General features: G+C 36.7%; 2 protein-coding genes and 2 pseudogenes across 2 annotated transcripts; 3 read left to right on the forward strand and 1 right to left on the reverse strand.

Annotated features, from left to right (window-relative positions):
- Positions 1 to 11927: 11927 nt before the first annotated feature.
- Positions 11928 to 14114, forward strand: LOC132098214 (E3 ubiquitin/ISG15 ligase TRIM25-like). Its single transcript, XM_059504406.1, has 2 exons — positions 11928 to 12509; positions 13465 to 14114. Exons 1-2 carry the CDS (start codon positions 11928 to 11930, stop codon positions 13942 to 13944), a joined length of 1062 nt encoding a protein of 353 aa, XP_059360389.1. The 3' UTR covers positions 13945 to 14114.
- A 4077-nt stretch (positions 14115 to 18191) lies between these two features.
- On the forward strand, positions 18192 to 23025 carry LOC132098216 (uncharacterized). The gene is made up of 8 exons (XM_059504407.1): positions 18192 to 18226; positions 18381 to 18431; positions 20201 to 20344; positions 20398 to 20535; positions 20651 to 20758; positions 21044 to 21151; positions 21369 to 21942; positions 22345 to 23025. The coding sequence occupies exons 1-8, from the start codon at positions 18192 to 18194 to the stop codon at positions 22735 to 22737; spliced, it is 1551 nt and encodes a 516-aa protein (XP_059360390.1). The 3' UTR covers positions 22738 to 23025.
- Positions 23026 to 39444: 16419 nt separating this feature from the next.
- Positions 39445 to 41926, reverse strand: LOC132098217 (globoside alpha-1,3-N-acetylgalactosaminyltransferase 1-like; annotated as a pseudogene).
- A 383-nt stretch (positions 41927 to 42309) lies between these two features.
- Positions 42310 to 47403, forward strand: LOC132098218 (globoside alpha-1,3-N-acetylgalactosaminyltransferase 1-like; annotated as a pseudogene).
- The last annotated feature ends 14628 nt before the right edge of the window (positions 47404 to 62031 follow it).

Genomic DNA, 62031 nt, shown 5'->3' on the forward strand with positions numbered 1-62031 from the left:
TCTTCTAGACCTTTCTTTAATCTTTTTGCAAAAACTACAGCAAAAAGTTTAGCATCATTATTCAGAAGGGTAATTGGTCTCCAGCTGTCCATGTAAAGTTATCCTTATTTGGCTTAGGAATAATTATAATAAGTCCTTGTTTGAGAGTCGCAGGTAATTCCCCGAATTCAATGGATTCTTTAAACATGTCTGCTAAAAAAGGAGATAACTGACCACTAAATATCTTATAGAATTCACTGGTAAGCCCATCGTTCCCTGGAGACGTATTATCGTTCAAGCCAATTTTTCACCTCTTCTAGACTAATATCTTTGTCACAAAATAGTTTAAATTCTTCATATATTTTCTATCTTTATTTAAAAATAAATCTGTTTCTCTATCATCATAAGGGTCTGAGATGTACAGAGTTTTATAAAACTGGGTGACATATTCAGCGATATCTTTATTGTTTTCACATACTTCATTATTAATCATGAGTTTACGTATAGATGATAATTCCCATTACAATTTTCTAAATGTAAAAAATATTTTGTATTTTTCTCAGCTTGTTCCATCCACTTCTGTCTACTCCTTAAAGGCACCTATAGCTTTGTCTATATAAATTGTGTCTAATTGTAATTGCAAGGAGGCCAATTGTTTAATTTCTTCATTTGTTAAAATTTGCTTACCAGATAATTCCATTATTTCTTCAATTAATTTATTTTCTTTTTTTACTTTAGCTATTTTTTCCCCTATACCTATAGCTACGCTTCGTATTTCAAATTTCATTAATTCCCAGTTGTGACCAAATTTACTGAAGATACATGCCCGTTTCCAATATTTTCCTATACTTTCAGTGGCCTTGTTTTTAAACCATTCATTCTCTAATAAGTTTTTATTTAATTTCCAATAATTTGTGTTAGGACGAGTCTTACAACATTATATACAATCATTATAGTCTTGTGGTCTGTTAATTGTCATAAGTCAGTCAGGTTCTTCATCCACTGTGCACTCCCTCACTCAAACACTCATCTGCTGCAACTGTTCACCTTCCAATCTTCCAATCACCAGCACCTGATCACCATCTTCCCTTCAATTCCCCAGCACTATAAAAACACACTTCTCAGTCACCTTCACTGTCGGATCTTGTGATTATCTAGCGAAACATTCCCTGGATAGTTACTTGCTTTGACTCCTACTAATACTAACCATTTGTGTTTACCTACGCTCTCAGCAATCTACCTTCTCCATGCCATGGTCCCAGTTACTCTCCAGCATTACATCTCTCTGTATCCCCTCTACTCGCCATCACCGAGGTGTGTGCTCACCATTCTCCACTCTGGTCACTGTCCTCGATTACTCTGATCCCCCCCCCCCCCCCCCCCCCCCCCCCCCCCCATCCGGCAAGTGCACTTCCAAATGGCAAGGATTCTCATCTTCCATCCATCTACCTCTCACCCACTGTCATATTCTGCCGGTCTCAATAAAATCCTGTATACCTCTCAACCTGTGCCTCCAGTCCGCTTCTGTTACAGAAGATCCGACCAAAACCGAACGAACGACCAAAAACAAAATGACCTGGGCCGAAGACTACGTATGTGAGCTCCTGCAGGAGGAAAGGTCTTTGGAGGAGTTCCTGAGCCTGATACCTCTGAGTTGGAGCAACTCAAGTAATACATACTTCTGGATGGGACTAAAATATGATAATCTGTTTCTCCTTTTGACTGCTGACGAATGTCGCTGACCTGTAGCAGATTTTATTAATTATGTCCTCGATCTAACTGGTTCCAAGTTCATCATTGATTTTAAGGATCCTAATCCTCCTCCCATCCAGAAGCATGTAGGTGCTCCAGCTCACCATAATCCAGCTCCATCCACATACTACTCAAAAGAGCCCACTCTCTCCTTTGCCTCAACCCTTCCCCAAGAACTCCAGATCTGCTCCCTGACCCTAAGCCCTGTGTCTCCACTGGTTCTGCCTAGCCTGGAATCCCATGTGTCTCCCCTGGTCCTGTCAATCCCTGAGCATCCCGATCTCCTGTTTTTCCCAGATGAGGCTCCCGATCTCCCGTTGAGCCCAGAAGAGGCTCCCGATCTCCCATTATGCCTAGATGAGACTCCTGTTCCTAAGTTTAGCCTATAAAAGGCTCCTGTTCCTAAGTTTTGCCCTAAAGTGGCTCCCAATCTCCCGTTGAGCCCAGAAGAGGCTCCTGAACCCCAGTTAAGCCCAGGGAGGGCTCCTGGTTCCCCATTGAGCCCAGAAGAGGCTCCTGATTCCCCGTCGAGCCCAGGGAGGGCTCTTAAACCCCAGTTAAGCCCGGTGTCGGCTCCAGGCCCCAGAGTCCCATCAATTTTCCCAAGTATTTTTTTGGGGGGGGAGGGCAGTAGAGGTCCAGTCATAGAGGCCCCAGGCGGTGGTTGGAGCCACGGCCTCCCAAGTCGCCATGGCCTCCCGATCAACTGTAAAAAATAACAAATGTTACCTCTTCCCAACAGGGAAAACCACCAACAATCAAGAATCTCACACACACAAACACTATAATTTGCTGTTATACTCCATATAACTCCATATACAAGCCAGAAACTAAGCCTTTTTTTGCACAGGCCTATCTAAAGGGTTAATGGTCCCACCTAGTGATCAACTGTAAAAAATAACAAATCTTATCTCTTCCCAACAGGGAAAACCACAAACAATCAAGAATGCATGATTATGTGGTGTCATGGCTTTGCAATCAAAAAATGTTATAATGGAAGTCAATGGGGCTAAAACAGCCACCAACAACAAATGATGGAGAAAAAATTTAAATCTAATGCTGCACAAAAACTAACAATGCATCAAAGCCAATCTTGTTACTAATCATTGACATGCCCAAGACTGTGATAAAAGGTAAAAAAAAAAAATCCAGTCCACAATCCCTTTTTATATTGAAAATATATCATTTTGTGTGTTTTATTTCCCAAATCAGTGACATCATTAATGAATTTGGTAATTAAAGAGTTAAAATCCAGTAAATCTTGGATTAAAAAAAAAAATTGGTAGTTTTGATCAGGACTGAGGTTAATTAATAGATTTATGCAAAAAAACAAACAAAAAAAAAACAGAAAACTATTTATGTGATACATTTTTTACAGCAGTTTAATTTTTGAAAAATTTCAATTAAATATGTGGCAAAATAAGATTTTTCACCAAAAATCATTCCATTAGCTGAAACACAGAGAAAGTTGTGGCCAAAATAAGACTCAACTTTACCCCCTGGTGGACGAAAACGTCCCCAACAACGCATAAGGGTTAATGGAAAGAAATGTAATTGACATGAACTACAACAAAATTAAGATTAACTTATCCCAAGTGCACTTACAGTTTTTCTCAGTCACTTTGGTACATTTCTCAGATCAGAATTGAAATTCTCAAAACTACCTGTTCAATTCTCACATCATTGTGTCACTTGTGCACATCAAAAAAGCAGTTTCTCATTTCTTTGAACAAGTTGCAAATGCTTTGGTACATCATTGCAAATTATTATGTACAATTCTCTGTTGTTTCCTACATTATCAGTTGCTAATGTCATGTTGCTCAAAATGTATTATATAGTTTTCTGTGCAATAGTCTTACCCCCCAAAACATCAGGTCTTTAGTTCATCGTATAAGTCATTAAATGCAAAATGCTTAATCTAGTTGTCATAAACTGCCAAGCACACTTTTTTATTTTTACACATTATTATTAGACTTTTTGTCAATTTGGCATGAATTGTGCAAGTGAATATTTACTAATGAAGAGAATGTAGATGATAAACCAATGATAAACCATTTCTCTGAAATAGCTCAAAGGTTCATCTCATGAATCTTCAGTTGGAAAGCTTATACTGTATAGACAGAGGACAACACAAGAGTTACACATTCTGAAAATGGACTTATTTTCATCTTTGTACCCATATTTCTTTTTCCTTTTCTATATCACAATGACATTGTAAAGGTTTTTTTTTTGGCCAGACCACTAGTACAGTTTTTCTCAATTGCTTTGGCTCAGTTCTCAAAAGATTTTTTTATTTCCCAAAACATTAAGTTCAGATCTCTGAACAATTCGCTTCTTTTTCACATCAGATTGGAATTTCTTATTGATTTGAGCAAATTACAAATGCTTTGGCACATGTGTGCAACGAGTACATACAACTGTCTGCAGTTTGGACAACAAATAATTGCATATGGCTTGTTGATCAGAACTGGTGACTCGATTCTCACTTACACTGTCAAACACTTCAGAACTTCTCAGACATTTTTTATTGTGTAAGCCATCACATTCAAAACGATCTATTCAATTATCATAATTAGTATACATGAATGTATATTCTAAAATATATCTGACATTGACATTATTTGTAATGTCTGCTAAATTGGCACATTACCTCTAATTGCATTCGCAATCTAATTGCAAATTACCTCTAATATGAATCCACCATTTAACCAATCAACATTGGGAGTATATATATATATATATATATATATATATATATATATATATATATATATATATATATATATATATATATATATATATATATGTGTGTGTGTAGATTGCCCACAGCACAATCACTGCTGTAGAAGTTTTTGAGAATGGAGGACGTTCACAACCCTGAACTGCACCAACATGCTCGTGGAAGAGCAATTGGAAGGCGTGTAAGAATACGTGGTGGTAGAGGAAGAAATAATCGAGGAAGAGGTGGAAATAGAAGAGTCAGAGTCTCTGATGAAATCAGAGCCACACTTGTCGATCATGTCATAAATCATGGTTTTACAATAGAAGAGGCTGGTCGAAGAGTACAGCCTAATGTAAACAAGTCCACAGTGTCATCAATTGTGCAAACCTTTCGTAGGGAAAACAGGTAAATGTTTTTTTTTTGTTTTACAGTATGTAAAGTATTTTTACAGTATAAACAACAATATTGTAAAGGTAAATGCAAGTCTATTTGTTTATTCTATAGAACTGCACGGCAACCTCGCGCTGGTGGCAGAGCAGCAGTATTTACCCAAATGCAAGCACAAGAAATTTGCAACATGGTCATAGCCAACAATTCCATCAGGCTAAGAGAGATCCAAAGTGCAATCATAAATGACAATAATGTCTTTGCAAATATAAATTCTGTCAGCATTTCCACCGTAGACAAAGTTTTAAAAAGACATCAGATGACTATGAAACAGCTCTATAAGGTGCCGTTTGAGAAGAACAGTGAAAGAGTCAAGGCGTTGCGGTACCAGTATGTCCAGGTAAACCATTGGTGTGCACTTAGTGAGTTTTCCTGTTTTTCTAAGATGCCTGTATTACTTTACTGTAAGTTTCAGAAACCCATAAGAAAATACATTTACTGTTACATTTTTTTCTATTTCTTCATAGAGAATCATGGAGTTAGAAGTACATGAAACGACCCACATTCTTGTTTTTGTGGACAAGGCTGGGTTTAATTTGTCCAAAGGCCCGGAGACGTGGTCGCAATCTCATTGGACATCGAGCCACAATTGACACACCAGGCCAACGTGGGGCCAATATTACAATGTGTGCTGCCATTTCAGAGAACGGTGTGAGCACACATATTCCACACATTGGGCCCTATAATACCCAACTTCTCGTGGCCTTCCTAAATGCACTTTACAGAGACCTGATTCCAGAACAAGAAAGAGGTTTAGTTAGACCACATTTGACTTATTATTTTGTTGTCTGGGATAATGTCAGCTTCCACCGAACCAACAGTGTTAGGGACTGGTTTGCTGCACATGAAAGGATAACAGTGGAATTCCTTCCACCATACTCTCCATTCCTAAATCCAATAGAAGAGTTTTTTTCAGCATGGAGGTGGAAAGTGTATGATCATAGACCACAAAATCAGATGTCTTTGTTGGATGCCATGAATGCTGCATGTGAGGACATCACAGCTGACCATTGCAGGGGATGGGTGCGGCATTCAAGGAGATTTTTTCCACGGTGTGTGGCAATGGAAAACATCAGATGTGATGTTGATGAAAATCTTTGGCCTGACCAACGTGAGCGACAAGATGTCCACCAAGAATAATTTATTTTTTTTCCATGAATGTTATTTGTTGTTTGTTTATTTGTGGTAATACACAAATATGAAGTGTAAAGAGAAATCTTGTTACTCTTGTCAGTTACTTTACATGTACAGTAAATACACTTGTATTGTGTATATACACATGAAGTACAAAAATAAACACTGTAAAAATACAAATGTTCATAGACTTTTTTTTTTCTACATACTATTGACTTTTCTCAACAAATATGAGATTTTTGTTTAAACCCTTAATTTTCATGGTTTACTGTTGTGGTGAAAAAACAACTAAACATTTTGACCAGTGTGGGTCACACAATGACAAAAATACTTTAGATTTTGGTGGCCTTGGCCAAATTATTGACACAATAACTAGGAAGCATGAATTAAATGTTTTGGGTGAGTAACTACATTTTGCAGACATGCTATAAAGTTTTGAAGTTCCTGCAAACAGTTGTGACATTTGCACTCACAGTTTAGAGAATGTTAAGACTGTTTCGAAAAATGTGCCAAAGCAATTGAGAAAAACTGTTCATTGACACAGATATTTATTTTTGAGAGATGAACTAAGGATTTTGAGCAAGAGACTGTCTTTTGAAGGTAATTCATGGTGTTTTGCTATTTGTACGAGTTGTTTTGAGAAATGCACTTACTGTTTTGCAAATTGTGAGTTTGATTCGAGAAAGGTACCAAAGCGACTGAGAAAAACTGTAATAAGAACATAAATGTCACACACTTTAACTGTGTTGCATTTATCAACAATAACTCATAACAGTCTTCTTTGACTTCCATCGGCACCATCAACAGGTAAACAGTCAATATCTGAAGTCTTTGATTATTGATGGAGAAATGAGCCCTATACAGAAATTTTCATCCTTTAATATCTTTTCCATTCACAAATGCTTTATTACCTACCAGGTAAGCCTTCTCTTCTTTTTTCCTAGCCTTCTCTACTTATGGCCACAGACGAGCACGTGTTGCCCGGTCATCAGCTGACAGATCTTCCTTCATTCATATGATGTTATATTTTTTAAAATAGTTAGATAGTTGAGGTGCCAAAGACCGTTCAATCTTTCTTTATTCCTGTCCCGCAATACCTTTGCCACATTAAATAAGTATGTACTAAAGTCACATTCATATACAGAACCCCCCAGAATCAGAATGAGCTTTATTGCCAGGTATACTTACACATTAGTTTTCGTGACAGAAGCTCCGCAGTGCAACGTAATGACAGCGACAGAACAAAAACACATAATAAAATAATAAAAAATATGTAAGGAATGACACATAATGAAAGAATAAAAAATACAAAGTAGGTAAGGAATGACAATATACAAATTGACAAGTGTATGTGCAGGTATATTACAATAGGCAGTTATGTATGTACAGGTATATTATGTGCACAAATTTAAGTGTACACTAATTATGTTTGTAAAATAAGTGTATGGGTATATAAATATAAATACGTTTTATGATTCAATATCATAAAACACATTCTCACTTGTGAAATGTAATCCCTTGCTTTCTGGTTTTTAGATTTCTTTCGTTTGAACATCCACACGCAGCACAAAAGTCCGGCATCGTCCATGAATTAGTACAGGCGGAGATAGCAGCGTTCCCTAGCTACGTCCTATGACAAGACTCCTGTTCCAAGAACCCTAAGGCGACATCTAGTGTCTATGCCGCAAGACGCGCTATCGCAAGGTTTGACGGGAAGTAATAAAGGACAAGATGTGAGAAACAAAATTACAGGATTTAATAGAGCGTAGCCTAGCTATGTTCTTTGTGTAGGTATACACCTTTTCTTTCAGTTTTGTTTTACTTATTTTTCAATCAAAAATATTTCATTTAAGTTTTGTGACGACGAAAAGCTACTAAACTTTAGTTTCGATTTCTGCATATTGAAACTATACGCTGTCAGTAGGCTACACGGATGTGTTAGTGTTAAAATGTACAGCCATATATATGTATATAATATATATCATGTTTATTTGTTTCTATTTCTATACATACAGTGCTTATATTTTGTCTAAACTTATTCGACAACATGAGTCTGAAGGAAGAGCCTGAAAGGTGCCGTTTAAAAAGTCTTGTTTACCTATTTTATTGTTTTGAGGCATCACCTGAGTTATCTGACAACAAATTACCTATGTATTATACCTTCATTTAATTGAAAATGGTTTCGTTAGTAAATGAAATGGTAATTCTTTTAAATTCTTTAAGCACAACTATCCATATTTATTCGCAGCAAATCTAAAAGAAAGAGATCAGAATCACCCGAGTTCACATCCACAATACATGAACACACAGACCTCAGCAAAGAAAGTTATCATGAACACAAAAATAAAAGGTAAATCTTAATCTGCCTTTTTTTCTATTATTGTCTTTGTGTGTGCATGCTCAGACATATTTTGGGGACAAATTTGTACCTGGGTCTTCTACAAATAAAATACATAAAATAAAAAGTTATATTACTAAATTTAGGCTTATTATATTTTAAGTGACTAAAAACTTAGTGCTGATGAAGGATATAGCGCCGAAGATTTACAATTAATACATTTTTGGGGGATGCACTGTGATCCTCTGAGAGGATAATAATGTTGTGATTCTTGTTCTGTTTTAGTATATGAACTATTACACTGAATAACATTTAAGTGGGTGCACCTTCTGTATAATCATTATTTTCTGCTCAGAAAAAATGAAAAAAATTAAAGCTGAATTCATCTTTATTTTAAAGTAAATCAGAAGTGAGCGAAATCTGACAAATAATTTTTTTATGGACGTCCTCATTAAGTATTAAAATAAAGAAATTAACGAAAGTACAAATTATGATTGTGGTTTATTCATTCCACCTGTCAGTGGTTTTAACATTGTGGCTGATCAGTGTATAATTAGCTGTATAAAAGTATTATAGAATCTCCCTATGTATTTAATTAAAGGTGTGTGTGTGTGTGTGTGTGTGTGTGTGTGTGTGTGTGTGTGTGTGTGTGTGTGTTTGATATGTAAGATGTAAATCCTAAACCATATATATTAACTTTATTAACTAGACAGCCATTTTAAAAACATCTCATGAACTCTATGAATTAGATGGAATTTGATATATATATTTATTTATATTTACCAAAATTGCAAGCTTCATTTTGAGATGACATTGTGTCCTTACAGAACAAAGTCAGAGAGAGCGCATTCTCCTGCACCCAGCTATAGGTCAGATTTGTCAATGGATCCACCAACTAACTTCAAAAGTGGAGAAACATTTGGTTTGGAATTAAGGTAAATTTCTTTTTTCCTTTTTTCAGTAAATAATTAATTGTATATTCAGTATTGTAACAAGCTCTTTTATTCTGTTATCGCAAATGTTGATTTTAAGTGAATCCAAAAAGAGGATATGTGAACTCCCAACAATGAAACAAGACCATGTGGAAATAATCAATTTAAGCAAAGAACCAAGTGATGAACACAAAAATGTAAAGTAATTATATTTTTTTGTTGACAAATTTGGATCCATTTCAGTTGCGATTGCAATTCATTGTCAATTTAATGTCTAATGTTAATTTGAAGTCCAATACCGACATCAGCTGCAATGATATTTGTTATTTTTTAGGTTGTGTAACCAAAATCCAACATTATGTCCACATACAATTGGAGTCAAATACTGACGTCAAGCCTATTTTCATTCTTAACCAAAATGCTACATCTGTCCGATGTCATGTCCAAGGTCAACCTGAAAAACTGTGCCAAAACTGTACTTAAAAAAGTACTGCAGAAATATGTTTATCACAGCCGTTATGCATCGTTTAACATGACATTGTCTCTTCATAGAGTAAAGTCAGAAAGAGCAGCTTCTCCTGCACCCAGCTATATGTCTTTAAAAACAGATTTGTCAATGGATCCACCAACCAACTTCAAAGATTTTCTTTTGGATACAAGGTGCATTTCAAAAATTCGATTTATATTTTTGTTTTATTTTGTTTCGTTTTAATATAAACACATTTTTCACCCATTTTTGTACGACAATAGCTTAGTTAATGAATTGTGATAAGACAGTGTTGAAAAAAAACATGCTTTTTCAGTATTAAAAAAGAAAGAGAAACAATAACCATTACAACAAACAACCAAATGGACAACACATTTATGATAAGTTAACAAAGTATAGTCATATTTTAATCTAGAACATTGACTGAAGTCATTAGCATTCTCTTTACCTTTCTGTTTGAAACTTTCACAGATCAGAGAGAGCCCCTTCTCCTACACTGTCTCTATGGTCAGATTGGTCAGCAAAACCATCAGCTAACTGGAAAACTGAAGACACTTTCCCCTTGGATTCAAGTTAAGTTATTCAAGTTTGATTCAAGTTATTCCATATTTATTATTTATGTATTATTAAGACATGTCATACTTGGAATGCTCAACAAAAATACACAACAAAATAATTTAATTTAGATAAAGTGTAAATGTGTAGTTTAAAAATACTAATCTTATTAATAGTACTAAATATTGCTAATTTTGTCCGTGTTCAGTAACAGTTAAAGGGATAGTTCACCCAAAAAGGAAAATTATGTCATTAATAACTCACCCTCATGTCGTTCAAAACCCGTGAGAGCTCCGTTTATCTTCGGAACACAGTTTAAGATATTTTAGATTTAGTCCGAGAGCTCTCAGTCCCTCCATTGAAACTGTGTGTACGGTCTACTGTCCATGTCCAGGAATGTGATAAAAACATTATCAAAGTAGTCCATGTGACATCAGAGGGTCAGTTAGAATTTGTTGAATCGAATCAAAAATACATCGGAAATACATTTTGGTCCAAAAATAAACTGAAGATGAACACCGAGCCGAGCCAGATAACGAACAAAAGATTGACTTGTTCTCGAGTCAAGAACCGGTTGCATCCGTTTTCGGATCACCGAAACGGTTCTTGACTTGAGAACGAGTCAATCTTTCATTCGTTATCTGACTCGGCTCGGTGTTCATCTTCAGTTCTCTCTTCACAGCAGTTCAGTCAGTGTACTGTTTGAGTAAATGAATTACTCCGGGATATTGGGGTTTTTTTAACTCAGAGGGAGTGTCAGTCACATTAAAAAAGTTAACAGCTTAAGTCATTTGTGGATTAATGCGTATTGGAGACGCGAACCGTTTCAAACGATTCAGTTCGATTTGGTGAACTGGTTCAAAAAGATCCGGTTACATCGAGTGATTCGTTCTTGAACAGGATATCACTACACTGCAGTGAACGCGCTCACAACAGACCCGGAAGAGAAGACAATGCTTAATAAAGACGTCTTTTTCTAACTGACCCTATGATGTCACATGGACTACTTTGAAGATGTTTTTCTTACCTTTCTGGACATGGACAGTATACCGTACACACACTTTCAATGGAGGGACAGAAGGCTCTCGGACTAAATCTAAAATATCTTAAACTGTGTTCCGAAGATGAACGGAGGTCTTACGGGTTTGGAACGACATGAGGGTGAGTTATTAATAACATAATTTTCCTTTTTGGGTGACCTAACCCTTTAAGGTATGGAAAATGAGCATGCAAACATAAAGTAATTTTATATATATATATATATATATATTTTTTTTTAATATATATTTATACATACATATATATATATATATATATATACATACATATATATACATACATATATATACATACATACATATATATACATACATATATATATATATATATATATATATATATATATATATATATACATACATATATATATATATATATATATATATATATATATATATATATATATATATATATATATATATATATATATATATATATATATATATATAGGCCATAATATCACAATATGTACAGTATATGTAATTCTTTTATTACTCTTTTGACAGTTTTTTTTTATCATAAATGTGCCAAAACCAAAAAGATGTTGGTTGGTTTTCATGTTATTACTTTGATTTTGTAACTTGTAGACTTCGGACAAGTCATCACTTTAAATGTCCTCTGTGCAAATCGATGTTGAAAGATCCAGTGTCCATCTCATGTGGACACAATTACTGCAGAGGATGTATTAATGAATTCTGGGACAATCGTGTTGGAGATTATGTCTGTCCACAATGTGGTAACTCATCAGAAACCCGTCCGGTGCTGAACACAAACGCAGCTCTAGATGAGGTGGTTAAAAGCCTGGAGCAAGCAGGCTTCAGTCCAGTACTTCCTCCACAATCCTATGCTGGACCGGAAGATGTGGCCTGTGATTACTGCACTGAGGAGAAATTGAAAGCTGTAAAGTGTTGTTTAACCTGTGTCATGTCCCTCTGTGAGACTCACGTCAAGTCACATTACACAATAGCTGCACTACAGAAACACACATTGTCAGATGTGACTGGAGACATGAAGACAGGACCCTCAGAGCACCAGAACACAGATAACAGCTTCAGCAGCACTGGACAACAGGATCAGACCGATAAAACTCAAGACATTATAGAGGTTTGATATTACATTACAATTATGTGATATACTAAAGCAGGCATCATCATTAAGGTTCTGCCAACTAATTTGTGTAAAAAAAAAAAAATACATCAGTGATTCATATTTTAAGTATCATAACAAAATATAATACTTAAAACATTATGTAACAATATGTAATGTCCATCTGATCGGTCTCTCTATTCCCTTGGGGGAGCTTGGTTTGAAAAAGCTTGAAAGAATAGTTCACCCAAAATTTTAAATTTACTCACTTTCAGGCCATACAAGATGTACATAAGTTTATTTCTTCATCAGAACAGAATTGGAGAATTTTAAAATTATTTAATTTGCTCGCCAATGGATCCTTAGCAGTGAATGGGTGCCGTCAGAATGAGAATCTAAACAGCTGATAAAAACATGAAAATAATCCACACAACTCCAGTCCATCAGTTAATGTGTTATGAAGTGATAAGCTCCATGTTTGTAAACAAATTACAATCAATTACAAATTACAATCACTGAGATATTTTTAAAGGATAGTTCACTCCTCAAAAAATTTGATGTTTATCTGCTTACCCCATGTTTTAGCCGTGATTCCCATTCACCTCCATTATAAGACTGACAGACTGCAAGGGTTTTAGTTAAAAATCTCTGTTTGTGCTCTACTGAAGAAACAAAGTCACCTACATCTTGGATGCCCTGGTGGTAAGCAGATAAACATCAAATTTCTGGGTGAACTATCCCTTTAACTTTAAACTTCTGTCATTATGACAGCACCCATTCACTTCATAGGATCCATTGGTGAGCAAGTGATGTAATGCTTAATTTCTCCAAATGTGCTCCGATGAAGAAACAAACTCATCTTGTTGTTTGACTTAAACTTCTAACCTTCACACTGTTTTTTTTTTTTAATGTTTTTACAATTTTTTTTCTGAATTTCATACAATGTTTTAAAAATGCATTGTCCTTTTTGTAGGAGGAAGTCGGGAGTATTTCAGAATCTACATTAAATGTTTGCACATCAGATATGGAAGTTAATAAAGACACTGATGTTAGAAGTCTTGCCCTCTTGTGCTCTAAACTACAGCAAGATGTTGCAGGGCTTAAAAAAAGCCTCTCAAATTTAAATGAGAAAAATACAAAGAAAGAAAGATATTTTGAGGAGGATGAAGCGTATAATGGAGAGGAAGAGGAAGATGATGATGATGATGATGATGATGATGAAGAATACAATGAGAAAGATTTTGATGAGGAATTAGATGGGGATGAAGATTCTTTTAATGGTGCAGAGGGGTACACAGATGAGGAGGAGGAGAAGGAAGATAGTTACGACAGTGAAGAAGACAACATAGAGGATTATATTGAAGACTATGATGGTGTGGACTACGAATACTCTGAAGACTGTGACGATGAGGAAGCTAGTACTGAGGATGAGGATTATGATGAGTACTGTTAAATGTCAGTGAACTATTAAGATCGTTATACACTCTGTGCATTTTTATAGCTGCTAAGACATTTTATTCTCAAATTGATGTATTGGAGGATAGTTTAATATGTCCTATTTTTGAGCTTTTGAATAAAACAGTGGGCAGTGAGTGTTCTCCACTGATGTTCAGTGATCCACCTCCACTCTGCTGAATACACTCCAAATCATATAGATGGTCAAAGCGTGTAATCTCCACTCCCCATGGATTACCCCACCCCTCGGCATAAATCTGCGCCATAAATCAGGCATACGAGGACACTTTTATGTGCCACAACTTCTTTGTTTCTGACCATGTCCCGAAGGCCGGTCTGCTGCTTCGGCTCCACAGCCCGTTCTTGAGGCATCTGTTGTAACAATCTTTCTCTTGATCTCTTGGCCAATAAGAAAAACCTTGGCGATACAGAGTCATATCAGCAAGTCAGCACATCCCAGCAGTCATGCTTCACTTTGGTGGGCAATTAGCCCTTGCGCCATGGACTCTGTGGCACCCGGCCCTTTTACCAGAGCTGAAGCGGTCACATATGTAAGAGCCCTAGTTTGCACACTGTCGAGGTGGCAGCCATGGCCGAGCTTCCTCTGAAAGCATTTCACGAAAGAAGAAATCCATAGTGTTTACAACTGTGACAACAAACAATTGTCAGGATCAACTAAACATGGAGTTTCAAAAGTATGTGTAATATTAAAAGTTTCCGGCATAGAATCTTTAAAACACGTCCGAAAGTTTTACAAACTGGTGTGGCCTCATTTCCATGCCCAAAATGTGCAGCTGAATGAAACAAACTGTGATTGGTTGTTTGACACGTCGGTCAAACGGCCTCATGGGTGGGCCTTGTGGATTCCAAACTGACAACTGCCATGTGGATTCCAAATCCAAATCTTAAGCTGTCAGTCTGAAGGTCTGGCTATGCGGGACTAGAGGAGGACAGAATTTACTGTGTTAAATGAAAGGCTTTATTTGAAGTAATAGACCTCAGTCAGGGTAGCAACGGTATTTTTGACTGGAATGAAAATGAGGCTGAGAGATAGCCTACATTTAATGTATTGCACTGTTGTTTAAAAACACTGTTCAGCCAAATGAAACGTCTTTCGGAAAAAAAAAATGTATAGACAATGTTTAGAGTTGTGAAAATTAGGTGACCTAGGACCTTTATACAGCCTTGTTTTCATCTGCGTGAAATTCAGTATGGTGACTTATGTATCTATATTTTCATGACCTTGCTTGGTTGTATTGTAAGTTGACAAATTTAATTTTCCATTTTATTAAAGCATTTTAATAAAGTATTTTTCTAGACTTTTTATTCATTTAATCAGTCTAGCAGACTGACTAGACACAAATCTAGAATGATTCCATTCGTATATTTTTACATTTCTTTATTGCAGTCACACATTTTGAAACTTAAAACTTTGATTGATAACATGCTAATGTAGATAGAATATTTAATTTTGCATTGAATTTTGAGTTTGTATTCTTACATAAACTGTTCATTTTATTTGTTTTTCCTCTCCAATGCAAGTAAAAAAAAAACTTTTTTTTCTATTACTTCCTCCACAATCCTATGCCGGACCGGATGATGTGGCCTGTGATTACTGCACTGAGGAGAAATTGAAGGCTGTGAAGTGTTGTTTAACCTGTGTCATGTCCCTCTGTGAGACTCGTCAAGCCTTTCTAATGAAGAAGAAGAGGGTGATGAAGATGGTTTTGATGATGAAGGAGGGTATGCAGATGATTTTGAAGAGGAAGATTGGGAAGAGAATAAAGATAGTTATGATGATGTGGATGACATTCTGAATAGTATTATGATGAAGATTGTTATTATTAAGTGTCAAAAGTGCCATGTAACCGAAGAAATACATTATATGTTTTCTTAATTTTTCTTCAAAGATATTTCAAAGCATTTCAGTGTAAAATAATTACAGTCGGAGTGTGTTATCCATCGCAAAGCGAGAAATCTTTTCAGATTTTTTTTAGAGCAATAAAGAGCAATCTGGAGTTACTTAAAATTCGATAATTAAGAGTGACTGTCAAAGGCTGTTATTTACATTTTACACCGAAACGGAATTGAATCCATTAAGCTGAGTTCTTCAAATGAACGCCCTTGATGAGTGTAGTTTGCCGCAAATCTCGTCAAAAAAAGGTGCGGACAGACAGGTGGACAACACGCGCTCATTGCAAGTGCGTTTTTTTCTCAATATGATAATGATCGTCAGAGTTATAGATGGCGAAATGAAGCCTCATGAAGATATGAGGCTTTGCTCTAACTGTATCGAGAAAAGATTCGAACGAAGTGTCGGAGTATCAATTACAGTGCCATAGTGGATCATAAAATTACAGCCGTAACTGAGATGAAGCTTCAGTGGGTTAGAACCCTCACCTTATTGGTGTAATTTTAATCTGTGGTTTAAATTAATTAAATTAAATTATTTTTAATTAATTTATAAAATAAATAAATAAATAAAATGCATACGCTGATAATATTTCTTTATGTAACATAATGTGGCAATTCATGATAAGTCACTATTAGACAATGTATTACAATAAAATACTGTTTAATTGTGTTGTGGATGTGAGAAACTGTTTAATTATTATAACGAAAAGACCTGTATATGAAACTATCTGTATAATAATAACATTGTCTGTTTTATTTCTTCAGCTGGTATGGGAAACAATATAAACATAACTTCAAAGAATTCATGGATTATGTGGTTTATAAATTTGCTTGTGCAACTGGGTGTAAAGGAGCTATTTTACTGGGTTTTAATGAGAGAGAAAAAATTGTGACCCAGGGCAGATCCTCTTTCTCCTCTTGCACAATAGGCCTACATCTTCTGCCTTTGAGACTTTCACAGGGTAAAGAGGAGGCTGGCGTACACAAAAACTGGTGTGACATCAGATATAGATGGGGAAACACATGTTTTTGTTCTTTCTAGTATTCTAGCAGATCATGGGTTCTTGGTATATTAGTTTCCTTTAGGTATCAGTCAACCTCTATTACTGCATCAGCTGAGGCATTGCAAGTTTTTTTTTTACTGTGGTACACAGCATTATGTATAGTGGGTGCCACAGGTTTCCACCTAAACAATTTTAAATATGACTGCCAATGTAAATGCCTCACACACTAATATTTATGTCATGAAATATTCACACAAGTTGTTTTGCAAAATAATTAAAAAAATATATAACTGAAGTAGCTGCAGCCTGTTGACTTGTTGCCTGTTGAGGTGATGCTTCTGTTGAATCACTGCTTGACGATGATGGGGTTTGTTCTTAGATTCTGATTATGGTGGCACATTCCACTTTTAGCCTTCTAACAGCTTCAGTCATTTTATTTTGATTGAGGAACCCAAAGGTTTTAAACCTAATCAATTTAAAATGGCTTGGTCACATTTGCAATATGATCATAAACATGAACATTTTAACTGCTGAAGTAATATACAGCAGTTAAATATAAATATAAATACCTGATTTGTTCTCCCTGTAAAGAATGGTGTATCATCTTCATCAGTGGAATGACTTTTGAACCTGAGACACATTTCTGCTCAGACAGTTCTACCGTAGCCTGCTGGAATGATGAGAACACACGAATGACTTCCTCTATTGTGTCACACTCCTGTGGATGAAATGACTGATGTCTGTCCTGAGAGATGTTAGGGATGCCCCCACAGCTTCCCTTTCTCCATAAAGACATTAAAACATCTGAAAGTGCATTTCCATATTGTTTCCACTTCATTGATAAGTTTAAGGGCAGGTCTTTGCATTTCTTGCTGCATCTGGGTCAGCTTCTCTATAGCAATGGTGCTGGATCTGAAATAGGTGACCATTTTCTTTGCCTTGGTGCAGATGTCACAGAGGGCAGAAACTTGGTCGAAATTTTTTTAACCATTAAATTAAGTGCGTGTGCAATGAAGATTGTATGCATCACTTGTAAAATCAGATTTGCTGCAGCAATCTTTTTTTACCAGGGCTATATTTTAAGTGATGTCCACATATCTGAAGTTAAAGACACAACCTTTGACATTTTCCATTTCAGCATTTGCCTTATCTGGGCTTCCATATATTTTGAGTCCACCATTTTCTTCAAGGCCTAAATGTGCAACAGTAAAATAAAAGTTAAAAAAGATTATTAAAATATTATCCAGTGTAAATGTTTTACTTGGACTGAATGTTTCTACACACACCTGCCTGCTTGGCAGTACATACTGTAGGAAGGATCCTGAGCATGGATGAGACCCCTGAAGCCTTCATCCTCCACCAGTGAAAACGGTTGATCATACTCACCAGTGCCTCATCAATCATCTGCTTTCAAGAACCTGAAGGGAAGAGAAAATGCCTTCATGACAAATACAAGTCATGGATAAATGTCATAGTGAAATTATGATAATACACTATGTGTACTTTGTGTGTACAGGATTGGCCACAGGCTGATCTTATGCAGAGGTCTAAAGTGTCTGAGCATGGAGTAAGTATTATTTACAAACATTAAATTAGATCCTTATCACACACCAAACATCTCACCTGTTACATAGATTAAATAAAGATGCAGATGACCTGGAAAATATTAGTGAATTAGTGATATGTATTATATACCATAACTTACTTTATTGGAAGATATCAATTCAAAATGTTCCCAAACGGGATGTTTTCCTTTTTTCTTACAGATTTCTCGTAAATCTTAGGCCTACCACCTAAAAAAAAAAAAAAAAAATATATATATATATATATATATATATATATATATATATATTCTGCTTTCTCTCTTTTTTCCTTTTCTTCACTTTTCTCTCTCTCTCTCTCTCTCTCTATATATATATATAGAAAGCTTTCAAACTACACTCCTCACAGTTCAACCAACCAACCAGTCTGTGCCAGATAGGCTCCATTAAAATAAGGAAGGGATCTGACACACAAACCGAACCACGCACGTGATTGGACAGAAAGTAAAGCTTCGTTTGTCATCGATCACGTGATTAACAGAGCTTCATCGGAAGCTGCGCTGCATGCTCGATACGCGCATCGGGTCTCGGTGTCATATAATATCACTACGTCAGAGAGAGACAAAATTATTGGATATATTCCATCGTTTTTATGTTCTTTGTATAGGTATGCACTTTTTCTTTTTAACTATTCTTTTACTTTTTCAACCAAACATATTTACATAATTTAGGTTAGTCTGTTAGATGTTAGTCTGAAAACAAAAACGTGTAAACATTTTAAGTTTCGATTTAAACAGAAACCAAAGCACGTAAGCCTAGTCCTGAACTGATGGTAGAGTGTTTTCTGACATATCACTTGTTAATGTCTGCGTGTGTTTCTCTTTATATTCGCAGGGCTTGTCTACACTTGTTGGACAACATGAGTTTAAAAGAAGAGCCTCAAAGGTGCCCAGTTTCCAAGTCCTGTTTACATATTCTGCATTGCAAATGGTTTCATTAAAATTTCAAATTTTATAAAAAATTTTAAAATAATTAACGATAAATAGTAATTAACAATCTATGATATATCCATATTCATTTGAAGCGAATCCAAAAGAAGCAAATCAGAATCAACTGAATTCACAAACACAGTGTATGAACACACAGACCTCAGCGAAGAACCAAGTAAAAATATAAAAATATATTTGTCCTTGTGTGTGTCTGTACCTACTCCGTTATATTCCGGGGACAAGTTTATACCCAAAAGTGAGTTAAATCTGAAAAAACCTCCTTTGGGGGACATCCTCATCAAGTATATAAATGGAAATTAAACTTTTTAAGAAAGTGAAACTGCAGGAAGATTTCTATTCAGTTTAGGGCATTAGTTAGCCAGCCACAACATTAAAACCATCTGCACAGTATATATATATATATAAAAATGTTAGTTTATATATTTTGCAAAGTTTATGGCACCAAAAAAAGTCACATGTAAAAATTATAATTTTGCATCCTCATTAATCAAGAAACCGAACTAGACACCCACTGCTAGGATTGATGCCCTTCTTAACAACATGTAATATTAGGGTTTTTTATGCTTAAGAACAATTAATTAGATAAAATAAAACATGCCTAATGTAGGCACGTTGCAGTGTGCAGTTTTTGTACCAGATGTAAATGTTGATTAAGACTAACCCATATATTTGTACTTCATGAAGAGTTAGTTCAGACAGCCAATTTAAAAATAACTGCTGAATTCAAAAATATGCATATATCAGTTATTTTGAATTTAAAAATGACACCAATTTTTTTTACATTTATCACAATTGTCTCCCCACAGAGCATATTCAGAAAGGGCACATTCTCCTGCCCCCAGCTATATGTCTTTGAGCTCAGATTGGTCGATGGATCTACCAACAAACTTTAAAAGTGGAGAAGCAATTCTTTTGGATTTAAGGCACATTTCTACACTTTTTCTCAGTAAATAATTAATTGTATTTTCAATATTGTCATAAGCTCTCTTATTCTGCTATCACAAATATTTATTTTAAGTGAATCCAAAAAGAGGATATGTGAGCTCCCAACAATGAAACAAGACCATGTGGAAATGCTGCACTTGAGTAAAGAGCCAAGTGATGAACACAAAAACATAAGGTAATAATATTTAGTTTGTTGACAAAGCTTAGACAATTTTCTTGTGTGCTAAAGTTGTATTAAAAAATGACTGCAGAAATATGAATATTTATGTTTTCACATGGTCTCTTCATAGAGTAAAGTCAGTAAGAGCAGCTTCTCCTGCACCCAGCTATATGTCTTTAAAAACAGATTTGTCAATGGATCCACCAACCAACTTCAAAGATTTTCTTTTGGATACAAGGTGCATTTAACCAATTTCATTTCATTTTATTCATACTTGAAGTGAACTCTTAATTAAAGCATTGCTTTTTTTAATAAACAAATTTATTTTAAAATCTAATTTTGTAAGAGAAAACCAGACCATTGTGTTGTTTAGTTAAGGAATAAACATGTAGTAAGACAGTGCTGACAAAGAAAAAACATGTAGAGAGACAGTAACCATCTTAAAAAATGTGTCATTTTAATCTTAATATTAGCAGAAGTCATTATGAGTATTTCTCTTCACTGTCCTTTTTAAAACTTTCAGAGTAAGATCAGGTAGAGCTCCTTCTCCTACAGTGTCTCAATGGTCAGATTCGTCAGATGAACCACCAGTTAACTGCAAAGCAGAAGACAATTTCCCCTTGGATTCAAGGTAAGGTTATTTTCTCTTTGTATTATTAAGAAATGTTGTACTTGAAATGCTCAGCAATATATGACATTTTTGAGATGAGAATTAAAATATACACAACAAAACAACAAGTGTAATTTAGAGTGGGAATTGGTATTTCAAAAGAACATATTTTGCCCATGTAAAAAAATGGGCGTATAAAAAGGCAAATGATAATATAATTTTATGTGTTGAAAATTTGTTATTGTAAAATATGTTGGTATTCAGGTAATTACTTTGATTTTGTAACTTCTAGACTTCGGACAAGTCGTCACTTTAAATGTCCACTGTGCAAATCAATGTTAAAAGATCCAGTGTCCATCTCATGTGGACACAATTACTGCAGAGGATGTATTAATGAATTCTGGGACAATCGTGCTGGAGTTTATGGGTGTCCACAATGTGGTAACCCATCAGAAACCCGTCCGGTGCTGAACACAAACGCAGCTCTAGATGAGGTGGTTAAAAGCCTGCAGCAAGCAGGTTTCAGTCCAGTACTTCCTCCACAATCCTATGCTGGACCGGAAGATGTGGCCTGTGATTACTGCACTGAGGAGAAATTGAAAGCTGTAAAGTGTTGTTTAACCTGTGTCATGTCCCTCTGTGAGACTCATGTCAAGCCACATTACACAATAGCTGCACTACAGAAACACACATTGTCAGATGTGACTGGAGACATGAAGACAGGACCCTCAGAGCAGCACCAGAACACAGATAACAGCTTCAGCAGCACTGGACAACAGGATCAGACCGATAAAACTCAAGACATTATAGAGGTTTGATATTACATTACAATTATGTGATGTAATAATGCAGGGGTCATTAACATGAATTATTCACCCCAAAAATAAGGTGTACTAACCCTCAGTCCACCAGTAGAAAGTTTGTGTCCTTAACAAAACTGATTTGGAGAAATGTAGCATTTCATCACTGTTCCATTCACTGCAGAAGACCAGTTAGTCAACAAGTGATGTAATCCCAGATTTGTCCAAATCCATCTAGAATGGCCTGAGTAAATTTTCATTCAATTAAAACTTTTGGGTGAACTATTCTTTTAAAGTCCCCTGTACTAAAGGAAGCAAGCTGAAGTTGTTTGACTTAAAAATTCCCACCTACATACTCTAAATGTTTTCTGAATTTCATAAACTGTATTACCAATGCCTTGTCTTTTTTTGCAGGAGGAAATCAGGAGTATCTTAGATTCTGTGTTCAATACCTGCACATCAGAAACAGAAGTTAGTAAAGATGAAACTAACGTTAGTAAGCTTGCACTATTTTGCTCCGAACAGCAAGATGATTCAGGACATAAAAGCCTCTCCAAGTTAAATGAGAATGATACAAAGAAAGAAATATTTAATATGGAGGAAATATATTTTGGAGACAACTACAATGAGAATGATTTTGGTGTAAAGAATTATGAGGTAGATCTGGGGGAATATTCTCCTTTAGACGTGGAAGTTGATTATGATGACTGGGAATGTTACAATTATGAGGGAGGTATTATAGACGATTATGATGATGACATTCCAGACGGTGGCAATTATTATGATGATTATGATGATTATTATTAGGAGTAGGACTATTAAGTGTGAATTAATGATTATGATTGTTATAATTTGTGCACTTTCATAGCTGTTAAGACACATTTCTTTCTCGAATTGATGTATTGCAGGGTAGTTTAATATGTACTGTTTTTTGTATAAAAAACTTAAAATTAAGTGATATAAAATTGGACTGATATAAGAGAGCACTGGATTAATGTTAGTTTCAGAATAAAGCAAAAAATAAAGCTCCAGTTTATCTGTTAAAAATAAATACATATTCTGGTATTAATGATAGAAGTGAAAAATCCCCAAATTCTGTTAACCATGAATAAAAACAGTAACCATAAATATTTTAAGTTGTTGATTGTGTATTTTATAGAATCTGTACTTTACTTGAGTTCTGTAAAAACCAAATACTTGTAAAAATATGTCATCATGACATTCAAATCTCATTTACAAAAACTAGGCTACATCTTAAACGTATTTTCATTGAAGTATTTTGGGCTACTTTATCAAGTTAGTTTTCAACTCCAGACCTAGTGTTCAGCATGCTAGCTGTCTACTGAAAGTAAATGAAGCTGATTACATTCAAGGGGTACTCCCAAAATGGCGGAGGATGGTAACTCCGGGGAGAAGATTTGCTGAGTAAATTGTTGTTAAAGGAGTCATGACCCACAATTTTCACTTTTCCACGAGAATCAATGTATGTTATGATTGCCTAACGATTATACACTGGCCGGGAAGCTGATATTTAAAAGTGAAGCGTTTGTTTACCTCAGGGTTTGTAAAATCGCCCACGTGCACGCGCACTCAAATACGAGATTTTGATTTCTTCCTCGTCTTGACGTCAAGACGGGGCAGGATATACCATATATGGACACCGCAGCAGGAAGCTCGCCCTTCCCCTCTCCCCCTCATATTCAGTCGAGAAAGACGCTGGAACTAGTGCACACGTGAGTTGCTCTGTGGTTGACTGCCAGAATCAACATGTAAATGTGTTTTCTCTACCAAGAACGGACCTACCTATCAGAGACCAGTGGATTAAATTCATTTTTAATGACGCGAGTTCCTTCAACCCTTCCACTGGTTTATCGTTACGTGTTTGTGCTAAACATTGTACGCCGAAATCCTTCACAAATTTGGGGCAATATCAGGCGAAGTTGGCTTCGAAGCTCGGGAAAAGCACCATTCCAACAAAATTGCCTGCAATTGAAACGGTAAGACTGTGTTTTTATTGCTCTACTGTGTGTAACAAACAGCATAACTGCTAATGCGGCTATTGTATGCTATTGCGTCTGTCACTAGACAAATAAACGAAAGACTGGAGGTGAAGTAATTATTTATGTTCCCTGTAAACGGACTGCAAAAACGGACTTTTGACTGCATTATAATGATTTCTTAATTCAGAATATGATCAAGATTGCGTAGGTTGATGTGTTCGGGGAATTTGCCAGTTAATAGTAACATTTAAAGCCCCTTAAATGAACGAAATGACTCGAAAAAAGATTTGTTCATTTTGATGAACGACTTTGAACAAGAGAGTCTGGCGTTGCCAGATTGGGTGTTTTTTCCGCTACATATTAAGGCCGGTTTAAAAGGGGGGTTTTAGGTGGGTTTTCGCCTGGAACCCTTACGAAAATTAACCATGGTTTTGCTATATTAACCATGGTTTAACCATGGTATTTGTAGTAAATCTGTGGTTATACAAATAGTAGTCAACACGCCAAAAAACCATGGGTTACTACAGTTTTACTATAATAAAACCATGGTTATTTTTCGTAAGGGAAGGCTTTATAGAAATCTGGCATCCTACTGAACGAAGTTAAACTGAGAGAGCGTGGCGTTCACAGACACCAGAATGAACGAGTTCACAGTAACATTCATCAGGCAGTAATGCGGTACGTTCAGTTCAGTCCAAAACATGAACGAGTTCATGAATTATCGTTCAATGAACGCGTCCAGGCACAACTCTGGCGGGAGTATTAGCTTAGAGGTATGGGGAATGGCTGTTAACGTACTTTGCAAAAAACAAACGACTGAGATCATCATGAATTCGGTTATTATTTATTTATTGCCTAACGCTTACATGAGGCCCCGTCTAGTTTGTGTGTGTGTGTGCTCACGTCTTATATTTGTGTGTGTGTGCTGTGCTCACCTCTCATGAGTAACTTTATGTGCGTAGATAGTTCATATACATGTATGTGTGACTAGTACTTAGTATATATGCAAGCGTGTTTCATATGTGTGCGTGAATGAAGTTTGATTTAAGCCCTAAACGGCGCCTCATACTTATACACTGGCCGGGAAGCCGGTCGCGTTCATTCACAACTTGCGCCATGATGTCAGTTTGTAATGATATGCTAAAGTGTTACCTGCGGTGTCAACCCCCCTCCTTCCTGCAACCAATCAACGTGCCCCTCATTTGCATTATTATAATGACCCTCCACGACAGCCAAAATATCGCATCAGATCTCGCGAGACAATAATGCCTACAGAGATAAGGGTCTGAGGAGCGCTGTGTTTATTTTTTTTCCACTTTTCTTTTTTAAAGGGCCTGAAAGACTATAATACAGCAGTAGGTATCCAAGGTAATACGAGGGTATGACTCCTTTAATATTCTCATAGCTTCGTAAAGATACGGTTGAACCCTTGATGCTACATGGACTATTTTACAGATTTCCTTGCTATGTTTCTGTGGGTTGATCGTGGTAATATCCTTGCTGTCTATGGATGGTCAAAGAGCTCTCAGATTCCATCAAATAAGATTTTGGAAGAACTAACCCTTTAAGAACATTCATTCTTGGGTTTGTGCTACACAACTGCCTGTAGCGTCTTCACACACAGACAAAACTTACTAGATAAGTGTGACATAATACAACTCCATAAATAAATAAATAATAAATGAAATTAAAGGGATACTCCACCCTAAAATATATATATTTTTTCATTAATCGGAACACAATTTAAGGTATTTTGGATGAAAATCTGGAGGCTTGAGACTGTCCCATAGACTGCCAAGTAAATAACAATGTCAAGGTCCATAAAAGGTATGAAAAGTTGTCGTCAGAATACTCCGTCTGCCATCAGACATGCAATCTGGGTTATATGAAGTGACGGGAAAACTTTTTGTAATTTTAGAAAGTCGTTATTTTTGTTTTCTTTTGGAACGACATGGGGTAGGTGATTAATGGCAAAATTTTCATTTTGGGGTGGAGTAACCGTTTAATAATAATATGATAATATTTTATTTGTTATCCGCTTTTCTTAAGCCCAAAACACTACAGTAAAACTAAAAAACACACATACAAAAAAAAAAAAATAAATAAAATAATCAGTGCATTTCTGATATTAAAAGGAAGTCCTTTTAAGGAAGTACATTCCATATTTTAAGCTCTTTCCCCCATTGTCTTAAGTTTGCATGAAGGCTGTTAAAGTCAAAGAAAACTGGCAGAGCAGAGAGAGCGAGAAGGAGTATATATGAACTTATAAGAGAGCAAATGTACTCTGGTGCAGTCCTGCTCCTCTAGTGCTTTGTTAAAATTTGAATTTCAAAATCAATACTAGCATTGATACAAGCCAGTGTAACTGTGAAAGCACAGGTGTAATGTGTTCCTGTGGAGAAGTACAAGTAAGCACATGAGCAGCAGAGTTTGGATGTACTGCAGCCTGTTAAGGAATGTAGCTGGAATGTACGCCTTTCTACATCAGCAAAAGTAAGAATAGATCTAAGCCGTGCATTGTTCTTAAGATGGTAGAAGGAAATTTTAGAAATGTGTTTTATGTGTGCATCAAATTTTAGCTGAGGATCAAAAATGACACCAAGACTCTATACCTGTGAGGATAGATTTACTATGCTGGAATCAACAGCCAAACTAATCTGATGCCTTCAGCCTTACGAGTAGGGTTGGGTATCATTAGAATTTTATCGATTCCGATTCTGCTTAAAGATTCTGATTCTTATTGATTCCTAGTTACAAGTTTAAAAAATCCAATATAAAAAAAAGAAAAAAAAATTAAATGTAAAAACAATTATTGTCTTTTTACAAAGCATTTTGTTGTAGCTAAATAACATGAGCAAAAACCAGCAGCCTAAAGAACACTTAGGCCTATAAGATTAACTTTTGGCTATGCTTTTAACGAAAATAAAACAAAAAGAACAACTAGACTAATATAGATTTAAAATATTAAATTGTTAAAGACAAGTAAACAGTCAGTAATAAAAAAGGAACAAACAAATCAATTAGTAATTGCATAAATATTTAAAGCTGCAAGCAGCAATGAAAGGGCCCTCGCACACGGGTTTACCTCCAACCGGTGGCCATAAGAAAACAGAGAACAGCGGGCAACATGCTTTTAAAGTGTTAAATATAGGAGTAATATGTCAAAGTCATTTATATATGTCAAATTTTCTGCTGCCAACAGGTGGCACTATGTTTATAACTCAGTAATGGCATGTACTGTAGACGACTTCAGGCAAGGACACTTATCAAACGTGAAGTTTGGGGCAGATCGGACATTGCATGTTTTAGTTTGTGTAAAACAAGTAATTTCCCATTAGCAGCAAGTGATGCTATGATTATAACTGAATATTGGACTTAAGACCAGATCAGGCCACATGTTATCAAACATGTGATGTTTGGGGCAGAGAGACATTGCATGTTAAAGTTCATGTAAAACGAGCTTCTCTAGATGTTTGACAGAAATAAAGTCACAAAACCTTGTAAGGAGGATCTGTGAACGTGAAAGTGAAAGTGAAGTGACATTCAGCCAAGTATGGTGACCCATACTCAGAATTTGTGCTCTGCATTTAACCCATCCGAAATGCACACACACAGAGCAGTGAACACACACACACACACACTGTGAGCACACACCCAGAGCAGTGGGCAGCCATTTATGCTGCGGCACCCGGGGAGCAGTTGGGGGTTCAATGCCTTGCTCAACGGCACCTAAGTCATGGTATTGAAGGTGGAGAGAGAACTGTACATGCACTCCCCCCACCCACAATTCCTGCCGGCCCGGGGCTCGAACTCACAACCTTTCGATTGGGAGTCCAACTCTTTAACCATTAGGCCACGACTTCCCCAGTCTATATCGGATGTACAGAAGACATAAAAAACATAAAAAAATAGACGTCATAAAAACATTCTGTCTCCTCAGTGGACATCTTTTCAACGTCTGCAAAGACATAAAAAGACGTCCACTGGATGTAACTTTGCCCAGTGGATTAGGTTGATGTTCAAATACGCAATATAGTAATTCTAATGTAATAATTCCTTTAAAAAAAATTAAAATGCATTGAGTAAAGAAATTAATATACAAGATATGCTTTGGACACAAACTTTCAATAATAAAAAAAGTTATTTGACCTGTGGTATGGTCTTTTATTTATTTAGACGACTTGAATAATGTTAAGTTGTGGCCTAGTGGTTAGAGAGTTTGACTCCTAATCCTAGGGTTGTGGGTTCAAAACTCGGGTCGGCAATAACACAACTGAGGTGCCCTTGAGCAAGCCACTGAACCCCCAACTGTTACCCGGGTGCTGCAGTGTAAATGATGGTGTGTGTGTGCACAATGGGTTAAATGTAGAGCATGAATTCTGAGTATAAGTCTCCATACTGAATGTCATGTCACTTTTTTCACTTTAAAATTGTGTATGCTTATAGATAATAGGCCTTGTGTTCAGTAAACAAAATATTTTGTTCTGATATTTTTAAGGTTAACATGACTGTTTATGTTGTGACAACTTATTATTATTATTTTAAGTTGGGTGGACTTTAGTCCCGTTTGTTAAGTTTACTCAAAAAAGCGATTGCGATAAGTTGCCTTATTTTTTTTAAGTTGATGCAACTTTTTTTTTTTACAGTGTATATATTATTATATTATAACTTTTTTTTTTTACTGCAAATATCCGTAAAAAGCTATGGAAAGTTGCATTTTTTTACATAAAATTACTGTATAATTGACAAATATATTAGTTTTTTTTCTACCATGATCTTGGTAAAAAAAATACGTTGTGTACTGTAAAATTTAGGGTTACAAAACCAGTACACCGTATTGTCTTTTACAGATTCCACATTTTTTTCACGGTATATTCCTGGCAACCACAGCTGCCGGTATTTTACCGTCAATTTGACAGTTTTTTTTAAACAGTGTAACTTTTAATCTGTATATCAGTATCTGAATTTTTTAAAATAAAAAATACTATAAATTTTATTGTCTTTTACTGCTGATATTTGCTTTTTTTTTAATGGTATTTACTGGTTGTATTATTACGGTGGATCCTATTTTTTAACATCTTGCTTCTGTAAAAATGGATGTTTTTGTTTGCTTAAAAATCTACAGATTTATACTGTGAATTATACTGTGCACAACCCCAAAAGATGTAAAATCTAAGGTTTTCAGACATTTTCAACATTACAATATTTAATTGTAAAATGTATGCATATTTATTTGTTTTCACAGAAAATATTTATAATATCAACATTTTATTACAGTAAAAAACAAAGATTTATCCAGTCTCACGATTAACGGTTATTCAATCTAATACAGTAAAAGGTAGTTTTTGGTTTTACGCTCCATTACCGTTGGAATTTAACGGTGTTTTGCTGTATATTTTACTGACTTTTTTTTTACAGTGTATGATTATAACTGAATATTGGCCTTAAGACCAGATCAGGCCACATGTTATCAAACATGTGATGTTTGGGGCAGAGAGACATTGCATGTTAAAGTTCATGTAAAAGGAGTCGTTTCCTGTTGCCAACAGTTGGCACTATGGCTATAAATTAATACTGGCCTTAAGATGTATTCAGGCCAGGACTCTTATCAAACATGTGAAGTTTGGGGCAGATCGGACATTGCATGTTTAAGTTAGTGTGAAACAAGTCATTTCCTGTCACCAGCAGTGTTGGGCAGTGACGCATTACTTAGTAACACATTATTGTAATTTAAATACTTTTTTAGTAACGGAGTAATTTAACGTATTATAATTTTCAAAATATTAATTAGAGTATAGTTACAAGCTGAGGTCTCTATATGTTACTGCTGCATTAATGCATTAATGCCACAGAATACAGTGTTTTATCTAGAGATCAAGTCAAGTGCCAGTGAGTCAAGTGCCAGTGGATTAGTAGTCTCAGCCTCAGACGTCACGGACTGTTGGCTAAATGTATGATACATATGGAACACAAAAGAAACACTTCAGGAGTTTCAAAGTCATCATCGGATTGGTTGAATTATAACTGATTTCCAGGAGACGTGTTTGTTGCATTCTTTAACATTCCACCTGGAAACAAAGATGCCAAACACCCTCACGAAAGAAGAAAGCCATCGTGTTTACAACTGCGACGACGAACATTTATCAGAATCAACTAAACCCTGGAGTTTCAAAAGTAAGTGAAATATTTAAAGTTTGCAGCATAGAATCTATAAAATACGACTGAGAGTTTTACACACCAGCCTGTTATTGTGGCGACACTTTAAAGGAGTCATGACCCACAATTTTCACTTTTCCACGAGAATCAATGTATGTTATGATTGCCTAACGATTATACACTGGCCGGGAAGCCGATATTTAAAAGTGAAGCGTTTGTTTACCTCAGGGTTTGTAAAATAGCCCACGTGCACGCGCACTCAAATACGAGATTTTGATTTCAGGATATACCATATATGGACACCGCAGCAGGAAGCTCGCCCTTCCCCTCTCCCCCTCATATTCAGTCGAGAAAGAAGCTGGAACTAGTGCACACGTGAGTTGCTCTGTGGTTGACTGCCAGAATCAACATGTAAATGTGTTTTCTCTACCAAGAACGGACCTACCTATCAGAGACCAGTGGATTAAATTCATTTTTAATGAAGCGGTTCCTTCAACCCTTCCCACTGGCTTATCATTAAGTGTTTGTGCTAATACATATAATGACCATGGTCTTAACAAAATGTTCTCAAATCCTTAGGATCCATTGTTTCATTGAATGTTTTATTTTTCTAAAACATTTTTGTTAGATGTTTGTCTAACTTGTTAAGGTTACTGTAGTTACTATAGTGATGCTTGTCTTGATGCACCACTAATTAATTACTCAGAGCTCTAATTAAGAACATACTGTGGCATTGTAACTGTGCCATTGTTGCCATGAAGGAGCTTGGGCAAATGTGGCTCTGAAGCTGCTGAGTTATTGGCTGCTGAGGTGAGGCGTGAAACTGCTGCTGAAACGAGATTGGCTGAAGGGTAGTGAAGCCTCCCCCAATGTTGTTTATTCATTTCAATTCAAGTTTAATTGTATAGCGCTTTTTACAATACAAATCATTACAAAGCAACTTTACAGAAAATTACTTTCTTATAAGTGGTGACTGTCAGCTTATGTGCATATGACAGGATTTTTCTGAAAAATTAATAAAAACGTAGTCAACCAGACGATGAACATTATTAACAGCAATTATTATATGATGCAATCACAATATTTGTTAGTTCTGTTTGTTGTTTCAGGGTTAGGGTTAGGGTTAGAAGTTTGTGAAAAGACAAAATGGATTTATGTTCTTTCAACTTCTTTCCATGAGCTCATGCAAGGACTGAGAATGGTTGGATGGCATCGAAAGATAAAGACAAAGAAACATATTTAACACCATGTGTTCTGAGATCTTAGGCTCTTGGTTTAAAGATGTTGCCAAAATCCACTGCAATCGAAGACAAGTGTGTTCCCTACTTTACTCTCTTTTCAGAATTGTAACATTGTATTATTCGGTATAATAAAATAGGAATTCTGTTCAGATGTGGCAGAAGTTTTTGTTCAGAAAGATAAATAAAATACATTTTAAGAACAAAATCAGTAAGATTCAATATCTTGCCACAAGGTGGCAGCCATAGTCAATAGGACAATTCAGCAAATGGTTTCCGATCCAATTTCAATTAATAATTATTTTTATTTTTTCAGTTTATTTGGATTAATATAACAGGTTTTGTAAAATCCTAATATGATAATGTTTAAGAAGAAAAAAAAACATTAAACAAGAACAAACTTCTTTAAATATATATATATATATATATATATATATATATATATATATATATATATATACACACACACGCACACACAGTACAGACCAAAAGTTTGGAAACATTACTATTTTTAATGTTTTTGAAAGAAGGTTCTTCTGCTCATCAAGCCTGCATTTATTTGATCAAAAATACAGAAAAAAATATTGTGATATATTATTGCAATTTAAAATAATTGTTTTAAAATGTATTATACTTTAATTATCATTTATTTCTGTGATGCAAAGCTGAATTTTTAGGATCATTATCACATGATCCTTTAGAAATTATTCTAATATGATGATTCATTATCAAAGTTGGAAACAGTTCTGCTCCTTAATATTTTTTCATAACATGTGATACTTCTTTAGGATACTTTGATGAATGAAAAGTAAAAAAAGAAAAAAGAAGCTATGTTTTTAAAATATAAATATTTTGTAATAACAATATACACTACTGGTCAGTAATTTGGGGTCAGTAATTTTTTTTCTTTCTTTTTTTAAATAAAATCAATACTTTTATTCAGCAAGGATGTGTTAAATTGATAAAAAGTGATAGTAAAGAAAATATATTATTAGAATATATATATTTTTAGAATTTTTTTTTTTTAATAAATGCAGTTCTTTTTAACCTTTTATTCATCAAATATATTAGACAGCAGAACTGTTTCCAAGACTCATAATAAATCAGAATATTAGAATGATTTCTAAATGATCATGTGATAGACTGGATGTTACATATGACACTAAAGACTGGAGTAATGATGCTGAAAATACAGCTTTGCATCACAGGAATAAATTACATTTTAAAATATATTCAAAAAGAAAACAGCTAACAGCTATAGATATTTTAAATAGTAAAAATATTTCACAATATTACTGCTTTTGCTGTATTCTGGATCAAATAAATGCAGGCTTGCTGAGCAGAAGAGACTTCTTTAAAAACAAAAAAATTCTTACTGTTCTAAAACGGTTGACTGGTAGGCTGTAGATTACAGAATTTTTTTATTGTAATGTTTTGTATGATATTGTAATCGTCTATATATATATAAAATGTAATTTCTGTCCCCCTCACTTCTGAAAAGATGGCTATGCCCCTGGGAGAGATAAAGACCAGACCCTCAGAGCAGCACCAGAACACAGATAACAGCTTCAGTAGCAGTGTCAGGGAGATAAAACTTTAGACATAATAAAGGTTTGGCATCCTAATGAAAGTAATGCTATATTACTGGTCAAACGTTTGTAATAAATACGTTGAAGAAGTCTGCACTTATTTATTCAAAATACTGTACATTAGAAACAGTAAATGTTGGAAAAATCATTACAATTTAAAATAACTTTTTCTAATTTATTATAATATGTATTTATTTCTCAGCAGCCATTACTCCATAAAACATTTTTTTTCCATGTATTCATGAATAGAAAATTCAAAAGAACAACATTTATTTGAAAAAGACCTGAAATAACATGAAGACCGTATCGGTTACGTATGGTAACCCTCGTTCCCTGAAGGAGGGAACGGAGACGCCACTTCGGTGACCGACGAATATGGGATATCGCTTCGACCAATGTACTTCGAGTGTAAACTAAACGAGCCAATGCACATTGGCATGCAATTATTGCATCCAGCTACCGCTGATCACTGCGTGAGTATAAGAGGGCAGCAGGTGCAATGCATACTAGTTTTTCGCTGAGGAGCCGAGCCGGGGACCCGGCAGCTCAGTGGCGGTACAGCAACCATGGCGACGGGACGTGGCGTCTCCGTTCCCTGAAGGGTTACAATACGTAACCGAGACGTTCCCTTTCAGTCGGTCACTCTCGACGCCACGTCGGTGACCGACGAATATGGGATCCCTATCAAAGCGCCATGGGTGCTGCCCCTTCCAGTGCCCTGTGCGATCCGCCTGCGCCCCTATTAGGTGTAGGCCGGGGCTCTGAACAAGTAGCTCCACTCACCGTTGTCAAAGCACTACCTCACTGGGTGAGATTGGATAACACTGGGAAAACGTACCCGGTCCGCTTGGAGCCGGGACGCTGCGGAAGCCCCATCCTTCCCGAAGGAGGTCTCGGAGGCAGATACACATAGCATCCGTTTAGGAGTATAAGGAGAAATTTGAGGTGATTAAAACCCTCTTGGGAAGGCAGAAGTCTGCCGGGGAAACACAGGCTCTAAGGCTATACCGTGGACTATACACATATGAGTACCGCTTAGGTCTCAATATGGAACCCACCCTTCCATGGTTCTCACAGATTCATTATGAAGGTCTGGCGCCGGACGTTCCGCTGCGTCCAGCTGCTTTGGGTGATGGAGGATCTCAACAGGGTCTACAATACGGACACTCTGGAGCGGTTTAAGCAAGCCGACACTAACCGGGGCCTCTCAGTGCCACTACCCGTTTGAGGTGAGAACACAGGAGGATACCGGCTCTACACGAAGGCTATAGAACCTAGCAAACGTGTTAGGGGTCGCCCAGCCCACAGCTCTACAAATATCTGACAGCGAGGCGCCACGAGCCAGCACCCAGGAGGATGCAACACTTCTAGTTGAGTGAGCTCGCAACCTGAACGGGCAGGGCACATCCTGAGCCTGATAAGCCAGGGTTATGGCATCCATAATCCAGTGGGCCATCCTCTGCTTAGAGACGGCACTCCCCTTCTGCCGGCCTCCGTAACAGACAAAGAGCTGGTCTGAGGTCCTGAAGCTTTGTGTCCGGTCTACGTAGCACCTTAATGCTCAGACGGGACAAAGCAAAGCCAGGGCTGGGTCTGCCTCCTCCAGGGGCAGCGCTCAAACGATCCGCGCTACTGCCGGAAGTGGTTCTCGTCTGTCGGCCGCCACAACGAGCCCCAGATCGCGGCCGCGGGATTCCGCCCCCCTGAAGGTAGCGGAGCCTGGTTCGCAGCTCCGAGATGGTCATATTCCCGCAGTGAGAACATGACTCATCCACGAAAGCCACCTCAGCGTGCTCGACGCCCAGACACGTGAGGCAGCGATCGTGACCATCACCCGTTGCCAGGTAACGACCGCACCCAGAAACGCACGGGTGAAACGGCATCCTTACAAGGACGATCCGTCGTCTTTACAAAGACGCACCCGTGAAGCTCTTTTAGAGAAATTTGCCCTTTAGGAAATGCTCTTTTAGTGCTGAGGCGCACAGGGGAATTGGCCGTTTGCAACAGGACAGGGGTAATGCAGCCTGAGGTGTGCAATCCACTCGACACAGGAACGACCGCCGCTGAAGCGCCGTCTCGCCAACACACGAAGCTTCCGAGAGCGTGCTGAACTCGTAGTTCACAGCAGACACAGTTGAGCAGAGCGATACTAACGCTCGGCTCCGAAGCAAAAAGCTGGTATGCATTGCACCTGCTGCCCTCTTATACTCACGAAATGATCAGCGGCAGCTGGATGCAATAATTGCATGTCAATGTGCATTGTCTCGTTTAGTTTACACTCGAAGTAGATTGGTCTATCGAAGCGATATCCCATATTCGTCGGTCACCGACGTGGCGTCGAGAGTGACCGACTGAAAGGGAAATGTTATTATTCAACATACATAATTATAAGAAAATTATTGAGCACCAAATCAGCATACTCAAATAAATTCTGAAGAGAAAAAAAAAGAGGAAACAATAATAAATTGTAATAATATTTTACATATTCCTGTTTTGACCTGATGTGTTCAAAACTTTTTTTTTCAAAACTGGGCCAAAACTTAAATCAATGTAGCCCCGTTTTGGTCCAGTTCTGCTTTATTTGGTTTATTTGAGGCTGACATTGGGCATTCTTTTGGCTTGCTTGTGGCCCAAAATATGGCAAACAGAAGCAGACCACCCAATTGCCATCATTCCACACGGTGTGTGGACAAGATAAAAGTGTCAGGTGTGGGCCTGATCTGAGCCTCAGGAATTTTGAAATCTGGGCAGTTTTTATAGTTACAACAAAAACAATCAAGTGCTGGGACCAGAAGATGACAGTCTCTCAGATGAAAGTCTCTCTCCCATTTGAAAGTCTCTGGGTTCTTACATACTGTTCCTCTCACACCTTAATGACCTGGAACCCAAATCAGGTGGCACTCCCAGACCTGTGAAGTGGATAGCTGGAGGACCAACAGGAAGACACAAAAGCTGTGTCCCAAACTGAAGTGCACAGACTCCGAAGGGCACATTTGAAATGTGATTGCGTCACAGCAGTATGATGAATGCTGTTCCAAACTGAAGTATGCAGACTCTGATGTGTGCATTTGAAGTGTGATTGCGCCACAGCGTCAGGACATAAGATGTCCCAATTCAAAATGCACCCTCCGAAGACCGCTTTTCAAGGCCGATTGCATCACCATGGCGCGACGAAGGCTGATGCATTTCCCAGAAAAGTTAAGTGTATATATGATGGACACTTTGCACCCTACCATATCCCAGAACTTTTTTTAAATGTCACATTGTCAATAAAATGTTTAATTTTTGTGATGTAAGTTAAAAATGAAATAAGCTGTAAACATTATTTTTTGTAGTGTAATTTATTTGTAAATAAGCTTGATTTTTGTAAATTTCGTATTTTTTTTGTTTTGCATATTCACGTGTAAATAAAAGAGAAGTAATTATGTACAATGTTATTTTTTTTTAATGCAGCTTATAATATTTTCATAAAACATTCTTCTATATGTATATTTTTTTGTCCCGTAAATATTTTTTTACACATTTGAAGGAGTGGATGCCGAGTTGCCATATCCTTCATACTGATATTAATTATATTATTACATGATTTCTTGTTTGACTATTAATCAAGGTATGGCAAGAGTGAAATGTGTAACCTTATGTGTGCTTATGAGATATTAAAGAATCCTGTTCTACCCTGTATTTCTTTTCCTCAAGATTAATGACCACATTGCACACAGTAATGATAAAAACACTCGCCAGTGCTAGAAAGCCTTGAATTTGAGATAAGTTCTCTGTGTATATGTGTTAGTATCTGTCTGTACAGGGAGAAGCTCAGACAGTCCCAGGACAAACGATCAACTGCCAGTGTCCAACGTATCAGATATACTCTTTGGAGAGTTTATCTAGGTTTTGGAACCAATCAGAATTTTGTTGACTTATGTATTGACGCAATTAGTATCCTCTGTCAGGGTATAACTGTAAATTCCCCTACACATGAAAAAAAAGTTGTTCTATACATTAATGAAAGTAGGCCTACTTTTTACAACTATTTACAACATAGCCTAGGTTTAACATCAGAAAACAAAAATACATTTTGAGCCCAGCCCTGCCTCCATGTGTTCTGGGGTCTTCAGGAGGTCAGTCTCTTGGTGAATGGCCAGCACCTCCTCAGCGACTTTGAGGACAATGCGGTGGACAGTGGAACAAGGCACATGTCAAACACTCTGGAGACCACTCTGTATGATGTACGACTGGCAGACAGAAATCTTGCATACTCTAATATACTTAAGGTATTGAGAGTAAAAGTAAAGGTATGTACAGTATTGTTCTGAAAAAGGAATTCGTCAGGATGGTTTTACATTAAAATTACTTCTACATTGATGTGTGTGTTGCATTTTACTTCTGAATATGTGCAAGGTTATTAAATTTAAAGTTGCCTACTAAATATACTGTTTGGTAGTTTAATCTACAACAATGCATCATGTTATAAAATACCATATTTTTAGTGTTGCTGTCTATGAGAAAAACGAAAACATTGAGCTCTTCTATGCTCTTTTTTTATTCACTTATGTTTGCCAACCTGTCTACATGATCACCATGGTCAAGACAATGAACTATATAAAATCGCACCTTTGTAAGATATCAGTCAGCATTTGATCAGGGTCAAAACCAACAAGAATTGCTTGCAATTTCTCAGGTGAGGATTTCTGAGACAAAAAAAAAAAAAAAAAAAAAATTCCCTGAGAGGTTTACTTATCCTGAGTAAGGAGATAATTGTTACTTCCCACTGTTGCCCGGTTGATGGTCATGGACGGAAGTCTTCATGTTTTTGTAAACCTGGTGAAAACAAACATTTGTAGTGTGTAATTCTCAAGCATTGTGTAGTGCATAAGGATCTTAAAGACTTTCCCTTGCATAGTCCCTAGATTGTGATTCTATAATTAATTATGTTAATGCAAGATTTGAGCATATATTTTGTTATTTCCTTTGTGTGTTCTTCTTTAGTCCAGAAATGAGGGCATGCTGGGATTATTTTGTATATATTTAAGCAATAAGATGCTCCTTTGAGTTTGGTGTCGAGTTGTTGGTTTGAGTAAGGCAGGAAGACGCCTAACTGTATGCTGTTTAAGTAATATATTGACAGTGATGTCCAAGATGGTATTCAGCATAATGGGAAGATTTTCTGTGTCTTTAAAGACCATAAACGGGTAAACGTACAGTAGCTCAATGTAGCAGCAGCTATTTTGAGTTTCAGAAGTTACAACTATAGTGTTTCTTTATTATTTCCTTCTTAGTTAAGGAGTCAGACCCAGAAAATGTATAGAACTGCATCAAAATATTTTGATGTGGCTCTATGCCAAATAACAGGACAGTTTCTTCAGTTACAGCTACAGATATGCAAAACGCTTCATCAGCCATCTTCTATGGTATGACACACATAACTTATTCTATTGCTGAACTGTTTTCCCATTCCTATTGAGGAGTTAAGTTTCAAAGAGTGGATTCCGAGTGAGTCACACATTTCTATCACAACAGTGGATTCTGAGTGAGTAACGAGTTTGAAATTCACCACAGAATTTGCGCCACAATGTGAAACCCAAGTGCTTGGTGTATGAACAATTAAGCATTCATTGAGTAATGCATTTATTGAACCCACACCCCACCAAAAAAAACAAAAAAAAACATCAACATTGTTTAAAGTAATTAATTTGTTTGATTATTTATTTATTTAATTATATGTCAGTTCATCATTGATTCAGTGATGTCATGGTCCAGTTCAGTTTAGTGTGTTATTAGACAATAGTTTATAATGTGTCTATTTATGTAAAAATGTTTATTCAATTATTTATACAAATACATTTAGCAGTGGCTCTTATCCAAAGCAACTTACAGTGCATTTAGTCTAACATTTTTTTTTACTTAATATGTTTTCCCTGGGAACCAAACCCACAACCTTCTGCACTGCTGATGCAATGCTCTACCACTGAGCCACATGAACAATACAATTCAAAGGAATCAAAATATACTTTAGCAAAAACAAGATTTTAAGTATGAAAAAAAAATGTTTTGCAAAACAGCACTTCTAAGTGTCAGTATCACTGTAGGGTCCTGTTCATACATATTTAATTTGCCATGACAACTTGTTATATTAGGCTAAGTTTTATATTGATAACAACATCATTACTTGGCTCTTTAGATACATTTCTAGATTTTTTTTGTGTGTGTGTAAGATGATGTGTTATTTTGTCCCGTGCACTGCTCATTAAATTTGAAAGATAGTAGAATATTGTCAAATCATAAAACCTAAAACAAAAATTATCCTATTAATATTTTGGTAAATAAGAGATCATTTGGTAATAAAACTAATATATATATATATACCCTGTTTAGGAAAGGGGCATCATACCTATCAGGAAGTATAATTTGCAGCTTAATTTTGCAATGAAAACATATTTAAACATAATTTATATGTTCATGACAGGGTGGATATATCTTATGGTTTATGCTTCAAATAATGGCCAATAATTATCTACAAAAATGTGGGGGAGCTCAGCTAATATGTTTCTATAGTACATGAGTGTCTACTATTTATTATATGTCATAAAGTGAATGGGAAATTAAAACCATTGTGAGGGTTGAAAGGCACTACATGGTGATATTGACCCTTAAGAATACCTCTGTCTTCTGTCTGGAAAAGCTCTTTTCTGATTCTTAGCATTGTGTTTGTATAAGATATTGTGTGTGTTCATTCTAAAAGATTTTGGCAGATATTGTTTCTGATGCCACATTGTGCTCATAAACATCTGTACAATTCTGTGATTATTCATTTCTTGGTGGCAGTTGTCATCTTCACTGTTGCCAGTATTACCTGTTAACAGATTCAAAATGTCTAATGGGAGGACTGTGAGAACACTACATTTAAGTGTAGCTTAATACTGGCAACAGTTGCTACGGGTTTGGACGAACTTCAGCATAGTTTTTAGGTACATTAGTGTAGCGAACTATTTTTATTACGTCTGATTTTTCATTGACGTCCCGCCACATATATTCAGGAGAGAGCAGTTTACTAGGTTTGTTCAAAAGGAAATACTTGTTCAAGTGAGACTCCTCTTGCCATACCGCCTCAATAGAGTTTGCAGCATCAATTTTCAGATGCTCCCTGCAGGTTTTGGTGAGATTATGTACATCCTCCAATGAGCCACCAAATGTAGCACCAGCGTAATAATAATCACCTTCCTCAGCGGGAATGTATGCTTTAGATTCCGGCCTGCGCTCATATGTGAATTGATTTCTTGGAACATTAAAGAGCCAAGGATGTATCACACCTACCAGACGACCCAAAGTCTCCGCACCCCACCGGCCATAGAACTTTCCATCTATGTCAAGGCAGAAAATATAATCTGCCTCATTGACTAGTTCATTCTCTATTAGTTTTTCTATTTTTTCCATCCTGTTCATACTGATGTCCTGTCATCGATTCATAGTTGGAACCTTTTCAATTGTCAAACTACGGTTTTCACCTATCTTCACTTCAGGAATTGATTCTGGTTGATTTGTAAACAAGTAGTAATGCACTCGAAATCCAACAAAATAATGTTGCTCTGCTGACTCCAGAAAATATTTGACAAAACGTGTGTATCTAACAAACAGAGAAAACAAATTCATTATAGTTAATTTATCCTTTAATTATTAATATTTCCAGAAATAAGGAAAAATAGGAGGTGAAACAAATGAGAAATCTTAATACAAGATGAAAGGTATCATGAAGACTTACTTTCCCAAAGCGAAGACAGTGGTTGCTATGGTGAGATGTTGTTGTTTGTAGATGGAGTCGATCAGTGTGGAGTCAAAGGTTCCCTCCCAAATGATTGGAGCTGACCATGGTGACACAGAAGCAACATCTGTCCGACTTCATTAAAAACACACATCCAGCGCTGTAATCATTCCATCCATTATATTTAGTAACAACAGATTGGTACTAAAAACATAATACTCACCCAGCCCCCACACTCGGCTGGTTGTACAACAACCTGTAATAAAAATGATTAAGCAAAAAGAACAACAGACTGGTTCATGAAATTGATACAAATTAAAAACATGGGTTTACAAGTGTTTTTTGTTTGTTTTTTTACTTCCATCAATGGACTGAAGACATCATTTAACTCTCAATTGTCATCTGATCAGAACCACATGAACCAATAACGTTTTTTATAATGTGTCTTGAACAATATATACATTTTTAAATATGGATAAACTTAAGAAAATTAAGTTTTACTCACCCTGGTGATGAGCGCAATTCAATGATCTTTGACTTCCATTTTGGCCTGATTGAAATAGAGACAAACTCTTACTCATTTGAATTTGATTATGTTGTGCGTGTTTGATTGTAATTGATTGTGATCATTACTCACTTGATGATGCCTTGTTCAGTTATCTGCTGATTGCAGCTTCAATTAGCTTTTCTGCAAATTTTGCCAAAAACACCTAAAAAAAAAGACCTCTCCAAATTAAACTGCTTGCTGTTATTGAACCATTTGGAGTATGTGCATGGTTTTGGTATATTTTGAAAGGTGACACCCTAAGGTTTCGTCCTAAATAGTCAGAATCACTGTAAGTCTTACTGATATTGAGTCATATAATTTGGAAAACACTAAAAAAGGAGGAAAAAAACATTCCGCCTACATTTTATTTGTAAATGGATGCCTGCAGATGAATGTAGTTGGGAGCTATTAGCTGGAAAACACAATGGGATCAAAGCATGAAAGCCTTACCAAGCAAAATTTACCTATTTTTTTACACCACCTTAGAATTTTTTTTTATTTCACATGTTTATATCAGTTTATGTCTAGGCGCCCCCCCCCCCCAATAAATGCCATTTGGAGACTCCAGATAGCCCTTTGTAACCATTGACACATAAAATGCTGTAATTCTTGAATGCTTCAACTTACAGTCATAATTTTGGTCTCTAATGAAAGGTTACACTCAGGGCTATTCTATACCTTATTCTATACCCAGATTCACTGTCAATCATTGCTGACACATTACTAGAAAATTTACGTTTTTTTTCAATTCTTGAAACTAAACTGTGCAAATAAAGAGACAAAACAAGTGCTATGGTTTTTTTATTATATTAAAACACACTAATAAAACACACTTTATAACTATTTACAAAAAAAAAGTTATAAAAAAAATAAGTCACAGGTTATTGGCAACATGCCACTCATTATAACAATCACGTCTTGGCAAGAAGCAAAGGCACATCACAAGAAGAGCACTTCACAGACCACAGACCACCTGTGGTGCTGTCCCATCTGTGAAGTGCTCTTCTTGTGATGTGCCTTGAGCGTGACGCCTCAAAACACACAAACAGTCATGGATACACACACACACAGAGAGAGAGAGAGACATGGAGACATGGATACATGTCGAAAGCGTGACGCCTCGAACACACAAACACGGTCATGCGAGCGATTTAGCGCGCGCGCCAACATCAGTTGTGCGCTCGGTTATTATTGGCATTGATTTGCCGTCATACACTATTTCAAACGACTTTGTACCGTTCCAGGCAAGTTGCGCCAAACTTTCTGAGCGCAAGGAAATTTAGCTAGAGTATTAATTTTATTGCAACGTTACATTTCCTAAAATCGTTTTTTCAACGTGTACCCTTTGCATAAACACACTGCATCCGTAGGCAGTATTATCCGTAGGGGCTGTCATTGATGTTTCGCGTGCTGTGTGACGTCAGAACTCGGAACTCGCAGTACATCGATCTAGTACGAGTTCACGGGTGGGAAGTCACGGGTTTGACTGCTGTTCCAGTGCACTTTCACAGGCAGGGGCGGACTGGCCATCTGGAGCACCGGGACTTTTCCCGGTGGGCCGCTAGCCAATGTGGGCCGGCCCACCCGGTACACAAATATATATATATATATATATATATATATATATATATATATATATATATATATATATATATATATATATATATATATATATATATATTTTTTTTTTTTTTTTTTTTTTTTTTTTTAATTGACGGAAATCATAATATTACATCTCTTTTCTACGCAAATGGATGAGTGAGTCGATCGCGCAGCCAACAAGCGCGTTTTCGTCTAATTTAGAGAGAGACAGATTCATCTGGTACAGCGAATTTCTCTCAGCAGCAGGCCACTGTATACGTTCACTTAAAACATAACCGACTGTGTTTACGAGAATACTTGCAGAGACAATTATTTTGAAATAATTGTGATATAATATTTTGAAATAATTGTGTGTGTATTTGTTCATTCAGAAGTTAGGATACCCAAAAGATGAATTAATTCTTTGTACGCGCATTGTCTGAAATGCTGCTCACAGCGCGTGCTTTGAACAAGTGCGCGCAAGCTTCGAACGCGCGCAAATTGTTTAAAAAAGTTGAATCAGCAAGATTTAGAAACAAGTGAAAACGATCAACTACGATACATTTCACCCCTCCAAGCGAGTGAACAGCGCGAATTTTAAATCACTATTCACGATAGCCCGTCGGGAAGAGCAGTGATACATTTTGGAGGCCGACTGCAAAACACAATAGCCCCTGGACGTCGGGCTAGCGATTTTGCGAGCCCTGCACCTCAGATCTATCCAGTTTGTGAACCACTGGTTTCCACAATGTTTTTGTTAAACAAAATAAATGATTATTTTAAAAGATTTACTCAAGAGAATAATCTGTTCACGAATCGGATCATGAACTTATATTACCGCATAGGCCTATTCATGCATCTGTTAATTGCAGTGTTGGGAAGGTTACTTTGGAAATGTAATAGGTTACAGATTACAAGTTACCCTATTTAAAATGTAATAGTAGTGTAACTTTTTCAATTACTTTTGATTACTTTTTGATTACTTTTCAGAATCTCCAATGAATGTTTATTTGCAACTGTTAATCATCTTCAAACATTTACACCATTCAGGTTTAACCTTACAGCAGTGCTCAATACTGTCAGACTTTTACAATCCTTCATCACTTGAATTAAGATGATCAAATTTGAACACATGTCTGCATGTCTGCTTCATTAATTTCCACATGGGGCGGACTGGGATAAAATTTCAGACCGGGAAATCTCAAACTCATACAAACAAATTCATGGACAACACTATTTTTTGTATGGACCTGATATAAAAAAAGATTTAAATATTTAGTTTGGGGACATGCAAAATAATTAAAAGTTCTCTCCTGAACTTCACCTTCACTTCATTTCTTTTTGCTTTTCAGTCTCTTTATTTTGCCCTGTTATCCATCTACCTCATGACTTTAACACTCAAGATTTAACAAAACTATACTTTCTAAATTGCCTACATGTCAAATTGAGTGCATCACTACAATATAAAATCCTAATACTGAACATGAGTCATGTTTTTCCCTCACAAAAATTAACTGCTTTTATTACGTAAAAGTACAGTAACCATGTTTTTTTTTTTATTATTATTGCAAATGGATTACCATTTGTATTTATTTTTAAATAAATAAATATGTAAATTTGTGGCATGGTTTAACAACAGTAACCTTTGTCTCTGAATTTATAGCAAATATTAAAACTTTACATATGCTTTGATTCAAGTGTACTTTTGATATATTTGTCCAAAATGTGGCATATTCCGTCCGTGTTAGGCAATAGCAATCCCGTTTTTATGACTGGATTCTACTAACCAGACTATGTTTTTGCATCGCGGAAATTATAGGGCCGTACGTCTCAGAATAGTCAGTTCAATTTGGGAAAGAAATCAATTACATCTGTATGTGGATGTGTGTAAATATTCAAATGTAATCCCCACTGTAATCTTAAAAATTTTCAGAAGTAACTGTAATTTAATTACTCATTTTTTCTTAGTAACTGTAACTGATTACAGTTACATTTATTTTGTAATTAAATTACGTAATTAAGTTACATGTAACTAGTTACTCCCCAACACTGGTTAACTGAATGCAAAGTGTGAGTTCTAGGAGAATGTTTGTCTCGTGATGAACATGTATCGCTCACTAGGAGTCGCTAAATGAACAGCTGCAGCACGCAGGTTATCTTTTTTTTTTTTTTTCAATGGAGGATCAGTTGCCCTATTGGTTAAAATCCCCAAACAGTATACTTAAATATCAAATAAATAAATTACATCAAAACAGGGGCGTTTGCGTTTTGATGTGGTGGGCTGCTGTGGGCCAGAAAGTCCAGGGCCACTTTTTGGTCCCAGTCCGCCCCTGTTCACAGGTTTAAGGTTGAAAAAACACGGGTTGGATGGAACGCGGCAATAGTGTCAGTCTTCTCACATCACTTTTGTTCCCCAGCTCAAAATACGTTCCCGCGGATATGGACAAGATGTGTTTTTTTTTTTTTTTTTGATAAACCTTTGGCGCAGGGTTGTCTCTCTCTCTGAGTCTGTTCTGTTCAGTGAGCGGCAGAGAAGCGGCGCATTCAGTGTTTAGTCACTATTTGTAGAAAATATGTAAATGGGAAAAGATCTATTGGACATTCAGTTATATTACAGTATGTGACAGTTTAGATAGTATAATAGATCTGAAGTCCTAGAACTTGTGTGGTCGTAACTTGATGCAATGGCGTCATAAATATGCAAATTATAATGTGAGACGTCACCCGCTGTCACAAGTCTCACAAAAACCTGTTGGAAACATTGACACAAGTGCTACTATTAATGTACATGCACATATTCATAAACACATGCAAACACAACATAATCAAATTCAACTGAGTATCTATTTTATCAGGCGACGACCCTGAGTGCATGTGTTGTTCTCTTGATTTGAGAAGTTTGCAATACTGAATTATTATTATTTTATTATTATTATTTGTTTATTTTTTAACTGTTTAAAGCTGCAGTCAGCAGATAACTGAACAAGGCATCATCAAGTGAGTAATGATTACAATTAATTACAATCAAACACGCACAACATAATCAAATTCAAATGAGTAAGAGTTTGTCTCTATTTCAATCAGGCCAAAATGGAGGCAAAAGATCATTGAATTGCGCTCATCACCAGGGTGAGTAAAACTTAATTTTCTTAAAAGTGACATTAAAAAAAAGTTGATCCATATTTAAAAATGAATATACTGTTCAAGACAAAAAAAACATTATTGGTTCATGTGGTTCTGATCAGATAAAAATTGAGATTTAAATGATGTCTTCAGTCCATTGATGGAAGTAAAAAACAAACAAAAAACACTTGTTTTTAATGTGTATCAATTTCATGAACCAGTAAAATGTCTGTTGTGCTTTCTGCTTAATCATTTTTATTACAGGTTGTTGTACAACCAGCCGAGTGTGGGGGCTGGGTGAGTATTATGTTTTTAGTACCAATCTGTTGTTACTAAATATAATGGATGGAATGATTACAGCGCTGGATGTGTGTTTTTAATGAAGTCGGACAGATGTTGCTTCTGTGTCACCATGGTCAGCTCCAATCATTTGGGAGGGAACCTTTGACTCCACACTGATCGACTCCATCTACAAACAACAACATCTCACCATAGCAACCACTGTCTTCGCTTTGGGAAAGTAAGTCTTCATGATACCTTTCATCTTGTATTAAGATTTCTCATTTGTTTCACCTCCTGTTTTTCCTTGTTTCTGGAAATAGTAATCATTAAAGGATAAATTAACTATAATTAATTTGTTTTCTCTGTTTGTTAGATACACACGTTTTGTCAAAGATTTTCTGGAGTCAGCAGAGCAACATTATTTTGTTGGATTTCGAGTGCATTACTACTTGTTTACAAATCAACCAGAATCAATTCCTGAAGTGAAGATAGGTGAAAACCGTAGTTTGACAATTGAAAAGGTTCCGACTATGAATCGATGGCAGGACATCAGTATGAACAGGATGGAAAAAATAGAAAAACTAATAGAGAATGAACTAGTCAATGAGGCAGATTATATTTTCTGCCTTGACATAGATGGAAAGTTCTATGGCCGGTGGGGTGCGGAGACTTTGGGTCGTCTGGTAGGTGTGATACATCCTTGGCTCTTTAATGTTCCAAGAAATCAATTCACATATGAGCGCAGGCCGGAATCTAAAGCATACATTCCCGTTGAGGAAGGTGATTATTATTAAATGTAGCTGGTGCTACATTTGGTGGCTCATTGGAGGATGTACATCTTCTCACCAAAACCTGCAGAGAGCATCTGAAAATTGATGCTGCAAACTCTATTGAGGCGGTATGGCAAGAGGAGTCTCACTTGAACAAGTATTTCCTTTTGAACAAACCTAGTAAACTGCTCTCTCCTGAATATATGTGGCGGGACGTCAATGAAAAATCAGACGTAATAAAAATAGTTCGCTACACTAATGTACCTAAAAACTATGCTGAAGTTCGTCCAAATCTGTAACAACTTTTGCCAATACTCAGCTATACTTAAATGCTGTGTTCTCACAGTCCTCCCATTAGACATTTTGAATCTGTTAACAGGTAATACTGGCAACAGTGAAGATGACATCTGCCACCAAGAAATGAATAATCACAGAAATGTACAGATGTTTATGAGCACAATGTAGCATCAGAAACAAAATCTTTTAGAATAAACACACAATATCTTATACAAACACAATGCTAAGAATCAGAAAAGAGCTTTTCCAGACAGAAGAAGGTATATTTTAGGGTCAATATCACCATATAGTGCCTTTCAACCCTCACAATGGTTTTCATTTCCAATTCACTTTATGACATATAATAAATAGTAGACACTCAAGTACTATAGAAACATATTAGCTGAGCTCCCCCACATTTTTTGTAGATAATTATGGGCCATTATTTGAAGCATAAACCATAAGATATATCCACCCTGTAATGGACATTTATATTATGTTTAAATATGTTTTCATTGCAAAATTAAGCTGCAAATTATATTTCCTGATAGGTATGATGCCCCTTTCCTAAACAAAAAATAATATAATTACATCCTCAATTTAATTGATATAACACCCCCCCCCCCAATTTGAGGCTATGTCCAATATTAACTCTGAATGAATGCTATGTCCACCCTATCATGTTTGTGTCCACTCTATCGAGTCAAAGTTAGCATATTAGCAACAAACTGTGACTAGCTAAATATTTAGTCTGGTTGTTAAAAGGAAAAAAGTTTATGCTGACAGGATGGACATTTTAGCTTTGGCAAAGCAAGTAAGCAAACTCATAAGGAGAAAATTTGTCAATTGAAAAGTCACCAACTTGCTTACCTCATCCGTTGAAACTCTTGCCACTGAAGAGACAAAAATCTGTTGTACTGATGTCACTAAAGTGGATGGCCTTTACTTAAATGGGGCGGATTTCCCAATACTACAGGGTGGACAACCATTCAAGGGACACAGGCAAACTATTATTATATATATATATATATATATATATAGTTTTATTACCAAATGACTAATACACTAAAAATGAGTAATCTCTTATTTACCAAAATATTAATAGGATAATTTTTGTTTTAGGTTTTATGATTTGACAATATTTTACTATCTTTCAAATTTAATGAGCAGTGCACGGGACAAAATAACACATCATCTTACACACACACACACACACAAAAAAAACTAGAAATGTATTTAAAGAGCCAAGTAATGATGTTGTTATCAATGACTGCGTTTACATGCAGCCAATAACCCGTTCAAAACCGGGATATTAGCAATAACCCGGTCGCGCACGGCCATGTAAACACCGGCAAAAACCCGGATATGCTCATATCCCGGTTTTTAAAAACCGGTATATTATACCTGGGGTACCCCTTTTCTAACCCGAATATTTGGTCTTGTAAACGCGTTTCGGCATATCCCCATCAAAATGTGTGTTCTGCGCATGTTCTATTCGCAAGGAATCTTGGTCTTTTGAGTAGAGACGGCGCATAAAAAACCCCGCGTGCAGTATAGAGGCACAGTAGTGTCAAGTGCTGCTGGTGGATCAGTACCAGCGCCAAAGCGCAAACAAAGACTATCGCTATCTGCCCCAAACTATTCATTATCCGCCTGCTGCTGCTGTTGTTGTTGTTGTCTTTGGATACAGGAAGAAGAATCGGAAATGACGCATATTGCGTCTTGTTGTCCGTACGTCCAGACGCTAACCGTGCGTCGCCGTTTACATTGGGATTGGTAACTCTCTCTGCTCACGCATGTAAACGGGTTATCCCGAATGTTTCAGAAACCCAAATAGTGACCTTAACCCGAATTTTAACAGCATGTAAACGTAGTCAATATAAAACTTAGCCTAATATAACAAGTTATCATGGCAAATTAACTATGTATGAACAGGACACCAAAATCACCCTACAGTGATACTGAAACTTAGAAGTGCTATTTTGCAAAAACATTTTTTTTTTCATACTTAAAATCTTGTTTTTACTAAAGTATATTATGATTCCTTTGAATTGTATGGTTCATGTGGCTCAGGGGTAGAGCAGTGCAAAAGGTTGTGGGTTTGGTTCCCAGGGAACACATATTAAGTAGGGCTGTGACAGTTGCCGTGACAACCGCATTACCGCGGTGGTCGGTTGCTACCGCGGTTGTCTACTGCCACCGGCGGGGGTGCACGTCACGTCACAAACTCTATAGCAAGCATAATACAAAGTTTTGTATATAAGTGTAATAACTGTAATAGTTGCAAATTCTAAATCTATGGTAATTAACAAATTACCTCAAACACAGAGTTTCCTTTAGATTGGAAAATACAGGTTATGCATTCAGCAAATTAATTGTTGTTAATTGTAGTGTTGGGCGATGGATCTTGTTGGGAAAGCAAATACCACATCGCCGCTGGAGTCATCTGCATTCATGTCACCCATCAGTGTTTGCACAAGTTCTCGTGATCGCAAACGCTGGCTGGTCAGGTACGGTGAGGCTTTCTCCAAACTGGACAAATACAAACGAGACAGCGATACATGAAAGATGAACGATTCCTATTTCAAAGAGAGCGCGTGCAGATGAGGAGTTAATGAGCTCGCTTGGTGGCGGAAAAGTAAACCGGACGCAACACAACCGCGTTGCGACAGGTTTAGTGTCTATACAGGACATTTGAACTCTGTGTCAGTACCTCACAGACCGGACGGGGGATTTATCATGTCTTGTTGTGCTGCATCCAGTATAGCATCACTGATTATGAGGAGTATTTTCTCGCGCTTCGTCGCTCGCGTCCGTTAGACAGGGTGTATTTAACTTTCTTATTTAGGCTACTTTCTTGTTTAACTGCATTATTTCTTTGATATTTATTTTAGTGTTTTGCAGGCGGCATTTACTGACAGAAGTGCTCAAATATACACGAACTGACGAGTTAAATATGATGTGTTAGATGAGTGAGACTGATGAGTGAGGGCTGATTTCATAGACATGTGCATACATATAAATATATCCTGTATATAATATATATAAAAAATATTACATGCATGCAGAGTTTAAGTCAGCTTTAATCACCTTTTTTGGTAATTCCATGAATTAACTGACCACGACACTGCTTCCACATAGTTTATTTCGCAGTTTGATATGAAAGGATATGCACAAAGGAAGCGCGCAGGACCGTTGAGCACAGGACCTTTCCGCGCTTGCTTAACTTGCACCTGATAATAAAGTGAAGTGGAGCGCGTGTCTGAAACGTCTCCTGTTCAGTCATTCTGCGACTGAATAAATTCACTTCTTGTCATGAGAAAAAGTGACAGAAGCAGCAGTTGTGAGTGGGTGGCCATCTCCGCCCCTATATGTTAAATATTTTGAATACGTTAAACTGAAAAGAAATTATCGCCTTCGTTAACGAACAACTTTTGACACTTTTGGTTGGTTACTCTATGACTGCTTAATTGTTCATTCACCAAGCACTTGGGTTTCACGTTGTGGCGCAAATTCTGTGGTCGATGGATTAGGAGTCAGGAAAGAATGGAAAATCTGTTTTTACAGTACATAATCAAACGTGTTACTCACTCAGAATCCACTGTTGGGATGGAAATGTGTTACTCACTCGGAATCCACTCTTTGCAACGTATCTCCTCAATAGGAATGGGGAAACAGTTCAGCGATAAAATAAGTTATGTGTCATACCATAGAAGATGGCTGATGAAGTGTATTTGCATATCTGTATTCATTTTCTCTTCAACTGTACTACTGGCCACTAAACACATTAGGTTTTATTAACAAGGTTCGGGAGAAGCACGATCAGATAATCATCCAATATGGCACAGGTGCATCTCCTTTAGCTAACCATCCATGGCAAGCCGGTTTAACATTTAATCTATAAGCCGTACTAGTATCTTTTTTCATGTTAATAGTACTTATTTTTTAGATACTAGTATCTTTCCCATTAACCCTCTATGGTACGCATTATTTTCTAACCATGAAATATTTTTTAAATAAGTTTTTATTACATAAAATAGCTTCAATTATACAAATCCCCCCCCAAAATTGTGAAATTTTTCTTTGGGGGGGGGGTATTTAGGAAAACGTTGCCATATGGAAAATGGCCAAAAAAGTAGTTTTTCTATTAAATTATGATTATCTTTTCTATTTAAATTGACATTTCTTTTAGATATTGATAGATTGTTATACTTGGAACTCATGCAAACCAAAAGTAGGTAGGTTCCTATCATTTAACCTTCAAAATGGTACTTAAAAGCATTATTATAATAGCTAGGAACATGCACTTATACCATGTAGAACATGAAAACATAAAATACAGGTATTACGATAGGTAGCTCCATGAAGTAAAGTGAAAAGTGAAAGTTAATAATAATAATAATAATAATACATTTTATTTATAATGCGCTTTTCTAAAACCCAAAGCGCTACAAAGAAAACAAGTAAAATACAAAAGTACAAGAGTAATACAAAATAATCATTACAATACAACACAGTAAAATACTATTCATGATTAAAATAAGCAATTTTAAAAAGATGTGTTTTTAACAACTTCCTGAAACTGGTTAATGTAGGAGCATCCCTAATAGCAAAAGGTAGTGCATTCCATAACCTGGGTGCTGCAACAGAGAACGCTCTTTCCCCCATAGATTTTAATCTGCAGGGGGGCTGCTGAAGAGTTAGAGAATCCGTAGACCGGAGGGAACGAGAAGGCGTATACAGGCTAACTAAATCACAGATATAAGAAGGAGCTGTTTCGTGCATAGCTTTATAAGTTAATGTGAGAGTTTTAAAAGCAATACACGACTGGACAGGTAGCCAATGTAAACTATAAAGCACACCTGTAATGTGCTGACGAGATGTTGTATATGTAAGCACGCGTGCTGCTGAATTCTGGATGTACTGCAAGCGTTTAATAGATTTGACAGGTAAACCAACAAAAAGCACATTACAATAATCAATCCTAGAAGTAACAAATGCATGAATTAGCCTTTCCGCGTAAGGTAGAGTAAGGTAGGGCCTAATTTTTGCAATGTTTCTTAGATGGTGGAATGCAGATTGGTAACACTCTTAATGTGAGAGTCTAATGTTAGATGAGCGTCAAAAATCACACCAAGGTTACGAGCGCTAGTAGATGGAGCTAAAACACTTTCATCTATGGTCAAATTAATAAGATTTCCTTTGCAAGTAGCTGCTGGTGTGCCAATGAGTAGAATCTCTGTCTTAGAAGAATTTAGTTTTAAAAAATTATGATGCATCCATGTTTTCATTTCCTGCACAGATTCCGAGATAATTTTTGAGGTGACAGTTGGGTCTGATTTAGAGCTAATGTAAATTTGAGTATCATCAGCATAAAAATGATACCCCAGACCATATTTCCTAATTATTTGCCCCAAAGGAAGCATATAAACACTAAACAATGTAGGACCCAAGACAGACCCCTGAGGAACACCAGAACAGACTTGTCCACTATCCGATTTGTTGTTTCCCAAGACAACAAACTGGGAACGATCAGTGAAGTATGATTTGAACCAGTCCAGTACAGTGCCAGTAATACCAAGCCAGCTCTCTAGCCTATTCAGCAGGATAGAATGGCACACTGTGTCAAACGCTGCACTCAGATCTAACAAGACCAAGATGTTTGAGGCTCCAGAGTCAGCTGAGACAAGCAGGTCATTCATAACACGAACCAAGGCTGTCTCTGTACTGTGTCCCTTTCTAAACCCAGACTGAAAAGGTTCAAGAAGCTTGTTGGATACCAGGTGTGAGTGGAGTTGTGCTACAACCACACGTTCTAAAACCTTGGAAAGAAAGGGACGATTTGAAATAGGCCTATAGTTTGATAGGTCTGACTTATCACAACCAGGCTTTTTAAGGACTGGTGTAATAGCTGCAACCTTTAAGGCCTTCAGAACAGTACCTGTAGTAAGTGAGGTGTTCACAATGCTACAAATGAGGGGACTAATTGAAGAAAGACACCCCTTGAGAACAGATGTTGGGATAGGGTCAAGGGCACTGGTAGTGGTGTTCATTGCCATCACCAATTTTGAAATACAATCAGTAGGGACTAAGTCAAAATTGGATAATGTAAACTTAGGAAAAGTAACTGGATAGGTCTCGGGAATTGCAGAACAAGATGGAAGATTGATAGACTTGTAGATGCTTAAAATTTTATCCGTAAAAAACATGAGAAATTTGTTACACTCCTGCACAGAAAAGCAAATTGAAGGTTTAATTGGAGCAAGAATTTTGTTAATCGTCTTAAAAATCATATTTGGATTTGCAGCACCATCTCTAATGACGGACGAGTAGTATTTTGTTCTTGCTTCAGTTTAGGCAGTGCTTCAGCATATTGACGTAAAGTCATCATGCATTAGCTTATGGACAGTTAAACCTGATTTTTTGTGTTGACGTTCTAGTAGTCTGCTTTTCACTTTAAGAGCCCTGAGCTCAGTAGTGTACCAAGGAGATAATTTAGCAAATGTAACGACACGTGTTCTCCTAGGGGCTAACGTGTCCAAAGCAGATGACAAAATGGAATTATAGTGGTCAACAGTTTCAACTGTTGAGTGCTCTGATATCATACATGAGAGAGTGTCAACATTAATATTCTTAACATTTCTAAAATTAATGACCCTCTTATGAGCATTTCTTAAAGGTGGAACATTTAGGTTAAAAGTGAGAAGCTTATGATCGCTAATACACAAGTCACTGCTGTCCAGCTGGACAATGTCCACCCCTACAGAACACACCAGGTCTAGTGTGTGACCCTTGTTGTGAGTGGGCAATTTCACATGCTGTGTCATATTAAAACAGTCAAGTACCTCCATAAATTCCACAGTTTGATTACTTCTAAGATTGTCCACATGGATATTAATGTCTCCAGTGAGAATAATTGATGGACAGACAGAGCTAACAGATGTAAGTAGCTCTGAGAGCTCACTAAAAAACAAAGAATTAGGTTTTGGAGGTCAATAGATGAGTACAATAAGAACAGGAGAAGCACCATTCATTTTAAAAGCAACACACTCGAATGATGAAATGCAAGGAATAGAAATTTCTGTGACAGATAGTTCATCTCTGTATATAACAGCAAGTCCGCCACCTTTTCCACTTAGACGTGGCCTTTGAATATATGTGTATCCCGTTGGAGTAGTCAAATTTAAATTTATGAAGTCATTTGGTTGGTGCCAAGTCTCACAGATACAAAATATATCCAATGCATTGTTCAATATGGTATCATAGAGCAGAGCAGTCTTATTGTTAAGAGAACGAACATTTAGATGTGCAAATCGCGCAGTATCAAGACGCAATTTCTGACGAGTCATTTGTGGATAACGCAAGTTTGCAAGGCAAACACCGCGCAGAGAATGTTTGTTAGTTTCTGTGTCCATAGACCGAGTGCGTATCACTTTAATACCACTCCCCGTCCCGGTAGTGATCTGCCGCGACCCTCTGTGCAGATATTTCGGTCGACGTAAAAGTCCAAATGATTTCAGTCTTTTGAACGCAAACGTCAGGAAGTAAATGATGTTCCAACGAAAGAAGTTCAATGAAAGAGTACCTTATCATGATGAAATCCAAGTGATGAAGGACCCGCTCTCCACGAAGCCCAGACAGGGTCAAAATGATGATGACAATAGATATCAGAGATATCCGCATGATGATAGAAACAGAGAAATCCGGTTTGGGTTACTTGAAGTAGAATCCAGAGTCCAGTATGTCATACAGCAGCACAGAAAACAGTCACACAAAGCGTTCCCAGTTGACAAGATCAGCGTTCCCCCGCTGTCAAATCCGATCAAACAGGCGCACATCGAAAACTCCACAGTAGAACTCCAGTATCATTAAAAGCAGTGTGAAACACACCAACTAATATTTAAGAAAAACTTAATTTAGAATGTAGGTTACAAAAATAAAAAGGAAATAAAAAGGACAGATAAGCGGCAGCCAACATGCGCCAGCGTACTCTCCACCGGAAGTGGAGAGTTGTGACATTTGCCAAGTTTGGTAACCCATACTAGGAATTGGTGCTCTGCATTTAACCCATCCAAGTGCACACACACAGCAGTGAGAAGTGAACACACACCCGGAGCAGTGGGCAGCTATATATCCAGCGCCCAGGGAGCAACTGGGGGTTCAGTGCCTTGCTCAAGGGCACTTCAGCCATGGGTATTGAGGGTGGAAGAGAGCACTGTTCATTCACTCCCTCCCACCTACAACTCCTGCCAGCACCAAGACTCAAACTGGTGACCTTTGGGTAACTAGTCCAACACTCTGACCATTAGGGCACAGTTTTTCCAGTCCATCCATGTGCACCCGTCTCAATCCAACTCATGTCAAATTTCATGACATCCCATGAAACTGCAAAAAGCAGTTCCTTTCAGCTTTGCTGCAAAGGTGCAAGTCACATTTGCTGCACTTCATGCGGATTATCCCCCTGCAACCAGGGTATTTGCACTTCCCTTTCTTCTCCATGACAGGCCAACTCTGCACTCTTCCTATTGCCCTTTCCATAAAATATAGCTGTATTAATTTTCTGAAAAGCAGACATAATTTTGTAATTTATACATAAATACAACTATACTACAATAAACACTTCAAATCATGAAATAACTGTGATAAATTTATTGATTCTACTATCTATAAAAAATCCCAATGGGGAAATACATTACTGCAATTCCACTGTGGTACAGTGTTGCCATATGGCAACCTTGATATTTTCTTAATTTACAGTAAAACTATGTTAGACAAAATTGATTTATGAATTAAAATATCTAATTTACTTACCAAAGATGTTGCAAAAAAATCCCCTTTGAGAAAAGAGGTTTATAAATTAGGTTAATAGAGCAATTTCTGGAGCACTTCAACAGGTGTCTTCTGTGTGAGGTTGACCATGGGAAAAGGAGTTTTGGGAGGACATTCAGTTGTCATGCGACTTAAAAACAGCACATCATTGGCTACCTTAAGGTCTACCCTTTTAATTCCCATAATGTGATATATCGTATTTTTTTCAAAATAACAAGGAAATGAGTATAAATTAATTAATTAATTGTTGCCATATGGCAACTCCGTACCATAGAGGGTTAAGTACTAGTACTTATTCATTAGGTACTAGTGCTTATTCATTAACTATTAGTGCTTATTCTTTAGGTACTATTGTTTATTCTTTAGATACTAGTGCTTTTTCTTTAGGTAGTAGTATCTTTTGTTAAGATACTAGTACTTAATCGTTAGATACTAGTACTTATTCCAATAGTGACTAGTATTTAATTAAACCCTTTGTGTTAACAAAAAATAGAACTAGTACTTATTTTTTAGTTACTAGTAACTTTTTAGACCAAAGATATCCTGAACTTAATAGATACTACTACTTTGTAAATTTGCGTTTCTACCCATTATGGTAATTGTATGTTGAATATTAATGAGCCAGCAACATAGGAGAGAGATTAAACAGGAAACTGAAACAAGGAGATGGATGTAGTTTCTTTGAGAAAACCAAATATAAAAGAAACAATTATTTGTACACAAGCACATAGAAAACGTATTTTTGTCAGTTTTTTTAACTAATTTCGTAAATATAGTAGTCTAATGTGTGTGTTGGTCTTTGAGTGACCTCTGCTGGCAGGATGGAGATACGACACCAATTTTATTAGCTGTTATTTTAGCTGTTTTTATTTTATTAGAAATTCTTATGAGTAAAATAACTATGAAGTATATTGCCATTCATATAAACAATTTTGAGTACTCCAGGGCGATTATCACCATGAAATTATCCAGTCATGACTACCCATTTCAAAGAAATATAAAGAGGATGGAAAACAAAGCCCAAATGCCCTTAATCATCCATCACAATGAGAAAAACCAAAGAATATATTTCTGATGTGCAGCAAAAAATAATTGAGCTCAACAAATTAGAAAGTGGCTTTAACAGCTGTTAAACTGGCAAATGGAGGTTTAAAAAATAATGCAATAAAAGGGTGTCCTTAATTGTGGCCAATGTGTATTAGAGAAAAACATTTATTTCATAATGATTTTTCCCCCATTTTAAATTCTTATTATCCAATAAAAGGTTAGATTTTTTTAGAATTTTTTTAAATAAAATATCAAAAGGATTAACAATGCAGATTAATTTTCACAGCCTTCTTTGATCATATTTACCAAGGGTGTCCATATTTTGGGCATGACTGTAGCACTGGTGCTGCAGACACGGAATGTTTTTACATTAATGTTCTGTACAGGGCACAGTGGTGCTGCAGACACTGAATGTTTTTATATTAATGTTCTGTACAGGGCACACTGGTGCTGCAGACAATGAATGTTTTTACATTCATGTTCTGTACAGGGCACACTGGTGCTGCAGACACTGAATGTTTTTACATTAATGTTCTGTACAGGGCACACTGGTGCTGCAGACACTGAATGTTTTTACATTAATGTTCTGTACAGGGCACACTGGTGCTGCAGACACTGAATGTTTTTACATTAATGTTCTGTACAGGGCACACTGGTGCTGCAGACACTGAATGTTTTTACATTAATGTTCTGTACAGGGCACAGTGGTGCTGCAGACACTGAATGTTTTTATATTAATGTTCTGTACAGGGCACACTGGTGCTGCAGACACCGAATGCTTTTACATTCATGTTCTGTACAGGGCACACTGGTGCTGCAGACACTGAATGTTTTTACATTAATGTTCTGTACATGGCACACTGGTGCTGCAGACACTGAATGTTTTTACATTAATGTTCTGTACAGGGCACACTGGTGCTGCAGACACTGAATGTTTTTACATTAATGTTCTGTACAGGGCACACTGGTGCTGCAGACACTGAATGTTTTTACATTAATGTTCTGTACAGGGCACACTGGTTCTGCAGACACTGAATGTTTTTACAATAATGTTCTGTACAGGGCACACTGGTGCTGCAGACACTGAATGTTTTTACATTCATGTTCTGAAAAGGACAAACTGGTGCTGCAGACACTAATGTAAAGGGCAAAGAAATGTTAAGTCTTAAATTGCCCGAATCAATCTCCAGATTCAAATCCGACTGAACATTAATTTCACTGAAAAAGACCAAGAGTCTGGTGATGTCTATGGGTTGCAGACGCACTGCTCTGATTGCATGCAAGGGATCTGAAACTAAATATTAGCTTTTAATCTTTTACATCTGACTTAAATTCAACTATTCCAATACTTATGCTCACATAAAATAGTGAGATGAACTCTAAAAGTGCTGTCCTTTTTATTTGGTATAACATGTATGTGTTGAAAGACCTAATGATAAAATGTGACATTCTGTAGTTTTGTCGCATATTCATCTTTTAATCATATTTGCAAATGTCTTGACTCCACAGAAAGCAATTTTATCTCTACTGTTCCAATACTTATGGAGGGCACTGTGTATGAGATGCTTTATAACAGCATAGAAAAATTACTGCAGAATTGCTGTAAAAAGTTTAGTTTTATAATTTTTTCATATAATTTTTAATTTTTTCAGTATTTAACTCACATTTACCATATATTTACTCTGTACTTGCTCTGTATAATTTTTTTGTTATCCTACCAATGTACTTATAATCATTCATTAATATTTGTTTGTTGAGTATAATACTGTACACAGTGAGCATATGTCATCTGTGTCCTCCTGTCTTGTTTCATCTTAAAATTATAGAATCTGAATAATCCTAAATCACTACATTACATTCTGTTATATTTTCCAGTTATTTGTGTTTGAGTCAATCTGTATTTCAGTCTGTTTGTGCCAGGATACAGTTTTGTTCCCTTAAAGAAGATTTAAACTGCTGTTTTAGGTCATTTCATGTGTGTTAAAGGTGACAGTGGGGTATACAGTATGTTTTGGGTGAGTTAATACTATTTTTGCAGGCATGCAGTAGTTGTGAATGTCCCATAAAAAAGTTATGACAATTATAACATTGGGGAAATCAACTTATTGGCATTCAGCACAAGAATTGCTCATCAAGCAACTAAATAAATGTGCTATAATTCAGGCCATTCATTCAAAGCAAACCAGAAATGGCTTCAACATGTCTCTTTGTTGGACAGTCCCTATTGAGCTCTGCAATGGGTTTGTATGGAGCATATTTAATTAAATATATTATAAACTTATAAAATAATTCAATGTTTTCAGTTCAACATACTAAATGAGGTTTTATTAACAAAGTTCGGGAGGAGCACGATCAGATAATGATCCAATTTGGCACAGGTGCATCTCGTTTAGCTAACCATCTTAACTAGCACAACAAGTTTATATATATGCAGCCTTCCTACCTCCTGTCCTACGACAGTTTTTCGGCATGGACGGTTTCTCAGCATTTGGTTTGCTCTGTCTGTCATCTTATCACAGACCGAGATCTATACCGGGGATCCATTTCTCAGATCTGGCGCATTTTTGCCGGCCCAATGATCACTCCTACTCCACCAAACACGGCCACTGAACACCAACGTTTGAGGCTGCCTCCACTAGCGGCGCAGATCGTGCTTTGTAGTGATGTGTCGTTTGTGAACCTATCGTTCTTTTTGAGCAAATCTTTTAGGTGAACGAATCGTTCACATAATCCACTGACTCGTATTTCTCATTCTCTGAAATTCCTCCCTCCACAGCAGCGCGGTGCTATTAGCAGCGCATGCGCAACTCGGTGAACCGGATAGTTCTGAACCGTTTCATCCTGTCAAAGAGTTACTCAACCTCGAGCCACTAGCCTTCGAGTATGACATGTGACGAAGCATGTGATTTGTTGAATGTAGTGAACGAATACGCCCTTCACTGAACGAGTTTCATACAAGTCTGAACGAGATCTAGAGATATTGTTCGTGAACGAACTGGTACACATGTCGTCTACGAACAAGTTGAATGAACTGCCACGTGTCGTTCGTGAATTAAATGACTGAACTGATACCCATGTCGTTCGTGAACGAGTTGAATGATTTAGTACATCTCGTTCATGAACGAAATGACTGAACTGGTACACGAGTTGAATGAACGGATATATTTCATTCGTGAATGAAATGAACTGGCACAGAGCTTCTCGTTCGTGAACAAAATAAATGAGAGTAAAACGGGTCAGTTGGCCATTTAGCATGTCAATCTTGCAAAGCGCAGTTATAGGTACCGTGCACATACGCTTGTTTTCATATTTAGCATACAGAATATAATTCCACTTTAAATCCACCGATTTATGAATGTGAAAAAATATAGGCTAATATATGAACTGTCTGACCAAACAATTAAAATGCTAATTATGCAAGAAAACTTTGTGCTTATTTCATCTGAACAACTTAAGTACTTTATATATTGAATGCGATTATGCACACATTTTAATTTAGCCAAAGCAGTTTTTGTAACAAGTGAATATACGTACGTTGACATAAAGGCTTAGTTAATTGAAACAAACCAATATCCCGGAGTAATTCATTTACTCAAACAGTACACTGACTGAACTGCTGTGAAGAGAGAATTGAAGATGAACACCGAGCCGAGGCAGATAACGAACGAACAATTGACTCGTTCTTGAGTCAAGAACTGTTTTTGTCGGACGCTTCTGATTCGAGAACCGAGGAGCTGATGATACTGCGCATGCGTGATTCAGTGTGAAGCAGGCTGACACACAGTGCGTCTGAACCAAACTGATTCTGTGCTAATGTTATGAGCGTGGGTAAACCGAAGACTTGAATCAAGGGCAATCATCACCAATGATGTCATTACTTTGAGCGCAAAAGAACCGGTGAACCATTTTCTTCAACCGGTTTATTGAATCGAACTGCCCGGAAGAACAGGTTCACGGAAATTAACCGAAATTCCCATCACTGCTGGTGATCCGAAAACCGATGCAACCGGTTCTTTACTCGAGAATGAGTCAATCGTTCGTTTGTTATCTGGCTCGGCCGAGTCATTGCCAGAGGTTAAGGTAAACAGGAATCGGGTCAGTGCTTCACAGCCACGTCACAGCCACAAGCGCGAGAGCAATCTACGGGCCACACTCTCACACTCGGCCCGGAGCCAAATCTGAGCCAAGCTCGGGTCGATTACTACATGCTCATTTTGATTATTGGGTGAACTAAACCTTTAAGAACATTCATTCTTGGGTTTGTGCTACACAACTGCCTGTAGCATCTTCCCACACAAAACTTACTAGATAAGTGTGACATAATATAACTCCATAAATAAATACAAATGAAATTAAAGGGATACTCCACCCTAAAATATATATTTTTTTCAGTAATCACTTTTTTCAGTAATCACCCCCATGTCGTTCCAAACCCATAAAAGCTCCATTCGTCTTCAGAACACAATTTAAGGTATTTTGGATGAAAACCTGGAAGCTTGAGACTGTCCCATAGACTGCCAAGTAAATAACAATGTCAAGGTCCATAAAAGTTATGAAAAGTTGTCGGCAGAATACTCCATCTGCCATCAGACATGCAATCTGGGTTATATGAAGTTACGGGAACACTTTTTGTAATTGTATAAAGTCGTTATTTTTGTTTTCTTTTGGAACGACATGGGGTAGGTGATTAATGACAAAATTTTCATTTTGGGGTGGAGTAACCCTTTAATAATAATATAATAATAATATTTAATTTGTTATGCACTTTTCTTAAGCCCCAAACACTACAGTAAAACTAAAAAACACATAAAAAAACAATGAAAAAAATACACATTAATTAAACCTTAAATAAATGTATCTTAATAAACTTTTTATAGTGATCCAGGGTCAGTGCATTTCTGATATTA

The sequence above is a fragment of the Carassius carassius genome, chromosome 21, assembly GCF_963082965.1.
Source record: "Carassius carassius chromosome 21, fCarCar2.1, whole genome shotgun sequence".
Lineage (NCBI taxonomy): Eukaryota > Metazoa > Chordata > Actinopteri > Cypriniformes > Cyprinidae > Carassius > Carassius carassius.

Coding starts and splice junctions, on each gene's coding strand:
- LOC132098214 (XM_059504406.1), top strand. CDS start 11,928: ATGTGCCAAAACCAAAAAGATGTTGGTTGGTTTTCATGTTATTACTTT. Junction 12,510..13,464: donor AAACTCAAGACATTATAGAG/GTTTGATATTAC, acceptor TCCTTTTTGTAG/GAGGAAGTCGGGAGTATTTC.
- LOC132098216 (XM_059504407.1), top strand. CDS start 18,192: ATGGATGAGACCCCTGAAGCCTTCATCCTCCACCA. Junction 20,345..20,397: donor CTTTTGGATTTAAGGCACAT/TTCTACACTTTT, acceptor TATTGTCATAAG/CTCTCTTATTCTGCTATCAC. Junction 21,943..22,344: donor AAACTCAAGACATTATAGAG/GTTTGATATTAC, acceptor CTTTTTTTGCAG/GAGGAAATCAGGAGTATCTT.